The sequence below is a fragment of the Pan troglodytes genome, chromosome X, assembly GCF_028858775.2.
Source record: "Pan troglodytes isolate AG18354 chromosome X, NHGRI_mPanTro3-v2.0_pri, whole genome shotgun sequence".
In the NCBI taxonomy this organism is placed as follows: Eukaryota; Metazoa; Chordata; class Mammalia; order Primates; family Hominidae; genus Pan; species Pan troglodytes.
In genome coordinates, this window is record NC_072421.2 from 77,905,773 (window position 1) to 77,977,861 (window position 72,089).

The window sequence follows — 72,089 nt, forward strand, 5'->3', positions numbered from 1 at the left end:
AACACCAGCTGTTGAGTGCAGCCATAGGAGCTAAGCCCTGCAGAGACATAGTGGCAGAGCTGTCCAAGGCCTTGGGAGCCCACCTCTTGTATCAGTGTGGCCTGGATGTAAGACATGGAGTCAAAGATTATTTTGGAGCTTTAAGATTTAATGACCATCCCACTGGGTTATGGACTTGCATGGAGCCTGTAGCCCCTTTGTTTTGGCCAATTTCTCCCCTTTAGATCAGGAGTATTTAGCCAATGCCTGTACCCACATTGTATCTTGGAAGTCACTAACTTGTTTTTGATTTTACAGGCTCATAGGCGGAAGGGACTTGCTTTGTCTCAGATGAGACTTTGGAGTGTGGCCTTTTGAGTTAATGTTGAAATAGATTAAGACTTTGGGGGACTGTTGAGAAGTGATTATTATGTTTTACAATGTGAGAAGGACATGAGATTTGGGAGGGGCAAAAGGTAGAATGATACGGTTTGGATTTGTGCCTCCCCACCCAAATCTCATGTTGAATTGTAATTCCCAATGTTGGATGAGGGGCCTGGTGGTAGGTGACTGGATCATGGGGGAGGACGTCCATGGTTTGGACTTGTATCCCCCTCCCCAACCTCATGTTGAATTGTAATTCCCAATGTTGGATGAGGGGCCTGGTGGGAGGTGACTGGATGATGGGAGAGGACTTCCCCCTTGCTGTTCTTGTGAGAGTGAGTGAGTTATCATGAGAGCTGGTTGTTTATAAGTGTGTGACACCTCCCCCTTCTCTCTGTTCCTCCTACTCCGGCCACATAAGACCCATGCCTCCTTCCCCTTTGCCTTCCACCATGATTGTAAGTTTTGGGAGGCATCCCCAGAAACAGAAGCCTGTACAGCCTGCAGAACCATGAGCAAATTAAAACTATTTTCTTTATAAATTACCCAATTTCAAGCATGTATTTGTAGTGTGTGAGAATGGACAAATACAAAGCTATAATACTACACTAAATAAAATATTTTTCAAAAATGAAATAAAGACTTCTTAACATATATAAAAGTTGAAATAATTCATCACCATCAGACTTGAGCTACCAGAAACATCAAAGGAAATGATTTGGGCAGAAGGAAAACAATACCAGATGGAAATATGTACCTATATAATGGAATATAGAGCAGTGATAATGGTAACAACATGAAAATATCTCTATGTACATATATATATATATATACCTTATTTAAATGTCTTTAAAAGATGACTGTCTTTAGACAAATAATTAAAATGTAATGTGTTATTGAAAACATATGTAGAAGTAAAATATATGACAATAGCAATAAGGCTGGGAGAGGGAAAAATGAAAGTAAACAAAGGCAAAGTTCCTATACTATACATGAACTAATATATATTTTAAGGTAGACTGTAATAAATTATAGCTAACAAGGCAACAAAAGAGTAAAAATGACATCGCAAAAATGCTCAATCCAAATGAAGGCAGAAAAAAATGAAAAGGTACAATGAAGAGATGGGACAAATGAAATACAAACTAAAAGGTAGATTTAAGCCTAACTATATCATTAGAAACATTAAATGAGAATAGTTTTTTAATGCCCCAATTAGTCATAGTCTTTTAATGCCCCAATTAAAAGGCAGAGGTTGTCATGTTGGATAAAGAAAAACAATACTCGAGGATATACCTACAAGAAATTCACTGCAAATATAAATACATAAATAAGTTAAAATGTAAAAGGATGGAAATCGGTATACAGTGCTACCATTTATCAAGTGAAAACTGGAGTGATTAATATCATACAATTGATGCTGGGAAAGGAAGTAAAAAATGCTATTTTCAAAATGCTTGCTTGTATATATCAATAAACAAATGAACATTTTGAATCCACACAGAAGCTAATAAAATTTTACAACTGAGTCTCTGAAAACAAATAAAATGAAAAAGCCCTGATGTGTTGTTGTGTGTGTGCTCCCACCATAGCCATTTTCAAGCTACTTGATGTCAACCAGCTCACAGTTTCTGAAAATTTAAACATAGACTCTTAAGAGCCAGTCCTATTTACCACTGATTCCAGGCTATCAAAATGTGAGCATATAGTCATCATATCCTGCCAGCTGGCTCTCCTTTGAAGCAACTATATTTAGAACTTAGAATACAGTTGCTTCAAAGGAGAGTTGTTTAGAATTTAAACGCTGAAACATTAAAGGGTACACAAATGATCCATGGGCTATGAATGTATATGGTCTAAATAAAACAGGATTTCTAACAGCATTCTCCACCCTTCCTCCTTACTAAATAATTTAGCCATTCTTATGGCCTCAATAAATCTAGGTACCTGCTGAACAAATCAACAGAAATCAGGACATTAACATTTCATCATGGAAACTATGTATGCCTGCAGAAGATGAGAGGACAGGCCTTTGGGGATGTTCAAAGTGATTCTATTTGTTAACTTCTTAAAGAAAAGTTAGTGTGAATGTCATAAATTTTATTAATTTGCAGGTCATATCAATTCGTTTTAGTCTTTTATAACAGACTGAAACTAATTTGTAACACAGAGGGCAAATTAAGTGTTCTCACGATTAATCGTAAAGGAAATCTTTACAGATGCTGACTTTTAAATCATGTATTTATTATTTTTAACTTTTTAGTGTATGGGACAGAGAGGGAGAAAGGGGATGCAGGTGGATTTAGTTTTTGCTCTTTAAAAATTATTGGTAGGTAGGTGCTGAGCAATTCCACACATGGAATCTCATGTACAAAATGGGGTAGTGACAATAAATAAATAGTTGTGGGCTTTCAGGCACCATACCTTAAATATCAATGAGATAGTTTCTCATAAGTGAGACTTTTAAGCTACCACACATAACATGGCATGGGAAGTCAATTCCTCTGCCCTATCTGGCATAAGGCTGGCCTTAACTTTAAGACTAAACACACCATCCTCCCCTCAGCCCACCTCTAACCATCAAATAATAATTTTTTTAGACTATCATCAAATCTGACCAGAAACAAAAACTATCACGTCTTATCTGGAAACTAGATAAGGATGGGGAGATATATCCTGTTCAATATATGCAAGTTTTCTGTTTAGTGTGTTAGGGAGACTAAAGCAGTGTGTACTAGTTGAGTGAGGTCCAAAAGTACAGACTGTTAGAAATATGCAACCTTCACTTCTCAGTTCAGAAGGATCCCTAAGTTCCTGTGCTTTACACAGCCTGTGAGGGGGAATCTTAATCACATTAATATCATGGACTCTAAAAAGAAGCAGTCCTGGTGTTTAATGGTGCATGGCAGGTCAGCCTATGTTTATAGCTCAGGATATGAAGAGTAGGGCTTGGGAGCTGGGGTGGTGGGGGAGGAAGGCAGACAGGGACAAAATGAAGTACAGAATGTGAAATGGTGGCAAAAGCTTAGGACCTAGCATCAGCAATACTGGAATCTCCCATGAGCTGTGCCACTAATTTCTGGTGACCTGGACAAGTCCCTCTTCCTCCCTGAATTCCATTTGTATCATCTGAACAATGAAGATGTAGGACTAGTGGTTTCTAAAGGTTTTTCTTTTTGTTTGCCCCAAGAGTCAATGACTTTAGGGACTCCTTTAACCTGTCTGGCAATGATTCTTTATATCTGCCTTAAGGGAAATGGTAAGAACTCATAACCTCTTATAGGTATAAGGCCTAGTTCAGTTTACAAAGTGCTCTTCACATACATATGTTCTTTGATCCATCCTAGCAATAGCCTTCTGAGATAGGTAGAGTAGGTACTTTCATCCCCAGTTGACAGATAAAGAAACTGAGGCTCAGAGACTAACACTTAGTGAACACTTACACTTTATGTGCTAAGCATGTTACATGAATCATCTCCCTTAGTCCACACAATGACCCTCTGAAGACTTTTATGGTAGTAATATATTATTTACATTTTACAGATGAAGACACTGAGGGACAAAGAGGATCCCTGATTTGCCCATGGTCGCTTAGGTGGCAAATGCCTACGCTTCAGAGCCTTGCACTTTATACTATATACTGCTTATTTTGTAAGGGACCAAATGGAGTCTTGCCTTTGGGAACAGGGGGTAAGGATAGGAGAAACACCCATAATTAGAGAAAGCACAAACCTGCTTTGGGCAGGCATGCCCTTGGCAACACTGTGAATACAGTTTGCCTTTGCTGCCTTCTGACATCTCTGTCCCCATCAGGCGTCCAGTACCAATCAAGATTTCCATAGGCCATATTCTCTAAAGCCCATAGAGGTGGTAAAGCATTTTCTACAGCAGGGGTTCCCAATTCTCGCTGGCCAGCTGGGAATCTTTAGCCTCATTTTAGAGAATTAGATTCAAATAGTTTAATTCAGCGTCAAGGTTTAAGCTTTTCGGGTGGTTCTAACGTGCAGTCAGGGTACAGAACAAATGTTCTCAGTCTTAGCTGCACATTAAAATCATCTGGAAAGATTTCCAAAGTTAATGAAGTGCACAACCACCAGAAATGCTGATGTAATCATTTTGGGGTATAAACTTGATCTGGAGATTTTTATAAGCTCCCAAGTGATATTAATGTAGATACAAGGTTGAAAATCACATATCTACCCAGAAGACCTATGATCTACTATATAGGCTTCACCACTCACTAGCTAAATAAACTTGGGTAAGTAACTTAATGTCAGACATAGTTTCTTCATCTTAAACATAAAGAAAATAATAACATTCACACTGTGAGGTTATTCTGAGAAGTAAATAACGTTTGTAAAGGGCTAATATCTGGCATGTAGTAAGTGCTAAAAAATCTAGCTATAATGATAAATTACTATGCAGGATAAAAAGTATCTGATAAACAAAATCTCACTGAGGCAATGGTTCTCAAACTTTAGCATCCATCAGAATCACCTGAAGGCTTATTAAAACACAGATTGCCTCTCTCTAGCTATACTTCATGTCTGGGGTGAAACCAAAAATATGCACTTACAATAAGTTCCCAGAAGATACTGATGCTACTAGTTTGAACATTATAGTTCAAACTAGAGAAGCTCCATAATAAAATATTAGCTTCAGTTTCAGATTCCCCTCCAAACGAGGTTTTTGTTTGTTTCATTTTTGTTTTTTGAAACAGAGTCTCACTCTGTTGCCCAGGTTGGCATGCACTGGCGATCTCGGCTCACTGCAACCTCTCCTTCCCGGGTTCAAGCGATTCTCCTGCTTCAGCCTCACAAGTAGCTGGGATTACAGGCATGTGCCACCACACCCAGCTAATTTTTGTATTTTCAGTAGAGACAGGGTTTCACCATGTTGGCCACGCTGGTCTCGAACTCCTAATCTCAAATGATCTGCCCATCTCAGCCTCCCAAAGTGCTGGGATTACAGGTGTGAGCTACCGTGCCTGTCCTCAAATGAGTATTGATACATTCAAAAACCCCAAGGATGTTATTATGGTGGAACTTAAGATACTTCAGTTGACAAATAGTGGGGAGATATTTGGGGACAGGCAATATCCTTGTAAAAAGCTGACTACTCCACTTAATTTTAAGGTGAGTCCATGTCAGCTTCCCTGGGCTATTTTCCAAAGCAGGAGACAGAACAGAGGCTGCTCTAAATGAGATTTTGTAACAGAGTAGAGGAAGCTTCATGTTTTTTTTTTTCTTTTCAGCACCATTTAATGAGAGCTGCCCTTTCCCCTCCTTCACTCTCTCCTCTAATTTAAAAAAGATCCCACTAAAGTGGCACGTCTTCACAGAAGGGTTAAATTCATGTTTAAATGTATTTCAAGGCTTATAAAACACATTAAGATTGACGGGAATGTGATTATTTCCTACCAAAAACTGTCACAGAAATAAGAATGTTTTCCAGTGTCTCTGGAGAGGTTCTGACAAATAGACTAAAGCTGACAAATTTCTGCCCCAACCCTGACAGCTACTGAAGTCATCAATTCTGGAAGGGATAAGGCAGGCTGCGAGCCCAATAAGGAGGCTGGCAAACGTGTTTGCAGCATACTTTCTACTTTTCTGTGTCCCTGTCAAGTACTCCCCTCCAGCACTGGATTCCCAACTCTTCAACCATCACTCTGTTTCTGGGCAGCAGATATTATCCTTGATAACCTCCACCCCAATCAAAGTCTATTTGGACTTTTTAATTCTCTAATATCTGGCCAAGGCTAGGCAGTTGACTTGCTGAATTTAGATACATAAATTCACACTGGCCAGGTGTGGTGGCTCACACCTGTAATCCCAGCACTTTGGGAGGCTGAAGCAGGCAGATCACCTGAGGTCAGGAGTTCGAGACCAGCCTGATCAACATGGTGAAACCCTGTCTCTACTAAAAATACAAAATTACCTGGGCATGGTGGTGCATGCCTGTAATCCCAGCTATCAGGAGGCTGAGGCAGGAGAATCGCTTTGGCGGAGGTTGCAGTGAGCTGAGATTGCTCCATTGTACTCCAGCCTGGGAAACAAGAGTGAAACTCTGTCTCAAAAAAAAAAAAAATCACCTGGATGCGGTGCCTCACGCATGTAATCCCAGCACTTTGGGAGGCCGAGGCCGGCAGATCACCTGAGGTTGGGAGTTCCAGACCAGCCTGACCAACATGGAGAAACCCCGTCTCTACTAAAAATACAAAATTAGCCGGTCGTGGTGGCAGGCGCCTGTAATCCCAGCTACTCGGGAGGCTGAGGTAGGAGAATCGCTTGAATCCAGGAGGCAGAGGTTGCAGTAAGCCAAGGTTGCGACATTGCACTCCAGCCTGGGCAACAAGCAAAACACCATCTCAAATAAATAAATAAATAAATAAATAAATAAATAAATAAATAAAAATCACATTGAGGCCGGGCGCGGTGGCTCACGCCTGTAATCTCAGCACTTTGGGAGGCCGAGGCAGGTGGACCATGAGGTCAGGAGTTCGTGACCAGCCTGGCCAACATGGTGAAACCCTGTCTCTACTAAAAATACAAAAAGAATTAGCCAGGCGTGGTGGCGGGCACCTGTAATCCCAGCTACTTAGGAGGCTGAGGCAGGATAATCGCTTAAAACCGGAAGGCGGAGGTTGCAGTGAGCCGCGATCATGCCACAGCACTCCAGCCTGGGCAACAAGAGAAAAACTCCGTCTCAAAAAACAAAACAAAACAAAACAAAACAAAAACATCACATTGAATGTGTGAGTGGTAGGTACTGCTTAATGGGATATTTTTTTCCAAGGAATTTGTAGCAAAAGCAGCAGCTCAAATGAACGAGTCTCAAATAGCGGAAAGCCAGGCAATGCGGCTGGTGGCATAGTTGGTAAAATAATTTGGTTGCTAGGGTGGCATTTGGGCAAAGCATGCCAATATTTTCTAGGGCAGATAAAGTGGTGGAGAGTCCTAGAAACTTAGTTCCACAGGTGGATGGGTTTGACGCTCGAGCAATCGCTCAATATCTTTATATCCTGACACTCATCTATAAAACGAGGTTAATAATATCCTGCCCTGCCTCCCTCTTTTGAGTTTTGAAATTGAATTTTCATGGCACATGTGAAGGCATGCTGTAAATTAGCAGGTGTTAAGAGAAATTCAAGTTTTTGAATAATAGTAATGACAATGATGACGATGATGAAATAAGTGGTAAATCCTTAGCCACATGAGAAAAATAGATTGAAGGTTAGTAAAGTTTCACACACCAGAAAAGATGTACTGAATAAAAAGTACTCTTGGCTGGGCATGGTGGCTCACGCCTGTAATCCCAGCACTTTGGGAGGCCAAGATGGGCAGATCGCCTGAGGTCAGGAGTTCAAGACCAAGCTGGCCAACATGGCGAAACCCCATCTCTACTAAAAATACAAAAATGAGCCAGGCATGGTGGCACATGCCTGTAATCCCAGCTACTCAGAGGCTGAGGCAGGAGAATCACTTGAACCCAAGAGGCAGAGATTGAAGTGAGCTGAGATTGTGCCACTGCACTCCAGCCTTGGTGACAAAGCAAGACTCTGTCTCAAAAAATAATAATAATAATAAAAAAGAGGAATGTTGATGTCGTCAAATTAAATATTACCATACCTCATATCTTGGAGCCACGAAAATCCACTGATTTGATGTTGATAGAGCATATTTATCAGGCATGTCCTTCTGTGGGTCTCAATGTCCCCATCTGTTCCATGAGGGGGTAGGAGGCCTGGATATTCACAGATAACACAATTTTCTGGGTATTCATAGGGAGGAAAGAAGCCACCAAGGAAGCTGGCTGCCACTGCTTCCTCCTCTCCTGCTCAGAGGGGATAGCTCAAGAGCCAGAGAAGAAACAGTAACACTTTGTAGGGATCTGTACATTGGAGGCTGCTTGGAGGACCCTGAGTAGCCCACTGCTATTCCCTCCTAGTGAGCTGATTTCAGTAGAAGATTTACAAGTACTCGAGACCCTTAAGGACACTAAGACGCTGGTATACACTAGCATAGCTCCAGGTCATAAGTAGGAAATGATAGCTCAGTCAATAGCAAATACTCCAAGGACCTGAAATGATCTGAGACCACTTCGCTTTGAATCATTCTACTGTAGAGAAGCAGCTAACTTACAGGCTCTTGATGTATTTGCCCTAGTAATGGCAACCCTCAGCCCCCACCTCTCAGTAGTAATTTACATGAGCAAAGCCTGCTCATGCAGAGAAGGCTTAAAACAATAAAACTGTGTGTTCAACCCCAAAGACCCTAACAGTCTGCCATCCTCCGAAGAGCAGTGACTCCTAGCTGGTCAGACCCAGTACCCATGGTTATCCAGCATGACTTGCTCCAGGAGAAAAAGCAGAGGGCTGCAATGAGGAGATTGTTATCCCTGCATAAGGTAGGTATCAAGTCATTCCATAGTTGCATTAGGGCTTAAAGATTGGGGTTGCAGTGGTGGGTAACAGATGGCGTTTCTGATATGTTTATCTCCACAAAGAAAAGAACCTCAGACAGAGATCACCCTATAAATAGAAGCATTACAATCTCTCACTTAAAAAAAATCTTATAAACCTAGCCATTATGCCTCAAATTCTACTGGTAGTGTTTAAGTATTGCTGTTTTCTGAGTCCTTAAAATGGGAAACAGTACATCTACTGATAAAGAGCCAAGGCTCCAATAAGGGCTGGGCTATTTACTAACTCTTCATCCTAGTCAAGTTGCTTAATTTTTCTAAAGTTTAGTTTCCTCATGTGTAAAAAAGGGTAAGCAATACCTTCACCAGAATTGTGATTAACAATAACATTTAGTAAGTGCTTAACACAGTGCTCAGTACATAAGAAATGCTTGGATAAAAAAAAGGTAGCTGCTATTACTACCTAAAATCCAAACTGTCCTGCAGAATAAATCTCCATTAGTGAGTATGGCAGACGCCTCTCTTTCAGAGACAATTCGGCAGAGTGTAAACATTATGGGCTTTGGATCCAAACAGACTTGGTTTTAAATCCAGCCTCTTTCACTCTCTAGGGCTGAGATCACTGTATCGTTATGAACCTCAGGTCCAGAGTATTACAAAGTGGGAATAATATCTTACCTTACGGGACTGTTGGGAGAATTATGACATAAAGTTTGTGACACACCTGGTACATAGTAAGCACCCAACAAACATTAGCTTTTTTCTCAGGAAAGCAATGGACTCTAACACGACATGAGGGAATGTTGCTGAAAGTAGAGCAATGGGTGTTATAAGGAAAAGGTGGGACACTGGAGACAAACTTATGTCCTGTGGCCCTGATCTAGGAGGTGGATAATTTACTGAGTTAATGGAAATGATGTAAGAATCCAGTGCCATAGAAATGTTAGTACACCATAATAAAAATGGGCTCAGGGGGTCAGACAATGTACAAGCCAGGACATTCAAGGTTTCTTCCATGCTCACTGTACTCTTCTGAGGTGTTCTTAGCTGACCATCCCACATCTGCAGACACATAATGGGCTTTTTGACTGGCTATGAGACAGTCTAGCATGAGAACTTTACCCAGTAGGTGGGCTGCTGGGACACTAATGGGATAATCCCATTGGATCCTCTCTCATACAGTATAAAAGAAAAATTGGTTATGTCAATAATGGGTGCTGACTGGAGAAGAAACAGAGGAAGTTGATGATGGTGATCATTACATCACCACAAAGCTGTAATTCTAGAGGCAGAAACAACAGACAACAGCTTCTGAGGAGAACATTTATTAGAATTATTAATAATCCAGATCTCTTGTCAGACTGCCAAAGCAGTCTGTTTTTGCAGTTAGCAAAATGGTGTACCACCCTCTGTGACACGTGTTTGCACGGTTAGCAAAATGGCGTACCACCCTCTGTGATTCTCCACATATCCTTATAATAAATCATTTTTAGCAGAGGTGGCCTGAGTATATCTAGGTTCCTAAGAACATAGAAGTATTTGGGTGCAAATTTCAGCCCTGCCACTCACTAGTTTTCTCATATGTAAAATGGGAAGTGTAAGGATTGAGTTAGTACATGCAAAACATTTAGACTAGTGTTTGGCACATAGTAAGTGTTCAAAAATTGTTACCTATTGAAGTAACGGCTTCTGAGTCTGTTTTCTTATCTGTAAAATGGGATTATATTTACCTCCTGAAGTATTTGGATTAGATGCAGTAACACAGGTAAAATAGTACATAGCTATATATCTGGTACTTCACATATGTTGACTACCATTTTCCTTCCCTTAAAAACAAAATATTTAAATATTTTGAATTTTGAAACACTCTTCTAGGCAGAATAGTAAAATAACTTTGAGCTTTTTGCATTGCAGGTGCTGAATATATAGATACTGTGAAAAGTTTCCACTTCAATGAGTGTTGCCACTGTGAACTTCTCTCTCACCCTCTACCCTCATATACCCAGGCTCAGAAGAATTGGGATGACTCAGGTATGGTTTTATTTGGAGATTTATATCAAAAATCTTTCTGTGGGTCCAGGCCTTCCTGGTGAGTTAAAAGGAAGCAAGATAATGTCTGGTCTCTTGCCAGTGGGATGATGTCACTATCCTCACCTTAGCTAAGCAATGCTCATTCTTTATGAGGCTTACAATAAGTGTCACACATAGAAATAAAATAAAATTTAGCTTCAGATTCAAAATTATTTATTCTGTAAATGGGCATTTCCACCTGGAGGGTCTCAAAAAAAGAATACTAAGCTAGTAAATCTCAATAAATTATAACAATTTGAAATTTTTCTTTTCCCCATCTTTACCTAGAAAAGCATCCTCCATCACTGCTCTCTCCTTTTAATTTAACCCCAGATTAGTTCTTAGATTTTATGTCTGATTGAATCTAAACAATAGTCAAAATTCCATAGAGAAAACCCTTGTTAATTATTACTTCAACACCCAGGTCCCTTTAAGTGGCAAAATCACTATGCTATGTTTTTTTTAATGTTTTTATCTTTTCCTCACAATTATTTCATGTCATTTTGATAAATTAAAAGCTAAACATAGCAAGCTCCAGCACGATCAAGTTTCAGCAAGATTTCTAAGAAATATGTATATAGAGTTCATTTTATGAACTTTCATTTGGAATATGGGACCTAACTTTAATGACCAAGCAACATATTAAATGAAGAATTTTTTTCTTCCCTTACAAAATTTAAGAACATAAAACAGTCCAGGTAATACATTTTACATGAATAAATGTCCCTTTAACATTCAATTTGGACTTTTCTAACTGAAGTTGGAAGGCTTTCAGCTGTCTGGTAGACACAATGGATTAGTGGTTAACGTATAAGCTAGTTATTAAGTACCACAGGCACTTTAGTCATTTATTTGTAGCAAGGCCCTTTCAACAACTTTGTACCTGCTACTACAGTAAGGAAGCAGCATATTTACAAGAATATAAGCAATAACAATAGACAGATTTCATTTTGGAAATTTCAGTTGAATTATTTTACCAATAAATCTTCTTGCTTGAGAGCATTTTCCAGTGTGGAAAATGAAAAGCTTGAGTATGAATACAACTTAGTTAACTTTGTAACAAATTGATTCCATTTGTTAACTTGTGGAAAAACTGCTGTGATTTCTAAGGAAGGAAAGTCTTATTTTTCTGACAGTTCACAAGGAGGAAAAAAGAACCAATCCTCACTTTGAAACATTCTGCTAAATACCTGTTTGTCTCTGGATGAACTGCCTTCAATCAATCATTTTATTAGTAGTTTTCATCATCTGTCTCAGCAATAAAATTAGCATATGATACACTTCGAATAGCATTATGGATGAGGATTAAGACAAGGTGTGATATAGTGGGATGAGTACTAGATTTGAAATGAGACATAGTTGTGATCAAATCCCAGCTGTTTCCTAGCTGTATGAATCCATGCCATCTACTTAAATTGTCAGCCTATTTCCTGTTCTCTAAAAATCAAAATAACAATCACCCCACCTTGCACACAGGATTCTTTTGATGATTAAATAAACTATAATATGTCAAAGTCCAGATCAGTTCCTAACATAAATAGGTGCTCAATAAATGTGGAGGATCTGAATCTCTCTGTTGCTCACTCTCCTCTTCTGTAAAATGGGAGGTGGGGTTAAACTAAATGTTCTCTATGTCTTCGGAGAAAAAAAAATGCGAAGGTCCATAACACCATAATACCGCATTTAGAATTCTTTTGGGGGTAATGGTAGTGAGTTTTGGGGTAATTGCAGTGTTTCACTAGTTCAGTGCATTCCCTTCATTCTTTTCTATTACCCTTTGGGGTAATGCAACCAATGTACTCTGAAAAGATCTGTAGAAAGGGGATCTAAGGCCCAGAAAAGGGTAAAGTATTATCCAAGTTAGAAGTTAGTATCAGAGCTAGGTCTACACCTTACATGAAATCACTGTAATTCAGAACCAGGGCTTTTTCCTTTACAATCTACACAAGAGCCAATTTAGACTTTATTTTGAAGCTGCTATCTACTAGCTTCATTTAATCTATAGCAAATTAAGCTCAGTTTTTGGTTGTTGTTGTTTTCTTTGCATCCTAGCAATCTTAGGTTCTTACTTTATCCATAGATAGCTAGTACCCTTAAATTTCTGTTCAGATAGTCCAGATGGTCCTTTCCTGTAACTTTCTAAACTAGAAAGCAAACTCATCTCTGATCATAATTACTTGTTCTATCTCCTACTCCTGTTTCCTCTCTGCAGCAACATTTGGTAATAAATTAACCAGGCAAAATAATCCAGCCCATAAAGATTACCTAAAATGGTTCACAGGAAGGTGGAAGATTTCAGGTGTCTAAGCATATGAATAGGGAAGTAATTTTTGTCAGCCACATTGTCTAAAGGATGAAGATACAGCAACATTTTTCTGAGCATTTGACCTTATATATTGAAGTAAATGACACAATCAAATAGATAAGAAAAAATCAGGAGAAAATAAGATTGATGGGCAACTAAAACTGAAGGTAAATTAAAGGTGCTATGATGTCTGTTTTTCATGACAGTATAGTCTGACATGTACTACTTTTCAATTATTAAATCAATTATCCAATTAGAAATGTAATTATACTAAAAACTAAGAGTTCACAGGTAGTGGTGCTATTGGTTTAAGAACAAATTCTAAGAAAGGAATTCTTGTTACATTTGTAAGATAATAGATGAATCTAAAAGTAAAACTTGGTGTCTATCAATGTTTTTTAAAAGACAAGTATGATAGGACTATAAACTAAAAGCATGAGCAGTTATCTTTAGATCAAAATCATGTATATTTAAGTAAGTGGTATTGACAATTTAACAATGTTTATTAAAGTCAAAAGAACAGAAACTACACAATTTCTAACAATGCAAAATAAGAAAACTCTATATTCCATAGATATTTTAGTCTGCCATAATCTCTTCTATGGCTAAAATAAAAACTTACCCTTTTAAGTAGAAAGGACAAAGTATCAATTATAAACAAAATAGAAGATTCCAGCATGGAAGTCACAATCATTCAGTAATCATATTTAAATCAAACATATTTAAATAGGATTAACCCAAATTTATAAAATGTATAATTTCTCATCTCATTAACCAGTGAATATAGTCTTCACTCATACATGTTCTCATACATGGCGGGAAACATCATATATGAATAGTGAACACTTAGCAAAGAAGTCTCTCCGCAATTGCACTTTGAAAGCCTTCATGACTTACAATGACAAGATTTTCTAAACAGATCTGCTCTTTGATAGAACTTCACAAAATAGTGGAATTTGTTCATGGATCAATCTTGCAGTAAATAAGAAAAAAACACTTAACTTACTTAACCTAGATTAGTAGCATACTTGCTAAAATAAAATTTCATCACTTCTCCACATTTGAGAATGTTATATCAGAAAATTGCATACTCATGCTAATTTGTTAATTTTATCTGGGTAAAATAAAGGTATTCCTGGGGAGATGACAAGTAGTACAACTGGTCATTTTGTTTTTAAACTCAAGGATCCTGGCCTTCCAGAATTTGTTCTTCTTTACAACCTTATAACTTTTGTGTCCCACCCCCATAACCCCATGTTATGATCCCAACTTCCATTGAGCTGGATGTAATTCACATGTCTGAGCAAAACATTTTAAGGTATTTACTGTCCATTTCATTTTTTCCAGTTATTAAAGAGTTGTTTTAAAAGAATGAACACATTTAACCAGGAATTCTAGTACATGTAACTTGAGTTGGTTCAGTTGTGTTCTCACTGTTATTTTGTCAGTTGGTTTAAAAACACAGGTTAAGAGTCATAGAAATCAATCAACAATCATATGAAAAAATGTGTATGATAAGTAAATTATATTAATACCATGTGGATTAACCTCCTTTTAAAATACAGGCCAGGTGTGGTGGCTCACACTTGTAATCCCAGCAATTTGGGAGGCCGAGGCACAAGGATGGCTTGAGGTCAGTAGTTCGAGACCAGCCTGGCCAACATAGTGAGACCCCCATCTCTACTAAAAATAAAATAAAATACAAATACAGCATGATAAGGGTTGAGTAGAAATAGGAGAATCATTAAAATGTGTTTCACAATTTCACTGGAAGTATGAAAAGTTAAATTTTGGGGGGAGTCTTAACAATGATATTTAGCAAAGAGAAAATTGTAAAACTGAGCAAACCTTAATTTCTCTGGTTTAATGTTGCAGATTTTTTCTAGTTAAGTAGGAACATTATCAATGGAACTGTTTTTAATTTAAGGAATTTAAATAGTCATTAAATTACTGGTTGAAAATTCTAAAACAATTTAAATTTAAAAGCTGATAAATACAGATTAAAGTCAACTGCATTTCTGCTTGGATAACAAAAACATAAAACACAAAACAAAAATAGGTCATACCCCTTGTATGACACTAAATGAAGTGATTTTGACTACGTAAACATTAAATACACGTTTCCATGCTTTTATTTTTATGTATCTCATCTCACTGCAGACAGATTTAAAACTACTTTGAATTTTTAAAATCCCAAAACTTTTATTCTGTACTTCATTCTGTATAAAGTACTTTGCAGTACTTTCGTGCTGAATTTTTTATCTAACTTTTGAGGAAGATGGTTAATATACAAGAAGCTAATGCTAGCTCTGTCAAAAATACATCCCTCACACTTTTACATATAATATATATAGAACTATATATAAAATCTGTCAAGATGGAAACTCCCTGGAATTTCTTAATGTATTGAAAAGTACAGCAAGGCAAAAGAAAGCATTATATATAAATAGTGTATAGGCAAAAAAGCATTCTGACATACATAGTATTTTTAGTGTAAATGGAGTACAACTTATCTATAAACACAAAGAATGTTTCAGAGGCAAGTGAAGTAAACAGAAGCAGCAGCTCTTTAAATTACATTCAATCATGGAGAAGAGCAAGTCTCTGTGATAGTTTATCCTAGAGAAAGCAAATATTACAAGTCACCAAGGCAGTGAAAAATACATAACACTGTTGAAGGCCGAAAGAATGAGGGTCGTGATCAACTCAGTATACCAATGGAGGCTATATGAGTAAACAGCAAACTGTTTACTCATGAAAGCAGGATATTGGAAAACTGACAAACTGCATCTGCCACTCAGAAGGAATGCTGAGGGCAGTCACGACCCAGGCACAAGTGTTTCTTGTGAATAGGCATATCTGAAGCCTGTTAGCAATAATGTGAACCTGTGATCAATCAAGCAGCTGATCAACCATTACCTCCTCCTCCCTGCTCTTTCTACCCAACAAACACGAAGGGCGGCCAGCACGGTGGCTCATGCCTGTAGTCCCAGCACTTTGGGAGGCCAAGATGGGCGGATCATGAGGTCAGGAAATCGAGACCATCCTGGCTAACACGGTGAAACCCCATCTCTACTAAAAATACAAAAAATTAGCCAGGCGTGGTGGCGGGCACCTGTAGTCTCAGCTACTAGGGAGGCTGAGGCAGGAGAATGGCGTGAACCTGGGAGGCAGAGCTTGCAGTGAGCCGAGATTGTGCCACTGCACTCCAGCCTGGACAACAGAGCAAGACTCCATCTCAATAAGTAAATAAATAAATAAGAAGGGCTGTAGAAGCTCAGGGCTGCCTTTGCTCACTAGAAACAAGGAGCCCCCTGACCCCTTCTTTAAAACAAATCCTTTCATCTTTGTTTTCATTTCTGCATTCATCCCCCTTCGTTCAGTCCCATAGTAACCATCACATAACACTATATTTTAAATAGTCCACATTTTAAATATGATTTAAAATCCTAACTCAAATATTCACACTAAAACCAACATTAAGAGTTTAATTCTTTTAAACTTTTCAGAAAAAAATGAACATCTTAATAGAGCAGATGCTATGAAGGGGAGCAAATTCAATATCCAAACAAAACGTGCATGCAAATAGATAATTCCCATCATTACAGAGCTAAAGGCTGATCACATTTTTCTGATTTATGATATATTACAAAGTACTTTATTACAGTAGAAAAATACTCTTTATAAAAGGTGAATATATATTTACTTATATTTAATTTATATAACATGTTTAAATTATATACTATATATTTATACATATATATATATATATATCCTAAATTACTTATATACACGTCAAACACACAACAGCAAAGATAAAATCCAACCTCTACCTGTTCCATGGAAGCAACATTTGTGCCAAGAGAATCTATCTGACCCTGTGGTAGTTGCATATTGAGATCAAGGCTACAACTTAAAATTAGCAGTTGGTGGCTGGCAAGCTGGCCGAATAGGAACAGCTCCAGTCTGCAGCTCCCAGCGAGATCAATGCAAAAGGCAGGTGATTTCTGCATTTCCAACTGAGGTACCCAGCTCATCTCAGTGGGACTGGTTAGAGTGGGTGCAGCCCATGGAGAGCAAGCTGAAAGAGGGTGGGGTATCACCTCACCTGGGAAGCGCAAGGGATCCGGAAACTCCCTTCCCTAGCCAAGGGAAGCCTTGAGGGACTGTACTGTGAGGGACGCTGCAATCCAGCCCCAGATACTACGCTTTTCCCGTGGTCTTCGCAACCCGCAGACCTGGAGATTCCCTTGGGTGCCTATGCCAGCAGGGCCCTGGGATTCAAGCACAAAACTGGGTGGCTGTTTGGGCAGACACCGAGCTAACTGAAGGAGTTTTTTTTTTTTCATACCTCAGTGGCGCCTGGAATGCCAGCAAGACAGAACCATTCACTCTGCTGGAAAGGGGGCTGAAGCCAGGGAGCCAAGTGGTCTAGCTCAATGGATCCCACCCCCATGGAGCCCAGCAAGCTAAGAGCCACTAGCTTGAAATTCTAACTGCCAGCACAGCAGTCTGAAGTCGACCTGGGACACTGGAGCTTCGTGGGGGGAGGGGCATCCACCATTGCTGAGGCTTGAGTAGACAGTTTCCTGCTCACAGTGCAAAGCTGCCTGGAAGTTCAAACTGGGCGGAGCCCACCGCAGCTCTGCAAAGCCGCTGTAGCCAGACTGCCTCTCTAGATACCTCCTCTCTGGGCAGGGCATCTCTGAAAGAAAGGCAGCAGCCCCAGTAAGGGGCTTATAGATAAAACTCCCATCTCCCTGGGACAGAGCACCTCAGGGAAGGGGCTGTGGGCACAACTGCAGCAGAGTTAAAAGTTCCTGCCTGCTGGCTCTGAAGAGAGCAGCAGGTCTCCCAGCACAGTGGTCGAGCTCTGCTAAGGGAGAGACTGCAACCTCAAGTGGGTCCCTGACCCCCATGCCTCCTGACTGGGAGACACCTCCCAGCAGGGGTCAATAAACACCTCATACAGGAGAGCTCCAGCTGACATCTGGTGGGTGCCCCTCTGGATTGAAGCTTCCAGAGGAACAAACAGGCAGCAATCTTTGCTGTTCTGCAGCCTCTACTCCTGATAACCAGGCAAACAGGGTCTGGAGTGAACTTCCAGCAAACCCCAGCAGACCGGCAGGAGAAGAGCCTGACTGTTAAAAGGAAAATTAACAAACAGAAAGGAACAGCATCAACATCTACAAAAAGAATGTCCACACAGAAAATCCATCTGAAGGTCACCAGCATCAAAGACCAAAAAAACAAAGGTAGATAAATCCATGAAGAGATAAAACCAGTGCAAAAAGGCTGAAAATTCCAAAAACCAGAATGCCTCTTCTCCTCCAAAGGATCACCACTCTTCGCCAGCAAGGGAAAAAAACAGGATGGAGAATGAGTTTGATGAACTGACAGAAGTAGGCTTCAGAAGGTGTATAATAACAAACTCCTCCGAGCTAAAGGAGCATGTTCTAACTCAATGCAAGGAAGCTAAGAACCTTGAAAAAAGGTTACAGGAATTGCTAACTAGAATAACGAGTTTAGACAAAAACATAAATGTCCTGATGGAGCTGAAAAACACAGCAGAATAACTTAGTGAAGCATACACAAGTATCAATAGCCAAATCGGTCAAGTAGAAGAAAGGATATCAGAGACTGAAGATCAACTTAATGAAGTAAAGCATGAAGATAAGATTAGAGAAAAAAGAATGAAATAGAATGAGCAAAGCCTCCAGGAATACGGGACTATATGAAAAGACCAGACCTACGTTTGATTGGCGTACCTAAAAGTGGCATGGAGAAAGTAACCAAGTTGGAAAACACTCTTCGGGATATTATCCAGGAGAACTTCCCCAACCTAGCAAGACAGGCCAACATTCAAATTCAGGAAATATAGAGAACACCATAAAGATACTCCTTGAGAAGAGAAACCCCAAGACACATAATTGTCAGATTCACCAAGGTTGAAATGAAGGAAAAAATGTTAAGGGCAGCCAGAGAGAAAGGTCGGGTTACCCACAAAGGGAAGCCCATCAGACTAACAGCAGATCTCTCTGCAGAAAGCCAGAAGAGAGTGAGGGCCAATATTCAACATTATTAAAGAAAAGAATTTCCAACCCAGAATTTCACATTCAGCAAAATTAAGCTTCATAAGCAAAGGAGAAATAAAATCCTTTACAGACAAGCAAGTGCTGAGAGATTTTGTCACCACCAGGCCTGCCTTACAAGAGCTCCTGAAGGAAGCACTAAACATAGAAAAAAAAAAAAAACAGTACAGCCACTGCAAAAACACACCAAATTGTAAAGGCCATCGACACTATGAAGAAACGGCATCAACTAACAGGCAAAATAGAGAGCTAGCATCATAATGACAGGATCAAATTCACACATAACAATATTAACCTTAAATGCAAATGACCTAAATGCCCCAATTAAAAGACACAGACTGGCAAATTGGATAAAGTGTCAAGACCGATCGGTGTGCTATATTCAGGAGACCATCTCACAAAGACATACATAGGCTCAATATAAAGGGATGGAGGAATACGTACCAAACAAATGGAAAGCAAAAGAAAAAAAAAAAGCAGGCATTGCAATCCTAGTCTCTGATAAAACAGACTTTAAACCAACAAAGATAAAAACAAAACAAAACAAAAACAAAAACAAAGAAGGGCATTATATAATGGTAAAGGGATCAATGCAACAAGAAGAGCTAACTATCGTAAATATATATGCACCCAATATAGGAGCACCCAGATTCATAAAGCAAGTTCTTAGAGACCTACAAAGAGACTTATACTCCCACACAACAATAGTGGGAGACTTCAACACCCCACTGTCAATATTAGACAGATCAATGAGATGGAAAATTAAAAAGGATATTCAGGACTTGAACTCAGCTCTGGACCAAGCAGACCTAATAGACATCTACAGAACTCTCCATCACAAATCAACTGAATATACATTCTTCTCAGAACCACATCACACTTACTCTAAACTTGACCACATAATTGGAAGTAAAATATTCCTCAGCAAATGCAAAAGAACAGAAATCATAACAAAACGTCTCTCATACCAAAGTGCAATCAAATTAGAACTCAGGGTTAAGAAACTCATTCAAAACCGCAGCACAACTACATGGAAACTGAACAAGCTGCTCCTGAATGACTACTGGGTGAATAATGAAATTAAAGCCGAAATAAATAAGTTATTTGAAACCAATGAGAACAAAGACACAACATACCAGAATCTTAGGGACACAGCTAAAGCAATGTTCAGAGGGAAACTTATAGCACTAAATGCCCACAGGAGAAAGCAGGAAAGATCTAAAATCAACACCCTAACATCATAATTAAAAGAACTAGATAAGTAAGAGCAAACAAATTCAAAAGCTAGCAGAAGACAAGAAATAACTAAGATCAGAGCAGAACTGATGGAGATAGAAACATGAAAAACCCTTCAAAAAATCAATGAATCCAGGAGCTGGTATGTTGAAAAGATCAACAAAATAGAGAGACTGCTAGCCAGAATAATAAAGAAGGAGAGAAGAATCAAATGACACAACAAAAAGTGATAAAGGGGATATCACCATTGATCCCACAGAAATACAAACTACCATCAGAGAATACTATAAACACCTCTATGCAAATAAACTAGAAAATCTAGAAGAAATGGATAAATTCTTGGACACATACACCCTACCAAGACTAAACCAGGAAGAAGTCGAATCCCTGAATAGACCAATAACAAGTTCTGAAAATGAGGTAGTAATTAATAGCCTACCAACCAAAGAAAGCTCAGAACCAGAGAGATTAACAACCGAATTCTACCAGAGGTACAAAGAGGAGCTGGTCCCATTCCTTTTGAAACTATTCCAAACAACAGAAAAACAGGGACTCCTCCCTAACTCATTTTACAAGGCCAGCATCATCCTGATTCCAAAACCTGGCAGAGACACAACAAAAAAAGAAAATTTCAGGCCAATATCCCTGACGAATGTCGATGCAAAAATCCTCAATAAAATATTGGCAAACCGAATCCAGCAGCACATCAAAAAGCTTATCCACCATGATCACGTCGGCTTCATCCCTGGGATGCAAGGGTGGTTCAACATATGCAAATCAATAAACGTAATCCATCACATAAACAGAACCAATGACAAAAACCACATCATTAACTCAATAGATGGAGAAAAGGCCTTTGATAAAATTCAACACACCTTCAGGCTAAAAACTCTCAAAAAACTAGGTATTGATGGAACATACCTCAAAATAGTAAGAGTTATTTATGACAAACCCACAGCCAATATCATAATGAATGGGCAAAAGCTGGAAGCATTCCCTTTGAAAACCAGCACAAGACAAGGATGCCTTCTCTTACCACTCCTATTCAACATAGTATTGGAAATTCTGGCCAGGGCAATCAGACAAGAGAAAGAAATAACAGGTATTCAAATAGAAAGAGAGGAAGTCAAATTGTGTCTGTTTGCAGATGTCATGATTGTATATTTAGAAAACCCCATCATCTCAGCCCAAAATCTCCTTAAGCTGATAAGCAACTTCAGCAAAGTCTCAGGATACCAAATCAATGTGCAAAAATCACAAGCATTTCTACACACCAATAATAGATAAACAGAGAGCCAAATCATGAGTGAACTCCCATTCACAATTGCTACCAAGAGAATAAAATACCTAGGAATCCAACTTACAAGGGATATGAAGGACCTCTTCAAGGTGAACTACAAACCACTGCTCAAGGAAATAAGACAGGAAACAAATGGAAAGACATTCCATGGTCATGGATAGGAAGAATCAATATTGTGAAAATAGCCATACTGCCCAAAGTAATTTATAGATTCAATGCTATCCCCATCAAGCTACCACTGACTTTCTTCACAGAATTGGAAAAAGCTACTTTAAATTTCATGTGGAACCAAAAAGGAGCCCACGTAGCCAAGACAATCTTAAGCAAAAAGAACAAAGCTGGAGGCATCACGCTACCTGACTTCAGACTATACTACAAGGCTACAGTAACCAAAACAGCATGGTACTGGTACCAAAATAGATATATAGACAAATGGAACAGAACAGAGGCCTCAGAAATAACATCACACATCTACAACCATCTGATCTTTGACAAACCTGACAAAAACAAGCAATGGGGAAAGTATTTCCTATTTAATAAATGGTGTTGGGAAAACTGGCTAGCCCTATGCAGAAAACTGAGACTGGACCCCTTCCTTACACTTTATACAAAAATTAACTCAAGATGGATTAAAGACTTAAATGTTAGACCTACAACCATAAAAACCCTAGAAGAAAACCTAGGCAATACCATTCAGGACATAGGCATGGGCAAAGACTTCATGACTAAAACACCAAAAGCAATGGCAACAAAAGCCAAAACAGACAAATGGGATCTAATTAAACTAAAGAGCTTCTGCTCAGCAAAAGAAACTATCATCCGAATCAACAGCAACCTACAGAATGGGAGAAAATTTTTGCAATCTATCCATCACAACAAAGGACTAATATCCAGAATCTACAAAAAACAAATTAAAAAAAAAACATCAAAAAGTAGGTGAAGGATATGAACAGACACTTCTCAAAAGAAGACATTTATGCAGTCAACAAACATATGACAAAAAGCTCATCATCACTGGTCATTAGAGAAATGCAAATCAAAACCACAATGAGATACCATCTCACACCAGTTAGAATGGCAATCATTAAAAAGTCAGGAAACAACAGATGCTGAAGAGGATGTGGAGAAATAGGAATGCTTTTACACTGTTGGTGGGAGTGTAAATTAGTTCAACCATCATGGAAGACAGTGTGGCTATGCCTCAAGGACCTAGAACCAGAAATACCATTTGACCCAGCAATCCCATTACTGGGTTTATACCCAAAGGTTTATAAATCATTCTACTATAAAGACACATGCACACATATGTTTACTGCAGTACTGTTCACAATAGCAAAGACTTGGAACCAACCCAAATGTCCATCAGTGATATACTGGATAAAGAAAATGTGGCATATATACACCATGGAATACCATGCAGCCATAAAAAAGGATGAGTTCATGTCCTTTGCAGGGACATGGATGAAGCTGGAAACCATCATTCTGAGCAAACTAACACAAGAACAGAAAACCAAACACCACATGTTCTCACTCATAAGTGGGAGTTGAACAATGAGAACATATGGACACTGAGAGGCAAACATCACACACCAGGGCCTGTTAGGAGGTGGGAGGCTAGGGGAGGGATAGCATTAGGAGAAATACCTAATGTAGATAATGGGTTGATGGGTGCAGCAAACCACCATGGCACATGTATACCTGTGTAACATACCTGCATGTTCTGCACCTGTATCCCAGAACTTAAAGTATAATAAATAAATTTAAAGAAATAATAATAATTAGCATATGAATGTTAATATAGGCATTTTTCTTCTTTACCTAATATGTATTGTAAATTTGAATATTCCATCTTCCATTTTACCTTAATTTACATAAAAATAAAACAAGTTCAATTTTATAAATATAAATTGAGCTTAAATATCTTCTGAATGTCAACCTTAAGATAATGAATTTACTAATTTTAAAGTATTTTTGTTGAGTCCTAAAAGTGACCCACGTGGAAGGTAATCTTATGATATAAAAGATAATAATACTGGGAAATGATCTGGTCTTCAGAACAAAAGGCCAAACTAATGGTTATCGAATATATTAGATGTACTGTAGATTACTACATTTCCTACTGTGAAGGAAAACTAATATGCTAAAAAAGATAAAACAGGCTAGATAACTCTAGCCTCACCTAATATTTGAGTTAACTTCAATTTCAGTTTTTAGCTCCTGGGCTACCCTTAGCAGGAATCATTATTTGCATCCAGCCATACAACTGAGTTTCAGAAAAGTTAAGTACACTTGTCTGAGATCATTCTAGTGATAGACATAGGATTTTAATCTAGGTTTGACTGTCTCCAAAGCCTATGATTTTAATCTCCACTGTACCACTCCTCTAGTACATAAACTATCCTTTCTGCGTGTCTCTAAACCATTGGAGTGTATGCCAACTCCAGTATGAAAATACTACAGGGAATATAATATAATGGCATTAACAGTCATTATGAGATTTATTATTATTATTATTATTATTATTTTTGGAGACAGAGTCTCACTCTGTCATCCAGGCTGGAGTGCAGTGGCATGCTTTCAGCTCACTGCAACCACTGCCTCCTGGGTTCAAGCAATTCTTCTGTCTCAGCCTCTGGAATAGCTGGGATTACATGCGTGCACCACCACGCCCGGCTAATTTTTGTATTTTTTAGTAGAGACGGGGTTTTGCCATGTTGGCCAGGCTGGTCTCGAACTCCTGACCTCAGGTGATCCACCCACCTCGGCCTCCCAAGTGCTGGGATTATAGGCTTGAGCCATCGTGCCCAGCCCATTGTCAGATTCTATAAACAGATTTTTATTGAAAAAGTAAAGACATAAAATTTAGTTGGGGGAAGCACTAACTCAATCAGCAATTAGATAGTTAAACATCTTTAAAGATGGGCATTGGTGTTTCTACATCAGTGGTTATATCTGTTTCTACTGCCAGTCACCACACATTGACATAGTCTCTTGATTTTTTAGTCACTACCCCAAGGAACATCTGGAAATATCTGGAGACATGCTTGGCTGTCACAACTGTAGGGAGGGGTGCCATTGGTATCTAGTGGGTAGAGGCCAGAGATGCTGCTAAACATTCTACAGTGCACATGACAGCCCCCAGGATTATCCATCCCAAAATGTCAATAGTATCGAGGTTGTGAAATACTGCTCTAAACCTTATCAAAAAGTTGCCTACTGATTTCATTTACCACTGAGAGTCAGTAAGGCCATAATGTGGCAGCATTCATTTTATAAAACTTCCCTTGCTGCATTTTCAAGCCAAATCGTCTAATTTAGTCTTTAGCAGAAACAGAAACAAGTCCTTAGTCTCTTATAAAGACTATGTTTAAAAGATGGAGTCTTCTGACACAGAATGCCTTTGTTATAATACTTAACAAAAACCACCTTTCTTGTTCCCCTCCATATGGGCTACTTTAGGATACTAACAAAACAAAATAGCACACAACTTAACCCACAGCCCTGTTCTCGAACATTACAAACCTGATTTTTAATTTATTAATCTCGATTTTAATTCTTTAGCAATATATTAGTGATCTAAAGAGTTGATAAACTTAACTGTTTATTCTAATCAGGTAGTAGCTTAGATAGGATTTATCAACTCTATTTTCCAGATGTCCAAATCTTCTCTTCCCAGGAGAAAAGAACAAAATAAGACTAAGCCTCATTTCAAACTAGTTCTCTACCTTTGAATATACATTATAAAACATTAGCATCAATTTTTATTTTTTACTACTACATTATCTTGAACTAAAATTACACCAGAGAATAATAATACAACATGATTTCTACAGCAAAGATATCATAGATAAGTCATTCTCCCATGACATGAAGGGCCTGAAATAAACAGCCCTTCATGTATTATATATACTGTTTCCAATAGCAATATCACAAAAGGGTATGAATTATTTACTTAAAAGAAACAACCAAATCATTATGCGTAATATTGCTGTCTTTTGAGCCCCTTGCACATTTTGCACATATTACTCAGTTTGCAGTACTCAAACTAGACTTATGACTCAATGGCCTAATCACAGCAGAATTATTTTGGAAGGTCCTTTTTTTAAAAAAAAAAAAACTATATATTTCATACATGCAGTGAACAGTAGGTATTGAGCAAATGTTCAAACACTGCTGCTTCCTTTGATCACCTTTGTCTATTTCTTTTCATACACTAAATGAATCTATTTCCAGAGATTTTTAAGAAAATACTAAGATGACTGAAACACAGTCAAATTTTTATGAGCATGGCAAGGAATTGGATGACTGTTTAAAGTCCCTTGAAACACTAAATTCTAGGGTCACAAACCTAACTCTGGCAATTCGTGGTAAAGAGAAATATTTTCATCTATATTACAGAATTTTAGAACCTCTAGATATTAAATCAAGATTTTCCAAAATCACCTGGATAACTTCTTACCTACCTTCATCTGCCATTTCCTGAAGCAGCATATCCATTTGGTTCTAGAATAAGAAAATGCGGATTTCTATTAAGCATTTGCTTTTTGCATGGTTTTTGGTTTTCTTTTAAAAGAGGGAAACCGGTCTCTAATTTTTTAAAAGAAAGCATTTAAAAAATATTTTGTACCACCAGAGGGAGCTGCATAATTTCAATTTTTTTTTTTTTTCTGAATAATACTAAATTCTAAAGCTTAAAACTATGAGGTTATGGGGAAATATTAGCAGTGAGGTTCACATATAATTTAAATCTTAGTAATACAGATCTCTCCAAGTGAACCAATTTATAAAAGCTCCATTCTAACCCACTTTACTTTTATTATGTATAATAGATTTAAATTTTAGATTACAATAATCAGAATTGTTCTTTCTGCCAGTTGATGTAAATCTGATATCAAGGCTAACTTTTTCAAATGTCAGAGATGAATAAAATATAAGTATTGAGATATTTACTAAAGTACAGGCATTCTCAGGCAATAGAGTCTGATTAATAATTTAAAAAACTCTTCTAGTTTTTAACTAAGTTATTGAAAATATTTTTAATATACAGGTGGGAATTCTAAGTTATGGTCCCAGCTCTACCATTAACAATGAGTATGATTTTAAGCCAATCACTAACCTTGCTGTTGGGCCTTAGTTCTTGTTTTCTTTCATTCACTTTAAAAATATTTCCAAAATACCGAAAAAGTTCATGAAATAGTAGATTCCTATGTGCATTAACATTTTGGTTTTAATTCATATCTAAAATAGCATTATTCGTGTTACGAGAATTTACTTAAATTGTATTATACAATGATTTTATTCCATAACTTCCTTTCCTCATTCAACCTTGTAAGATTATATTGAGATCTAGATATCTAGTTCATTCACTTTAAACTACTGTATGATGTTGCAACACAGAAATAGACTCAGTTTTATTTATCCATTCTATTTTTGGAATTTAGATTTTTCTTAACTTCTCCCTATTATAGAAAATGGTGCAATGAACATTTTCGCACGTGTGTGTGTGTGTGTGTGTGTGTGTGTGTGTGTAAAGAGAGAGAAAGAGATTGATCTATATACATACCGTTGTCTACACATGTAGGGGCTGCTTTGTGTATAAATTTGGAAGTGAAAGTACTAGGTTACATACATTTCATATACTGTGATTTATTCAACAATCTTCAAAAATTTTGAACATCTACTTTATGCCAGATATTTTACGTGCTAGGGAGGCACCAATGATGCCCTCATTAAGCTTAAATTCTAGTGTGTACACGAGAAGGGAGGGCAAATAAATTTTTTAAGAAGTATATGGTATATTAGAAAGCGATATATACAGTAGAGAAAAATAAAGCAGGGAAGGTAGACAACAGGAGGCATGGTAGGTATACTGTTGATGCAATTTTAAGTACGATGGTCAGGAAAAACCTCACTATAAAAATGACTTAAAGACCAAAGGAGGTAAGATAGTAAGCAACGAGTATGTCTAGAGAAAGAACATTTAAGGGAGAAGAAACTACAAGTGGAATGGCTTTCAGGCAGAAATATACTTGGTGTGTTTGACAAATAACAACAAAACCAGGTGCCTGAGTAGACTGATGAGCAATAACATGTCAGGACAGATCAAGGTAAGGCAGGCCATGTAGAACTTTATGGACCTTTGAAACAATCTGGCTTTTACTGAGGAAAATGTTGAACCACTTGAAAGTTTTGAGAGGAATGACATGATCTGACTTGTACTAATAGGATTGCTCTCGTTGCTATGCTGAGAACAGACTGTAGATATTACCAAACTGCTTTTCCAAAGTGGATGTGCCAATTTGAATTCTAATTACTACTCATTAGCAGGGTGTGAGAATTTGGGCAACTAAATGTGTTCAGCCAGATCTCTCTCCATTTCTGCTGTAAATTTTGGTTAAGTTTTTATGACTAATGTTATATATATATATGTATATATATACACATATACACATATATATGTATATATATACACATATACACATATATATGTATATATATACACATATACACATATATATGTATATATATACACATATACACATATATATGTATATATATACACATATACACATATATATGTATATATATACACATATACACATATATATGTATATATATACACATATACACATATATATGTATATATATACACATATACACATATATATGTATATATATACACATATACACATATATATGTATATATATACACATATACACATATGTGTGTATATACACATATACATATATATGTGTATATATACATATACACATATATATGTATACACATATACACATATACACATATATGTATATATACACATATACACATATGTATATATACACATACGTATATATACACATATACACATATATGTATATATACACATATACACATATACACATATACGTATATATACACATACACATATACGTATATATACACATATACACATATATGTATATATACACATATACACATATGTATATATACACATATACACATATGTATATATATACACATATACACATATGTATATATATACACATATACACATATGTATATATATACACATATACACATATGTATATATACACATATACACATATGTATATATATACACATATACACATATATACACGTATATACGTGTATATACGTGTATATACGTGTATATACACATATATACACGTATATACGTGTATATATGTGTGTATATATACACACATATATACGCATATATGTGTGTATACGTATACACATATATACGTATATATGTGTATATATATACACATATACATATATACATATATACACATATATATGCATATATGTGTATATATACACACACATATATATACATATATATGTGTGTATATATATGAATGTCTCCAGCACCTGGCACAATACCTGAAACAGGAGAAGGTGCTCAGTGAATGTCAGGTGAATGAGCTGAGAGGCACTTCAGATATCATCATATCCAACTCCTACATTTTACAGTTATGAAAACTGAGGCCCGGGGTAGTCAGTATCTGAGTCAAGGTGCCAAAGTTAATTAGAAGCAGAGTGATGACTAGAAATCAAAGTAACCAAGATAGTGAAACAGAACCTTTTAGCAATCACACCCCCTGCAGGAACATCAAATTGAACAACTATCCATGCCAAACAAAAACAACAAACAAACAATAACAAGAACAAAAGCACCTTCACAAGAGCTAAAGAAACCAGGCGAATGGTCACAGTACCTGGTTTTGAAATAATCACAAGAAAAGATGCAATAAGGAGGGTGGACAGTCTCGCATTGCCTACATTACCCTTTCTGCAACCGTAGGCAGCACAGCATGGAGAGAGAATCTGTCTGCTTGGGGGAGGGAGAGGGAAGTGTGCATGGGACTTTGCCTTGGAATCAGTACCAGCCTGCCACAGTAAAACACAGCACCAAGCAGAACCCTAAGGCCCCTCATTCTAGGCTCGTGCCCAAGGATGGAGCTCCTACGTCCGCCACAGGCCAGATGGGAATCTGTGGTCCCAACATGATGAACCCAAGTTGCAGCCTGCTTCACCAACAGCTGACAAAAGTAGCCTTAGGCTCTGAATAAATTTCAGTGGCAGGAAGGCTATCATAACTGCAGTCCTTGACTGAGCCCTGGTGATGCACTGGTCTGGGGCTTTTGGTTTGACACACTGTGACATCAGCTGCAGAGGCCACAGACTATCCACTTCACCCCTCCCCCAACCTCAGGCAGTATAGCATGGATAAAGACTCTTTCCACTTGGAGAGAAAAGAAGTGAGTGAGGGACTTTGCCCAGGGAACTCTCCCTGAATTTTCCCAAGTCCATCAGGGCTGGAAGCCTCAAAGCCCTCAAGAGAGTGGCAGCAAACCTAAGCTTAGGGCACCCTCTAGTGCTGAAACTGCTGCAGTGACCACAAGCTTAGTGACTTCAAAAGTCAGTCATGTTTATTTGAATTCCTGGAAAGCCTTCTGAAGAAGGATGAGGACATACAAGGCCAGACTGCAAAGACTGGAATAAATACATAATTTTTCAATGCTCAGACATCGATGCACATTCACAAGAATCAAGAACACTAAGGGCAATATGACCTCACCAAACAGACTAAAATAACAGTGAACAACCCTGGAGAGATGGAGATGTGTGTACTCTCAGACAGAAAACCCAAAACAGGTGTTTTGAGTAAGCTTAACAAACTTCACAAAAGCAAAGAGAAGCAATTCAGAAATATATCAGAGAAATTTTACAAAGGGATTAAAATAATTGAACAGTAATCCTGGAGCTGAAAAATACAGTGAATGAGATTTAAGAAATGCATTCTTGTCTTATTAGGAGAATTAATCAAGCAAAACAAAGGACCAGTGAGCTTAACAACAGTCTATTTGAAAATAAAGGAAAAAAAGAAAAAGCAATGAAAAATGTTCATGAAATCTATGGGATGGCATCAAAAGGGCAAATGTATGAGTCATTGGCCTTCAAGAGGGAGTAAAGAAAGAGAAAGGGGTAGAAAGCTTATTCAAAGAAAAAATAACAGAAAACATTCTAAACCTAGAGAATGACATAAATATACAAATGCAGGTAGGTCAAAGATTACCAAGCAGATTTAATCCAAGTAAGACCACCTCAGACAAAAATAATCAAATTCTCAAAGGTCAAGGACAAAGAGAGGCTCCTGTAAGCAGTGAGACAAAAGAAGCAAATAGTATACAAAGGCACTGCGATAGGTTTGCTGGCAGACTTAGCAAAAACCTTATAGGCCATGAGAAAATGGGATGAAATACTTGAAGTACTGAAGAAAAAATGCCTGCCAATTAAGATAACTGTATCCAGCAAGCCTATCCTTCAAACATCAAGGTGAGAGAGACTTTCCCAGAAATAGAAAAAAAAGACAATCTTCAAATTCATACAGAAATGCAAAAGACCCTGGATAGTTAAAGCAATCATGAGCAAAATGTACCAAGCTGGGGGCATTAATACAACTTAACCTTAAAATACACCACAAAGCTATAGTAACCCAAACAACATGTTACTGGCCTAAAAACAAACACTCAGACAAATAGAACAGAATAGAATAACCAGAAATAAATCCACATGTTTACAGCCAACATGTATTTGACAAAGGCACCAAGAACATACACCGGGGAAAGAATAGTTTCTTCAATAAATGGTGCTGGGAAAACTAGACAACCATATGTAGAAGAATAAAACAGACCTCTGTCTCTTACCATATAGAAAACTCAACTCTAAATGGATTAAAGACATAAATGTAAAAACCTTAAATTATGAAACTAATAAAATAAAACAGGGAAATGCTTCATAAAATTGGATTAGGCAAGGAGTTTTTGAATAAGATAACAAAAGCACAGGTCTATTCGTGTGATGGTTACACTGAAAGCTCAGACATTGCTGCGATGCAGCATATGCAGGTAACAAAGCTGCATCTGTACCCCCAAATATAGTTTTTTAAAGAGCACCTTTGGGAGGCTGAGGTGGGAGAATTGCTTGAGGCTAGGAGTTCAAGACCAGACTGGGCAACATAGTGAGACCCCCATCTCTACAAAAAAAAAAAAATGAAATTGGCTGGGTGTAGTGGCACATTTGTGTAGTCCGAGCTACTTAGGAGGCCAAAGCAGGAGGACTGCTTGAGCCCAGGAGTTCGAAGTTACAGTGAGCTATAATCACACCATGCACTCCAGCCTAGGTGACAGAGCAAGACCCTGTCTCAAAAACCAAACCAAAAAGCACAGGCAGCAAAAGTAAAAATAGATAAATTACATCAAATTAAAAAGCTTCTGCACAGGAAAAAACACATAAATACAGTGGAGAAAGTACCTACAGAATGGAAGAAAGTAGTTGCAAAAGACCTGAATAGACATTTTTCGAAAGACATACAAATGGCCAACAAGTATGTGAAAAAATGCTCAACATCAGTAATCATCAGGGAAATGTGAGTCAAAACCACAGGGAAATATCACCTCACTTCAGTGAAAATGGCTCTTATCAAAAAGACAAAAAATAACAATTGCTTGTGAGGATGTGGAGAAAGGACAATTCTTAGGCACTGTTTGTAAGGATATTAATTTAGTACAGATATAATGGAAAAGAATATGTAGTTTCCTCAAAAAATTAAAAAATAGAACTTCCATATGATCCAGCAATCCCCTTCCTGGGTATATATTCAAATAAAATGAAATTAGTATGTCAAAGAGATGTCTGCAATCCCATGTTTATTACAACACTATTCACAATAGCCAAAATATGGAATCAACTTGTTTCATCTAAAGATGAAGAAAATGTGGTATATCTACATAATAGAATACACTACTCAGCCATAACACAAAATAAAATCCTGTCATTTGCTCAACATGGATAAACCTGCAGGGTATAAGTTTAAGTGAAAGAAACCTGGCACAGAAAGACAAACATTGCATGATCTTACTCATCTGTGGAATTCAAAAAAAGTTGATTTCATGGAAGTAGAGAGTAGAATAGTGGTTACCAGGGGCTGGGGATGGAAAAGAGCTGGTAAAAGGAGGGACTAGCAGAAATTTGTCAATGGGTACAGAGTTAGTTTGGCAGAAAGGATAAGTTCTGGTGTTATACAGTAAGGTAGCTATAACTAATAACACCATAGTGTATATTTTAAGATAGCTAGAAGAGAAGATTTTGAATGTTATCACCACAAAGTGATAAACATATAAAATTATGGATATGACAATGCTGATTTAATCACTATAGAATGTATGCATGCACTGACACTGTACTCCACACATTTGTATAATTATGTGTCAATTACAAATTAAAAAAAAAAATAAAAAGCAAAAAAAAAAAAAAAATCCAAGTGTCCTGACTTCAAGTTCTTTCAAATGCAGTTGGGTTTTCTAAACTTCACTGATCATAAAATCACCTCAGGATTCCTAAGGTAACCGAATAAAAATCAGAAACTCTAAGACAGTGCTTCTCAAACTCTGTGCATACAAATCATGTCAGAATCTGGTTAAAATGAAGATTCTGATTCAATATATCTGGAAGTGGGGTTCTGAAATTCTAAATTCCTAATGAGCTTCCAGGTTGTGAGAGTGCTCTTGAATCTTGTCCTACACACTTTGGGGAACAAAGCTCTAGGGGAGGGTATAAAAGAATGGTTAAATATATCCTCAATTTAAGATATACACATATATTCTTTCTTCTTAACTCTAAACCCTGAGTATAAGCCTGTTCTTTCATTATTTACCTTTTTGTGAAAAGAGCTGTTTGTGGTAAAATGTTGATGGACAGCTGTCGATTTCTTCTTAATCGACTTGGTAAATCATATTTTTTTCCATATTAGCATCCAAAGTAGTAATAACAAGTTCTCTTTTCATTTGACTAACCACATGTTAGGTGCTGGGATCAGAGAGAAGAGTGATAATGAAATAAATTTTCTATCTGAATATTTAAATTTTACAAAACTTTGTTTCTGACATGTGTCACACACAAACTAATTTCAAATTTTAATTTTCTTCGTAGGAGGTCTCTGTCCAGGTTCCAGGTTTAGAAAACATCCTAGTTTTCTGAAAATTAATTCATCTTGTATTTTCTATTTGGTTCACCTCTGACTCATGCATACACAAAACGCCTAAAGAGTAGGGAGGCAACATAAGAATATTTGCAATGAGATGAACTAGCTGAGGCATGGGATAATATCTAATACCAACTGGCGTCAGTGAGCCTCTAGTACAATGGCCTTTATCAATAAGTACCACTGGCAGTCAGACAGAACCAGGATCTAGACTCTAGACATACAACTCAGTACAATTCCCAGAACTTCAAAACAAGCTAGGGAAAACGCCTCCTCAGGAATCTGGGGGATGAGCAGTAACTTCCTACCATCATTGTGAAGACACACCATGTTTATTTAGCATTCTAGAGATCATTTAGGCTCACAATACCATTATAATTTGAAGTGAGATAATTTTTAAAAGTTATTCTAAGTAGAGAAGCTATACTTACTTGTGGTGTTATTAGGGTTGTAGAGCTACTCATTTTATCTTCCATTTGTTGTGTTTGAATATCCAGTGTTTCAAACTGGTGTTTGAATTTGTTCATCAAGGCAGAAGTCTGTAAAAATAAATGTGGTTATCAGAAAAACTTACACTGAAAAGATGCTATCTGAACATAATTCTTTTTTTTTTCACCTTTTCAAGGTTCTACTCCTCAATGAAGCACCCACAGACTTAACTATGCCTCACATGGACTTGTTACCTATTTGGAGGATAAAAACAAACAGTATCCTATGATACAAACAGTCTCAAAGTTTTTGTAGTCTCCTAAATATATTACTTACAAATCAACTTATGAAACTTGTCTACCTTTTCTTTAACAGAAATATACAATGTTATGTATTTATAGTCTAGGCATTGGCTACCTTATTTCTTTGACTTTTCACTTCATTAAAAGACAAATAATTCAACCATTGTGGAAGACAGAGTGGTGACTCCTCAAAGACCTAGAGACAGAAATAGCATTCGACCCAGCAATCTCATTACTGGGTATATACCCAAAGTAATATAAATCATTCTACTACAAAGACACATGCACATGTATGTTTATTGCAGTACTATTCACAATAGCAAAGACATGGAATCAACTTAAATGCTCATCAATGATAGACGGGATAAAGAAAATGTGGTATATATATACCATAGAATACTATGTAGCCATTAAAAAGAATGAGAATGAGACCATGTTCTTGACAGCGACATAGATGGAGCTGGAAGCCATTATACTTAGCAAACTAATGCAGAAACAGAAAACCAAATACCGTATGTTCTCATTTATAAATGGAAGCAAAATGATGAGAACACAAGGACACATAGAGGGGAACAATGTGCACTGGGACCTACTGGAGGGTGAAGGGTGGGAGGAGGGAGAGGATCAGGAAAAATAACTAATGGATACTAGGCTTAATACCTGGGTGATGTAATAATATGTAAAACAAACCCCCATGACACATATTTACCTATGTAACAAACCTATACATCCTGTACATGTACCCCTGAACTTAAAATACAGGTTTTTTAAAAAGACAATTAAATCTTAGTTCAAAATCCACTGCCAAAATCACTTTCCTCACCAAGTACTTTGAATATGTCGCACTTTTACCAGCACCCTGTAGCACCCTGAAACAAATTTTGAGTTCTGATATTTATAGATCTCAAGTCTTACCCTGCCCATTGTTACTGCATTTTGAACTCTGACTGCCACAGCACCAACTCTAGCACTCATTCTTAAGAAATCAATTGCTTGATTTTTCTGGTGGATTGCATTTTCAGCATGTATTCTTGCAGCTTCCTTATTGCCTTTCTGAATAGCCTGTTTTAAACAGAGCAAAAGCAAATAAAGGCAAAAACAAAGATCAAAAGTAAAAATTGGCAAAGACAGCAAAAGTACACATATTTTAAAAAGAGGAAAATAACCCCAAATTAACCTATAATCTGTAAGAGGTTATAATTAGCTTTTCAGGAAATAATTATGCACTTAATTATTAGGAGAATATATAGTCCCATAGTTTTTAATCTTATGATTAGAAAATATATATTCATTGATAGTTTAAGAAATTAGAACATAGGCTGGGCACGGTGGCTCACGCCTGTAATCCCAGCACTTAGGGAGGCCAAGGCAGGCAGATCATGAGGTCAGGAGTTCGAGACCAGCCTGACCAACATGGTGAAACCCCGTCTCTACTAAAAATACAAAAATTAGCCGGGTGTGGTGGCGTGCACCTGTAATCCCAGCTACTCAAAAGGCTGAGACAGGAGAATCGCTTGAACCTGGGAGGCGGAGGTTGCAGTGAACTGAGATCACGCCACTGCACTCCAGCCTGGGCGACAGAGACTCCATTGAAAAGAAGGGACGGGGAGAGGAGGGGAAGGGAGGGGAGAACATAAAACTGTAAAAAATTGCCCATAATAACATCACTGAGCCATTACCACTGTTAATATTTTAGCATAGGGCATTCCAAGTACATAAATATATTTATTACTATATAAATATATTACAAAAGTACATACATAGAGCATACTGTTTTGGAACTTGTTTTTTCATGTAATATATTTTTTAAAAAATGTTTTAAAGTCAAAAATATATAACTACATCATTATTTCTAAAGGCTGAACTGTAAGGATGTACCATTAACCAGGGTTTTCATGTGCTACAAACACTACTGATGGTACAGCAAATGATACTACATGTTATATAGATTTAAGTTTCTTTTCTATGCATTTATTTAAATGTTATATGAAAATAATGTAACTAACATAAATCCATGTTTTTTTCTGGTATAAAAGCTTAGGACAGAGCTAAAGTTAAGTCAATTTTTAAAAAAGTAAATAAATAGCTCACATGGTCCTCCAATATGGCAAAACCAAGAAGGTAATTAGATTGTTCGTAACTCAAGGGATAAATGCTTGAGAGGATGGATACCCCATTATCCTTGATGTGCTTATTTCACATTGCATGCCTGTATCAAAACATCTCATGTGCCTCATAGATACATACGCCTACTATGTACTCACAAAAATAAACATTTAAAAGTGACTGAAATTTGACATCGAAGATTGGATCTCTGATTATTATATTTTTTTCAATTCTTCAATAATATAAAGAGCAATGTGATAACCACACTAGTACATGCAACCCTACACACTTTCCAAGAATCTTCATAAGATAAGTTCCCAGATTCAGAATTACTGGATGCAGAGGTATGCACAATTTTAATTGTCCCACACCTAATTCTGGTAGGGACTTACATCTCTTCCAGCAGTATAAGAGAGTTTCTGCTTCTCTTGCATAGTCATCAATATGAGGTATTATGAGATATATCTGAGAGGTGAAAAGTGGTAGACAGTTGTATTTCTTTGCTTAAAAGTGAGGTTAAAATCTTTATGCTTACCCATTTGTACTTCTTCTTTCTTGAGCCATTTGTGTCTTTGTCCATCTTTCTTGGGCTTTTTCTTATTGATTTGCAAGAACATTTCATACGAAAATTACTTTTTGTTATATATGGCCTTTTCTAGATTGTTGGATGAACTACTATTTTGTGTATGTCTGATATAAAAATGTCTAATTCTTTTATAGTCAGGTATTTCCTTTATGGTTTTTTACTATGCTCAAAACATCCATCTGTATCTCAAGGTAATTTTGGCATTTTAATCTTTTAATTACTAAATTTAGCATTTATTTTGGTGAAAAGTATAATGTAGTGATCTATAGTTTTCTAATGCCATTTACTGAAGTATTCCCTCTTTTCCTCCTTAAATATACTTAAAATATTTTTGTCTGGTGCCTAATTTTTGTTATTTTAGCTAGTTTTAAAATTCACATTATAAAACAAATGTATGCACACGGGTACAGTATTCAAGTAGAAAGGAGCATATAGTTAATAATCAGGTGTTCCTCCTACCCCCGTTGCCCTGTCTCATATCCTAGAGGTAACTGTCTTAATATACATACATTCTTTATTCAAATATTTACTGAGCATCTAGCAAATGCCGGACAGTATTCTAGGCATGTGGAATTCAGTAGTGAACCCAAAACACAAAAACCCCTGTTGTTATGGAGCTTATATTCTAGTTAAAGAATCTGACTATAAACCAGATAATTAAAATAGTATGTTAACTAGTGGCAGGTATCAGGAAGTAAAAATAGAGCAGGGAATGAGGATAGGAAGAGTTAGGATTGCGGTTGTTGAAATTTTACAGAAGATAGCCCAGAAAGACTTACTGTGAAGGTGACATCTAAGTAAATACCTGAAAGAAAAATGGTTTTCTCTCTGCTGAAGGAAGATAAGAACCTAGTCATATGGATATTCAGCACAGCAGGAAGAAAAAGAGCAAAAAAGGGGACCTTATGCAAGCATGTGTCATTTACACAGTAGTACAATGTGTCTGAAGCAGAGTGAATGAAGAGTAGAAGAGGAGATAGAGTCAGATAGATAATAGTCAGATCATATATGGCTTTATAGGTCATTTTAAGACTCTGGCTTTACTTGGAGTAGGATGAGAACAAGAACAGACAAGTGACATGATCTGGCTTCTGTTTTTAAAATGCTCTCTCTGGCCGCTGTGTTAAGATAATACTTAGGGGACAAGAGTCAGGAACAGGGAGACAAATTAGAAGTTCACTGTACTAACTGAGGTAAGATATAATGATAGCTTGGGTCACGGTAGGTGCATTAGACATTGGATAAGAAATGATTAGATTTTGAATACATTTTAAAGGAAGAAATGGTAAGATGTGCTGATAGATCAGATGTAATGTATGAAAAAACAGAGGGCTAAAACATGACTGTACTCTAATAATGTTTGGTTTTGATTTTGTCTAACAGAATTACCTTTAACTGATTTTAGAAAAACCATATTGGAAAGGATGCCACATAAGGGCTTCAGTTTTAAGTTTGGTTTACTCCTTGGACATCCAAGTGGAAACATGAAATAAGCAGGTGGATAGAGGAGTCTGGAGTTCAAGGGAAAAGGCTAGGCCAGAGATGTACATTGGGAAGTCACATTGTGACAAAAGCTAGTGGTAGGTCAACTGACCACTAGACCAAAGTAAAAGCTTCAATTTTAGTGAATGGTGGTGGTATAACCATAAATGGATTGAGTACAGCAGAGAATGAAAGAAGAGTAATTGGAAAGAATTAATAAATTTACATAACTCTTTCATACAGTTTTGTTAGAAATACAAAGAGATCCAGTTTGAGCTTTCTACAAATGGCTAGCCAGTTTTCCCAGCACCATTTATTAAATAGGGAATCCTTTCCCCATTGCTTGTTTTTGTCAGGTTTGTCAAAGATCAGATGGTTGTAGATATGCGGCATTATTTCTGAGGGCTCTGTTCTGTTCCATTGGTCTGTAACTCTGTTTTGGTACCAGTACCATGCTGTTTTGGTTACTGTAGCCTTGTAGTATAGTTTGAAGTCAAGCAGCGTGATGCCTCCAGCTTTGTTCTTTTGGCTTGGGATTGACTTGGCGATGCGGGCTCTTTTTTGGTTCCATATGAACTTTAAAGTAGTTTTTTCCAATTCTGTGAAGAAAGTCATTGGTAGCTTGATGTGGATGGAATTGAATCTATAAATTACCTTGGGCAGTATGGCCATTTTCACGATATTGATTATTCCTACCCATGAGCATGGAATGTTCTTCCATTTGTTTGTATCCTCTTTTATTTCATTGAGCAGTGGTTTGAAGTTCTCCCTGAAGAGGTCCTTCACATCCCTTGTAAGTTGGATTCCTAGGTATTTTATTCTCTTTGAAGCAATTGTGAATGGGAGTTCACTCATGATTCGGCTCTCTGTTTGTCTGTTATTGGTGTATAAGAATGCTACACCTTATACAAAAATTAATTCAAGATGGATTAAAGACCTAAAACCATAAAAACCCTAGAAGAAAACCTAGACAATACCATTCAGGACATAGGCATGGGCAAGGACTTCATGTCTAAAACACCAAAAACAATGGCAACAAAAGCCAAAATTGACAAATGGGATCTAATTAAACTAAAGAGCTTCTGCACAGCAAAAGAACCACCATCAGAGTGAACAGGCAACCTACAAAATGGGAGAAAATTTTTGCAACCTACACATCTGACAAAGGGCTAATATCCAGAATCTACAATGAATTCAAACAAATTTACAAGAAAAAAACAAACAACCCCATCAACAAGTGAGCGAAGGATATGAACAGACACTTCTCAGAAGAAGACATTAATGCAGCCAAAAAACACATGAAAAAGTGCTCATCATCACTGGCCATCAGAGAAATGCAAATCAAAACCACAATGAGATACCATCTCACACCAGTTAGAATGGCGATCATTAAAATGTCAGGAAACAACAGGTGCTGGAGAGGATGTGGAGAAATAGGAACACTTTTCCACTGTTGGTGGGAGTGTAAACTAGTTCAACCATTGTGGAAGTCAGTGTGGCAATTCCTCAGGGATCTAGAACTAGAAATACCATTTGACCCAGCCATCCCATTACTGGGTATATACCCAAAGGATTATAAATCATGCTGCTATAAAGACACATGCACACATATGTTTATTGCGGCATTATTCACAATAGCAAAGACTTGGAATCAACCCAAATGTCCAACAATGATAGAGTGGATTAAGAAAATGTGGCACATATACACCATGGAATACTATGCAGCCATAAAAAAGGATGAGTCCATGTCCTTTGTAGGGACATGGATGAACTGGAAACCATCATTCTCAGCAAACTATCACAAGGACAAAAAACCAAACACCGCATGCTCTCACTCATAGGTGGGAATGGAACAATGAGAACACGTGGACACAGGAAGGGGAACATCACACACCGGGGCCTGTTGTGGGGTGGGGGGAGGGGGAGGAATAGCATTAGGAGATATACCTAATGCTAAATGATGAGTTAATGGGTGCAGTACACCAACATGGCACATGTATACATATGTAACAAACCTGCACGTTGTGCACATGTACCCTAAAACTTAAAGTATAATAATAATTAAAAAAATAAATAAATAAATAAAAAGAAATACAAAGAGAAGGAAGAATAGCAAGAGATTAAAATGGAGTCAGGAGACAGTTTTCTTTTTTTCTTTTTTTTTTTTTTTTTGAGATGAAGTTAAGTTTCACTCTTGTTGCCAAGGCTGGAGTGCAACAGCACAATCTTGGCTCACTGCAACCTCCAGCTCCCGGGTTCAAGCGATTCTCCTGCCTCAGCCTCCTGAATAGCTGGGATTACAGGCATGTGCCACTACACCCGACTAATTTTGTATTTTTAGTAGAGACGAGGTTTCTCCATGTTGGTCAGGCTGGTCTCGAACTCCCAATCTCAGGTGACCCGCCCGCCTCGGCCTCCCAAAGTGCTGGGATTACAGGCATGAGCCACCATGCCAGCTGTCAGGAGACAGCTTTTAAAGATTTAAGGATGTCCCTGTGTACACGTACCCTAGCACTTAAAGTATAAAAAAAAAAAAAAGATTTAAGGATGTTTGTATGCTGATAGGACTGATTCAGGAGAAAGAGTAAAACTGGTGATGCAGGAGAGAGAACTTCTAGGGCAGTAACATCTGGTAGGAAAGAGGGATGGAACCTAGTACACAAAGGGAGGAGTTGGTCTTTGCTAGGAGTATAGACAGTTCATGTATTGTGGGAAGAGAAGGGAGAGTTTCTGGGCAGAGATGCAGGTAAGTATAGTAGTCAGAGATTTCTCAATGAAATAGAAAGCACGGTCATCAGCTGAAAGTGAGAGTGGGAGAGGAGTTTTTTGAGATTTTAAAAAGAGAAGAAAAAATATAAAATTGCCATTTAAGAGAGTGGAAGAATAAATGGATTATGGAAATATCACCAAGTCACATGGATTCTCTTCTCTTTTAAATTCAACAACTTCACAAGATGTAAGTAACAATCAAAACATACTCTCTGACCCAGCAATTTTACTTCCAGGAACTCATACTAAGGACACAATCAGATTAACATAAAGATTTATAACTCCATCTCTACAAAAAAATACGAAAAAAACTTAGTTGGGCATGGTGGTGTGTGCCTGTGGTCCGGCCTATGAGGGAGGCTGGGCTGGGAGGATCACTTCAGCCTAGGAAGTTGAAGATAGAGTGAGCTGTGATCACGCCACTGCACTACAGCCTGGGCTAGAGACCCTGTCTCCAAAAAAAAAAAAAAAAAAAAAAAAAGATGCTTATACTGAAAGCTACAAAACACTAAGAAAAATCTTAACACTACATAGAAGGGAGATTGAAGAAACTGCAATTATGCTTAACAATATGAATGAATCCCACATATATGCTGAGCAAAAGGAAGCCAGACACAAAAGGGTTTATGTCACATAAATCCACTTATGTAAAAGTTCAAAAGACAAAACTAATCTGTGGTGTTTGAAAGTCAGGAGGGAGGTTACTCTCGATGGAGTAGTGCCTGTTAAGGGGGCATAAGGAGCTTTATATTCTGATAAGTTCTGTTTTCTCATCTAAATGCTTATATCATTTGTGAAAATTCATCAAGAAGCTGTACTTGTATAATTTCTGCATGTTACTTCAATTAAATTTCTACTTTTACAAAATGCAAAAAAAAATGTTCACTTATGGTGGTATTTAAAGTAACAAAAAATAGGTTAGCTATCACTTATATGTCCAATAATAAAAGGAAAATTAAGTAACATTTATATGATAGAATACTGTTTTATTAATCTAAAAAATCAAGTTCCAAAAAATAGCTAATCACAATATAAATAATAGCAAAGGGGGTAGGCAGGTCCCTTCATCCATTCGTATATCTACTGACACTCATTGAATGCCTATTATGTATCAGGCGCTGGGCATACAAAACTGAGTAGGACAAGGTCCCTACTGGTAAAAAGAGACCAAAAAAAAAAAATGAAAAAAAACAAGGCAACTATATTAGTAGCAAGTCCTTTATTGAAAATAAAACAGGACAACAGGGTAGGGTAATAGAGTAGATGGGCCACTTTAGGCTGGGTAGTTAGGAAAGGTAACTTGAGGGAAATAACATTTAGGTTGAAAACTGAATGGCCAGAAGGAAACAGCCCTGCAAAAATCTGAAGGGAAAAAAAAATCTGTCCAGGCAGAGGAAATGCCTAATGCAAAGTCCTCAAGACAAGGTTAAGGGAGATGTGTTCCAGGAAAAATGTGAGGTCCACTGTGTGCTGGAGTAGTGTGACTGAAGGGAAGAGTAGTAAGATATGAGGTTGGAGTTGCATGCAGGGCCAGATCATTTAGATTCAGCATATATTCTGAAGGTAGACTTGCTATGAACTAGATGTGGGGTAAAAGAGTAAGTAATGATGACTCCCTGGCTTCTGGCTTAAACAAATGGGTGTAGAGTTGCTATCAACTAAAATGGAAAATACTGCAGCAGAACAGTAATGATTATGTTTTAGCATAAACAGGAATGGAAGTCAAGCATTCTAGTTTTTGAAAATATTAGGTTTGTGATGCCTGTTAGATACCCAAGGAGAGATGACAAAATGATTGCCATATATGAGAGTCTGTAGTACAAGGAAGAAATAAGGGCAATGAGAATATCTATCTTCCCATTCTTACCTCTCATTCATACCTCAACTTGCTGTAACCTGGATTTTGCCTCCTTCACTCCACTGAAATTGCTCTTCCTAAGGTCATCACTGTCATTCTACTGGCTGTATTTTAACCTTCTTACTTGCTAGATTTTGTGCTGCCAATCATTCATTCTCTCCTTGAATCTCCCTTCTCCCCAGGCTTCCAATATACCGCTTTTACTCCTGGTTCTCCTTCCTACTTCTCTGGTTGTTCCTTTTTGAAACTTTTTGGTTCCCCTTTTTCCACCTTCCATCCCCAATCCCATTAAATATTGATGTTTATCATATAGGCTTTTTCAACCTGGTGTGGTCCTCACTCCTTACCCTCATCTCCCTGATCGATCCCATCCATGTGGACTTATTTCTGGGCTCTTCATTCTGTTCCCTTGATCTATGTGTCTGCTTTTAAAGGTATCACTTTTTTTCATGATCATAAAATTTATAACTCTCAAATTAGTTAAAAAAGTTGAACAACAAAAAAAGAAGACACAAAGGTTATGAACAAGTAGGTCACAAATAAAAATGTCCAACCATAAAAAGACGCTCAAACTTATTCACAAGAAATACAAACTGAAACCATGAAATACCTTATTTCACTAATCATATTGGCATAAGACTAGTTTTTTGATATCTAATGTTGGCAAGAGAGTAGAGAAACTGGCATTGTTGAATAGATGGACAACTGTTCACCTTGCTTTTCTCATTAGCAGTATTCCGTTTCAACATACATGCTTATCTCAGTCTTTTCAATGTCTATGTATTACTCTATTATATGACAGTTTCATAATATAATGAGCAAGAGGGTTCTATCTATTTTTATTTATTTTCTGTTTATGGCAAATGATGCTATAAAGATGAAACTTGGCATGTCCATAAACATATGCAAATGTGTCTTCAGGAAAAAGTCCTAGAAATAGAATTACTATATCAAAAAGTATATGAATTTACGATTTGGAGAGATATTGCCAAACTGCCTTCCAAAATTATAATAATTTTCATTCTCATCAAAGTATTATGTGCCTGTTACCCCATGTCTTGATAACAAAGCATATTAGCAACCTTTCTGATATTTATAAGCCTGAAAAATACTATTTTAATTATATTTTACTTAATTTTTATAATTTTTATTTTTAGTGGGTACATGGTAGGTGTATATATTTATGGGGTACATGAGAGGCTTTGAGGAAGGCATGCAATATGAAATAAGTACATAATGAAGAAAGGGTTATCCATCCCCTCAAGCATTTATCCACTGAGTTGCAAATAATCCAATTACACTCTTTATTTTAAAACATATGGTTATTACTAACTACAGCCACCCTATTGTGCTATCAAGTAGTAGGTTGTATTCATGATTTCTAACTATTTTTGTACCTATTAAGCATTCCCACATCTGCCCCAGCCCCACATTACCATTCCCAGCCTCTGGAAACCATCCTACTACAATGTCCCTGAATTCAATTGTTTTTATTTTTAGATCTCACAAATAAGTGAGAACATGTGATTTTTGTCTTTCTGAGCCTGGCTTATTTCACTTAACACAATGATCTCCAGTTCCATCCATGTTGTTGCAAATGACTGGATCTCATTCTTTTTATGGCTGAATAGTAGTTCTCCATTGTGTATACGTAAATTTTCTTTATCCATTCATCCGATGATGAACACTTAAGGTGCTTCCAAATCTTAGCTGTTGTAAACAGTGCTGCAACAAACATAGGAGTGCACATCTCTCTTCGATATACTGATTTCCTTTCTTTTTGGTATATACTCAGCAGTGGGACTGCTAGATAATATGGTAGTTCTATTTTCAGTTTTTTGAGGAACTTCCAAACTGTTCTTCATAGCAGATGTACTAATTTATATTCCCACCTAAAGTATACAAGAGTTCCCTTTTCTCCACATCCTCGCATTTGTTCTTGCCTGTCTTTTGGACATAAGCCATTTTAACTGAACCGAGATGATTTCTCTTTGTAGTTTTGACTTACATTTCTCTGATAATCAATGATGTTTATAGCACCTTTGTTTGTCATGTATACGTCTTCTTTTGAGAAAGGTCTATTCAAATCTTTTGGTCATGTTGTGATCGGATTATTAGTTTTTTTTCTATAGAGTTGTTTGAGCTCCTTATATATTCTGGTTATTAATCCCTTGTCAGATGAGTAATTTGCAAATATTTTCTGCCTTTCTGGAGGTTGTCTCCTTACTTTGTGGATTGTTTCCTTTGCTGTGCAGAAGCTTTTTAACTTGATGTGATCCCATTTGTCCATTTCTGCTTTGGTTGCCTGGACTTGTACAGTACTGCTCAAGGAATTTTTTGCCCAGATAAATGTCCAGATTTACCCAAATGTTTTATTGTAATAGTTACATAGTTTGAGATCTTAGATTTAAGTCCTTAATCCACTTTGATTTGATTTTTTGTATATGGAAAAAGATAAAGGTCTAGTTTCATTCTTCTGGATATGAATATTCAGTTTTCCCAGCACCATTTAACGTAGAGACTGTCTTTTCTCCAGTGTAGATTCTTCGCACCATTGTGGAAAATAAGTTTGACAAAAATGTGTGGATATGTTTCTGGGTTCTCTATTCTGATCCATTGGTCTGTGTGTCTGTTTTTATACTGGTACCATGCTGTTTTGGTTACTATACCTCTAGTATAATTTGAAGTCAGGTAATGTAATTCTTCCAGTTTTGTTCTTTTTGTTTAACATAGCTTTGGCTATTCTTGATCTTCTGTGGTTCCCCATACATATTAAGATTGTTTTTTCTATTTCTGTAAAGAATGTCATTGGTATTTTGACAGGGATTGTGCTGAATCTGTATACTGTTTTGGGTAGTGTGGACATTTTAACAATATTTATTCTTCCAATCCATGAACATGGAATATTTTCCCATTTTTTTTTTTTGGTCCTCTTCACTTTTTTAATCAAGGTTTTAGTTTTCATTATAGAGATCTTTCACTTCTTTGGTTAATTCCTAGGTATTTAATTTTCTGTGTGGCTATTGTAAATGGGATTACTTTTTAAATTTCTTTTTCACATTGTTCACTGTTGGCATAGAGAAATGCTACTGATTTTTGTATGTTGATTTTGTATCCTGCAACTTTACTGAGTTTCCTGATCAGTTCTAACAGTTTCCTTGTGGAATCTTTTGGATTTTTCCAAATATAAGATCATATCACCTGCAAACAAGGATAATTTGAATTCTTCCTTTCCAACTTGTATGCCCTTTGTATCTTTCTCATCTGATTGCTCTAACTACGACTTCCAGTACTATGTCGAATAACAAGGGTAAAAATAGGAATCCTTGTCGTGTTCCAGATCTTCGAGGAAAGGCTTTCGTTTTTTTCCTCATTAAGTGTACTAGCTGTGGGTCTGTCCTATATGGTGCTTACGATGTTGAGGTATGTTCCTTCTATACCCAGTTTTTTGAGGGTTTTTTTTTATCATGAACGGATGTTGAATTTTATCAAGTGTTTTTTTCAGCATCAATTTAAATGATCATATGATTTTTATCCTACATTCTGTTGATATAATGTATCACATGAGTTTATTTGTGTTTGTTGAACCATCCTGTATCCCAGGAATAAATTCCACTTGGTCATGATGCATGCCCTTTCTAATTTACTGTCGAATTTGGTTTGCTAGTATTTTGTTGAGGATTTTTGCATCAATATTCATGAGTGATGCTGGCCCGTAGTTTTTTTTGTGTGTATGTTTTTTGTTTGTTTGTTTTTGATGTGTCTTTGTCTGGTTTTAGTATCAGGGTAATACTGGCCACAAAGAATGAGTCTGAAAGTGTTCCCTCCACCTCTATTTTTCAAAATAATTTGAGTAGGATTGGTATTATTAGTTATTTAAATGTTCAGTATAATTCAGCAGTGAAGCCATCATGTCCCAGGCTTTTCTTTACTGGGAGAATTTTTGTTACGATTTCTATCTTGTGACTTGTTATCTGTGTGTTCAGGTTTTGGATTTCTTCCTGGTTCAATTTCGGTAGGCTGTATACATCTAGGAATTTGTCCATTTCTTCTAGATTTTTCCAATTTATTGGCATATTGTTGCTCATAGTAGCAACTAATGATCCTCTGCATTTCTGCAGTATCAGTTGTAATATCTCCTTTTTCATCTCTTATTTTATTTAGATATTCTCTATTTTTTTAGTCTGGCTAAACGTTGACAATTTTGTTTAACTTTTCATAAAACCAATTTTTCATTGATCTTTTGTCCTTTTTTTCATTTCAATTGCATTTCTTTCTGCTCTGATCTTTATTTTTTTTCTTCTACTGTTTTCGTTTGGTTTACTCTTGCTTTTCTGGTTCTTTAAGATGCACCGTTAAATTGCTTATGTAAAGTTTTCCCTGTTTTTTGTTGTAGGCACTTAGAGCTATACATTTCCCTCTTAGTACTGCTTTTGTTGTATCCCACCGGTTTTGGTATGTTTCCATTATCATTTATTTCAATAAATATTTCAATTTCCTTCTTAATCTCTTCATTGACCTACGGGTCATCTGGGAGCATTTCCATGTAGTTGTATAACTTCCAAAACTCCTCTTGCTATTAATTTCTAGTTTTATTCCATTGTGGTCAGAGAAGATGCTTTATTCTATTGTGGTCAGAGAAGATACTTCATATTATTTCAGGGTTTTTTTTAAGTGTTTTAAGATTTGTTCTGTGGCCTAACATTATGGTTTGTCCTTGAGAATGATCATGTTCTGAGAAAGAGAATGTGTATTCTGCAGCTCTTGAATGAAATGTCCAGTAAATATCTATTAGAACCTTTTGGTCAATAGTGAATATTTAAGTCTAATGTTTCTTTGCTGATTTTTCCCTGGGAAGATCGATCAAATTCTGAAAGTGGAATGTTAAAGTCTCTAGCTTTTATTGTATTGGGGCCAGTCTATCTCTTTAGCTCTAATAATATTTCCTTTATATATCTGGGTGCTTCAGTGTTGGGTGCATATATATTTTAAATTGTTATATCCTCTTGATTAATTGACCCCTTTTTACCATTATATAGTAACATTATTTGTCTCTTCTTATAGTTTTTGTCTTAAGATCTATTTTGTTTTATATAGCTATAACTACTCCTGCTCTTTTCTGGTTTCCATTGGCATGGAATATCTTTTTCCATCCTTTTTTTTTTTTCAGTCTATGTGTGTCTTTATACGTGAAGTATGTTTCTTGTAGGCAACAGATAAATAAATGGGTCTTGTTTTCATCCATACAGCCAAACTATGTCTTTTGATTGGAGGGTTTAGTGTATTTACATTCAATGTTATCATTGATAAGTAAGGACTTACTCCTGCTATTTTGTTACTTGTTTTTTGGTTCTTTTGTAATCTTCTCTTTCTTCTTTCATTCCTGTCATCCTCTAGTGAAGATGATTTTTCTCTGGTGACGATTTAGTGTTTTGCTTTTTATTTTTTGTGTATCCACTGCATGTTTTTTGGTTTGAGGTTACCATGAGGCTTGCAAATACTATCTTGTAACTCATTATTTTGACCTGATAACAACTTAACACTGTTTGCATAAACAAACAAGTGAAAAGAATACTAATAAAAACTTTGCCTTAACTTCATCCCTCACTTTTTAACTTTTTATTGTTTCTATGTATATCTTATTGTACTATGTCTTGAAAAGTTGTAGTTATTATTTTCAACTGGTTCATCTTTTAGTCTTTCAACTTAGGATAAGAGTAGTTTATACACCACAGTTACAGTGTTATATTATTTTGTGGTTTTCTGTGTACTTACTATTACCAGTTATTTTTGTACCTTCAGGTGATTATTTATTGCTCATTAATATCCTTTACTTTCTGATTGAGGTACTCCCTTTAGCATTTATTGTAGGACAGGTCTGGTAGAAATTCCTCAGCTTTTGTTTGTCTGGGAAGGTCTTTATTTCTCCTTCATGTTTGAAGGATATTTTTGCCAGATACACTATTCTAGAATAAAAGTCTTTATCCTTCAGCACTTTAAATATGTCATTCCACTCTCTCTGGGTCTGTAAGGTTTCCACTGAAAGATATGCTACCAGATGTATTGGAGCTCCATTGTATGTTATTTGTTTCTTTTCTCTTGATGCTTTTAGGATCCTTTCTTTATCCTTGACCTTCGGGAGTTTGATTATTAAATGCCTTGAGGTAGTCTGCTTTTGGTGAAACTGGCTTGGTGTTCTATAACCTTCTTGGACTTGGATATTGATACCATTCTCTAGGTTTGTGAAGTTCTCTATTAGTATCCCTTTCAATGAACTTTCTACCCCTATCTCTTTCTTGACCTTCTCTTTAAGGCCAATAACTCTGACATTTGCCCTTTTAGAGTATTTTTCTAGATCCTGTAGGCATGCTTCATTTTTTAATTCTTTTTTTCCTTTAGTCTCCTCTGACTGTGTATTTTCAAACAGACTGTCTTCAAGCTCACTAATTCTTTCTTCTGCTAGATCCATTCTGCTATTAAAGAACTCTGATACATTTTTCAGTATGCTAATTGTATTTTTAAGCTCCAGAATTTCTGCTTCTTTTTAATTATTTCAATCTCTCTTAAATTTATCTGATAGAATTCTAAATGTATTCTCTGTGTTATCTTGAATTTCTTTGAATTTCCTCAACACAGCTATTTAGAATTCTCTGTCTGAAAAGTCACATCTCTCTGTTTCTCCAGGATTGGTCCCTGGTACCTTATTTAGTTCATTTGTTGAGGTCATGTTTTCCTGGATGGTGTTGATGCTTGTAGATGTTCTTTGGTGTCTGGGCACTGAAGAATAAGGTATTTATTGTAGTTTTCACTGTATGGCCTTATCTGTAGCCATCCTTCTTGAGAAGGCTTTCTAGATATTTGAAAAGACTTGAGTGTTGTGTTCTAAGCTGTTTCTGCTTTAAGGGGCACCCCAAGCTCCATAACCCTGTGGTGCTTGCAGGCTCGTAGAGGTACCATCTTGATGGCCTTAAACAAGATCCAGGAGAATTCTCTGAATTACCAGACAGAGACTTCTGTTCTCTTCCCTTATATTCTCCCAGACATAGAGTTTCTTTCTCTCTCTGTTCTGAGTCACCTACAGCTGGGGGTAGAGTGACACAAGCAACTCTGTGTCATACTACCAGTATGACTGCCTGGGGCGAGACCTGATGCCAGCACAGCCCTGGTTGTCACCCAAGGCCTGCTATAACCACTCCCTGGCTACTGTTTATGTTTGCTCAAGGCCCTGGAGCTCTACAATCAGCAGTTGGAAAAGCCAGCCAGGCCTATATCCTTCCCTTCAGTGCAGCAAGGTCCCCCAGGCCCCATGTGAGTTCAAAAGTGCTGTCCAGGAGTCAGGAACTTCAGTCAAAAACCTTAGAAGTCTACTTGGTATTCTACTGTAATGTTGCTGAGCTGGCACTCAAACTACAAGACACAGTCCTTCCCAGTCTTCCTTCCCCTTTCCAAAGACAGATGAGCCTCACCCCATAGTCAGAGCCACAGCTAGCCAGCAGGAGTACTGCCAGGCTACCACTGATGTTTGTTTAAGGCTTGAGGTCTCCTAAGTCAGCTTGTGATGAATACTGCCTGGCCTGGGACTCACCCTTCAGGGTAGTGACCTCCTCTATGGCCCAGGGCAGGTTCAGAAATGCTGTCCAAGAGTCAAGTCCTGACACAGGGGACCCCAAGAGCCCACTTGGTGCTCTAACCCCCATGGCAGTGTTGGTACCTGAAGCCAGCAAGTCTCAGAGGCTCAACAAGCCCTCAATGTAGTACCTGGGTATCGCTGCTGGTTATTCAAGGCTCAAGGACTCTTCAGTTGGCAGGTGATGAATGCTGGCAGGACTGGGTCCTTCCCTTCCAGACAGTGAGTTCCCTCCTGATCTAGAGTGTGTCTAGAAATGCTGTCTGGGAGCTAGGGCCTGGAACAGGGGTTTCATGACTCTGACCAGTGCCCTATCCTGTGGTGGTTTAGCTGGCATCCAAGATGCAAGACAAAGTCTGCCCTACTCTTCCACTTCTCCTCAAGCAAAACGGGTTTCTTTTGGAGCCACCAGCTGTGCAGCCTGCGATTAAGGGAAGGGTGATGCCAACACTCCCTTGACTGCCCCAGGCGGTGTTTCAGTGTGTCGTGTGTCCCCACAGTCTACTGTCTCTGGGCCTATTTCCGCCATAGGACTCACCTAAGAGTTGCAGTTCTTTGTTTTGTTTTGTTTGTTTGTTTTTTGAGACAGAGTCTCACTCTGTCGCCCAGGCTGGAGTGCAGTGGTACGATCTCGGCTCACTGCAACCTCCGCCCTCCGAGTTCAAGTGATTCTCCTGCCTCAGCCTCCCGAGTAGCTGGGATTACAGGCGCCTGCCACCACAACCGGCTAATTTTTTGTATTTTTAGTAGAGACAGGGTTTCACCTTCTTGGCCAGGCTGGTCTTTAACTCCTGACCTCGTGATCCACCCACCTCAGCCTCCCAAAGTGCTCGGATTACAGGCGTGAGCCACCGCGCCTGGCCGAATTACAGTTCTTATGGCCAAGATTGCCTTTCAAGTTTACCTAGAAACCAGGGGCACTTTGACCCTAAGTGGTGAGATTTGCAGGCACTCAAGTTCAGACCCCTGGGATTGGTCATTTCCCTCTGGCTAGGGATGGTTTAAATGTTCCCTGTGTGGGTGGGCATCAGCTAAGTTTGGTCTGGAATTCCTTTCTGCTTTAACAGAACAGCACTGAGTTCAATGCCTTATAACTACTGTCCTCTCCCTCACCCAGTGCCTAGAGATGCTCTCTGCAAGCAGGCTGCAGCTGCCAGGGGTGGGGAAGGGGTGGTGTCATAGATTCAGAACTGCTTTTTCTATCTCTTCGGTGCCTCTTTCAGCAATATGAAGTTAAAAACAGGTATTGTGAGTGTTCACCTCATTTTCGGTTCTATGAAGGTAATTTTTTCTGCGTAATGTTAGTTGTTAACTGGTGTCCTTGTTGGGGTTGGGGGGTAAGGACAATTGGTGGAGCTTTCTATTCCACTATCTTGCTTCACCTCTGTATCTTAATTTATATTTTAAAAATAATGCATTTAAAGACTGAGTAAGGGTAAGCTCTTTTGCGTTTAAAAGACATTTTATATGCTTTGCCTAATTTTTAATAAATTGTTAGCCATTTTCTTATTAATTGGTTTAAGAGCTCTTTACATATTAAACAGATAAGCTTTAATAGCTCTATAAATATTCATTCCCAGGTATTTTTCTTTTAATTACATTTTTAGATACATGGAATTTTTTTTCAACAGAGTCAAATTTATCAGTCTTTCTTTTTTGGCTTCTGGGTTTTGTGTTTTGCAGCCCTTCCTCCAAGACTGTAAAAAAACTCACCCCTCATTTTCTCTTCTAGTATGTATATGGTTTTATTTTTATGAACTTCTATATTTGATCCACATCAAACATATGTTGTTATATGGATTTACACATTTTGAAATCAAACCCTTTGTGAGTACATTTCAATGAAAAGTGACTTTAATATGTTTTAATAAAAAATGATTGTTGTAGGCCATGTGTTGGGAAGTTTGGAAAAATTAACAGTTAAAGGAGGATGAGGACTGAAAAACTAGAGGAAAAAGCAAAGTAAACTGCAAAGAAATGTTGCAAGAGTAGAATTGCAATGCACTAGACACATGCTAAGGAACCACTACTCCTTGTCAGTCAACCACAAAATAGAAAATTAATTAGGATTGCATATGGTGGAGTAAATTGCATGTTTTAATACTGCTGTGCTTGTCTGAGATTTGATACATTTCTTAATAACTTCTAAACTCCTCAGTATACAAAAATATTAGACCAGAAACCTTTTTGGGGTTTCTTTCTTTGCAATATTTGGCCCATGTTTTTAGAAAGGGATAATCCTAATACATCAACTTTAAGTTTACTTTTTCTGCAGACTCAGCCTAAAGACTTCCATATCCTTTTCTAGAAGTTTTCCTCTCATAAAGTGTTCTCAACTAAGAGTATAGACAAAATACCCTAAGTGACTCAATTGACTCATTTTAAGGATTAGATATACACTATTATATATCTGAATATCTAAAGTAATAACTAAACTAAAATAGATCTATAAATACACACAGAAAAGAATTAGCATAGCATACCTTATACTACTATCCTCAGGTAGGCCTACTTGACGTTTGACACTTGGCTGGCATCTAGGAACTTGGATTTATGGAAGATTCCCAGAATTGGTAAGAATGGCTCACTGTACCTAAACTGTTTGTACAAACAATGGTGATTTATGCCAAACACCTGATTTCCTTCTGGGGATCTGGAATTTTGGTGTGTGCCAGGCAGAATGTGCCCATGACTGACTACTGATTAAAAACTGGGAACTCTTAAGCCCAGGGGAACTTCCCTGGTAGACATTTCACATGTATCATGATAAGTAGCTGGAGGAAATAAGCTTGTTCCATGTGACTTCACTGGGAAAGGAATCTTGCCAGCTTGGACCTGGATCCTCCAGACTTCACCCTATACACACTTTCCCTTTGTTGATCCTGCTTTATATCCTTTTACTCTAATAAATCATAGACATAAGTACAACTATACACTGAGTTCTGTGAATCCTCCTAGCAAATACACAAATCACAGTAAACATTAATGCAATGTTTAGATATAAAACTTTAGAACCTGTAAAAATTTAAAAATTAGTAAAAAATGTTTGATATTATTCTTAGATATAGGCTTTATACTTCATAGTAAGTGGTTTTAGCTATAAATCAAAGGATAGTCTTTAGATGTATGTAACATAGCATAGTTGCAACTTAGCCTTGTGGGCCATAATTGCACATACAAATAGTATATGCAATTAAACATAGTAATAAAAAAATCCATTATTAACTATGTAGGATAATAAGGAATTTATTTAAATGGATTCTTGGCTTAGAATGCTAAAGATATTTATCTTTCTTCACATGAAATAAACTATGTATAATTAATCATTGTTCCATGATTAATTATGCTCATTTCATGAGTTAAAAAAGTAAATATATTAAAAGTGACTTACCTTTTAATCTTGGCCTTTTCAGCCTTTTCTTCTTTATCACATTTCTTGGCATTCCTATTAAGTTCTTTTGCAGCAAACTTCAAGTAAAATAATGGCTCTGAAAAGAGCCATTAAGGATAAGGCTATTCAAAAAGTTATTTCCCCAACATAACTACCTGCAAACAAGATATTAAAATTATAAAACATATGAGATAAGATTAATATTAACCAACTAGTCACAGTGCTTTTGAGGAACTGGAACAATTTCTTTATTCTACACTTGTTTTCTGTTAAAAAATATCAAATTAATAGAAATCATTGATTATAAGGGGAGAAATTACTGTGGAGAAACCGGGCAGATACCACTTAACCAAGGTTAACATCACCAGTGATAAAACATTTCAGTATAATTTATCTTCTGAAATGATAAACTGAGAGGGGTATAGCATCGTTTCTATGGCATGGTTGCCAAAAACATAACCTTAATCTACTCAAGAGAAAACATGGGACAATCCTGAACTGAGAGACATTTGATATAACAGACTAGCGTACTTTTCAAGTGTCAAATTCATGAAAAGCAAGGAAAGACTGAATAAGCAGTCACAGACTGGAGGAGACTAAGGAGATATGGCGACTAAATGCAACGTAGGATCCTGGAACAGAAAGAGGATGTTAATGGAAATACTGGTAAATCCAAATAAGATCTGTGGTTTAGTTATTTATCTTGTAGTGATGTTGATTTCCTTATGTTGATAATTATACTATGGTTCTGTAAGACATTAACATTAGCAAAAGCTTGGTAGAAGGTATACAAGGACTTGCTGTACTATTTTTACAACTTTTCTTTAAATCTAAAATTATTTTAAAACTTTTTAATTAAAAAAGAAAAAAATCATTTAAAAACTAGGAATAAAAGCACTCCCATAAATAAAACCACATTGAATATCATAAATCTTTCATTTTCATGTCACAAACAAAAATAAATATGAAGTATATGCACATATATATGACAAAGTGCTGCGAATTATTTAAAAACCAACCAGATTATGTAATGACTAGATCACTAAGGTATAGTTTTAAAGGGCTGGCTTTTGGATTGATTGTATCATTATTAGAAAACAAGAATGGCTTGCTTAATCTACCAAAACTAAATAATAAATTAAGCTATCTTCTTTATCTCTCAGTTGCTTCATGGCTCTAATTCAATGCCTAAAGACTCTATGTATTTTATGACCTCTGAAAAAAGGTAAATGACCTCTGAAAAAAGGTAAAATATACTTTTAAAAATCTTGTTTCTGTGTTTCTTTAGGACATTTACAAAAACGATGGAAGGTTCCTTTTTATCTATTTTTTTTTTGAAAAGTGCACACACATGATATGATTTAAAGGGCTGACTTTTGGATTGATAATATCGCTATTAGAAAACAAGAATGGTTTCTTTAATTTACCAAAACTAAAGCTATCTTGTTCATTTCTCACTGGTTTCATGGCTTTAATTCAATGCCTTATTTATGGATAATGACAGGAATAAATGTGCTGCCCTGAGTAGTTTCCAGGCTATAAATTCTAGATATACCTAGAATTGTAAATAAGTGCATATGTATACATTTATGTGTAATTTTAATATAAAATATACCTGAAATTTGTAAGATTTAACAATTTCAGCTTGGTGACTAAGTTATATGCCCTTATATATACACACACAAATATGTATATGTACACACACACAAACACACACACACGGTTTGCCAAGGTTTCTCAATTTGGGGCCAGATAATTCTCTGTGAGGCTGTCCTATAAATTCTAGGAAATTTAGCAGCATCCCTGGCCTTTATCCAGTAGATGTCAGAAGCACCCGCTCCTCTCAGTTGTAACAACCAATAACATCTCCAGACATTGCCAAAAGTCACTTGGGGTGGGGGAGGGAAAATCCAACTCTGATGAAAATCAAAATCACTAATATAGATGAAAAATATATTATTTTTCCTTTCTTTGTCTTCATTTTCTAAATTATTTCCCCAATATAATTGCTGTCTCTGTAGAAAAAGTCACTAAAGTTAAAAGCTGAATTATGATACTGACAGAGCAGGAGCACTGTCATCTCAGACAAACACTGCCACTTTAAGCTCCAGCTCCCTTTCTAGACTCATGCATTTCAAGGAAATCACTTCTAACTACAAGCAGCCAGAAAGAGTAGACAGTAAAACACAGATAAGAGAGCTCGGGAACAGTGGGAGGTGGAGGGAAAATCTCTTGGTAACTGCAAAACTTCACCCTCATACAATGGGCCCCAGTAAAACAGTGGGCCTTAGTAAGCACATTTCTTTCCCTTCAGGTACACTAAGATAGGGAAGCTAAAAGCAGACTCAGTGGGGTATGCCTGCAGTTGCAGAAAGACGTGTAGGAACAGACACAAAACTCTCTCTCCCAGATAAGCACAACAAAGAGACTAGAAGGAGTCCAAGCCTCTGACAAACTCTCCCACCCTAAATCCTTAAAAAACTCTTAATCTGTAAGAGTTTAAGTTTAACCTAATTCAGCCAGAAGCCCCTCTCAGGTTTGTTTTCTCTAAAATAAACCTGTCCTTGACTGTCAAGCCACCTTTCATGTTTCTTTCCTCTTTCTTTAAAATTCTTACATTTGGTGCTGAAACCCGGGATGGGTGTTGGCGGCAGAGGCTCTCTTGCAACCCAGGAAGCAGTGGGTAATGGCAGCTCATCCTGAATTAACTCCTGGATCCTGAGGGTCTCTGGCCGCCCACCCCACCTCTACTCTTACTTCACTTTTCAAGCGATTTGTGTGAGGAGGACAACTAATCTGAAGGGAACTGCAAGGCTCAGGCCAGGGCTACTCCCCAGTGGGCTCTCAAAACCCTCAGGTCTCAAGAATCCACCTCTGACCTCACACAATGGGTATTTCACTCCCTAACCCTTGCTCCCTCTTTTTCCCTCTTCTTTCTCTCTCTCTCTCTCTCTTCCTCGTGTGGCTCCAGTCTTGGAGGCCCTTTGCCGATTCCAACCAGAACATCCAACATCAGACACTAATTCAGCCGACTGGTAAGATCTGCCTTCTGCTAGCTTTCTCTTGGTACTGGAGAAAGTCCGGCCTGCCATCCAGGTCCTTGGAGGACTAACGGGACTAAGCTAGAGGAAATCTTGGGGATGCCCACTTCCTTCTCAACTTAACCATCCTCTTTCAGAAACAGAATTCCGAGTCTGTCTTTTGTCTGGGGATACCTAGAACAAAACAGACACCCTTGGTTTCCTCTTACCAGTCCACATAGGTGCCAAACAATCCACATTCCTACGCCCTCCCCACGGGGCTGTTGTCTTTGCAACCTCACCAAACTTGGCTTACAGGGGACCCTAAATCCAAAACATTTAATTTTATACTGCAACATGACTTGGCCCCAATAGAGACTAGATAATAACAGCTGATGGCTCAAAAACGGCACCTTTAACTTTCAAATTCTCAGGCACCTTAACAACTTTATCATCAGAAACAGCAAATGACAAAAGGTTCCCCATATTTAGGCTTTCTTCTACCTTAAACCCCGCCCCTCCTCTTCTCCACCCCTTCAAAAACTACTCCAACCAGTCAAACCTCCTCTGCCATTCTCCCCCTATGGTAAGTGTCTATGGTTAAAGGTATTGCTCGGGTTCACATCCCCTTCTCCATGTCTGATTTGTGGCAGATTGAACAGCTTCTGGGATCTTTCTCTAAAAATCCCTCTCATTATTGCAGGGAATTCCTGCATATAACCCAATCCTTTAATATAAGTTGGCATAACATTCTTATAATTCCAACATCTACCCTCACCCTTAATAAAAAAGAGTGCTCAGCTTAATTAAAATGGATATCCAAGCTATAAGTGTATTTAAAAGGCCTTTATGTTTTTCTCTTCGTAAATCTTGTTTTCCTGAAAAAGGTTTTTTTTTTTTCCAGTTGAAATTACTTTTCTCCACTCTGTCTTTCCAGTCTTGGTGCATGCATAAAAGACCCTAGAATAACTTCTGGTGGTCTGGGACTCCTTGGGAAGACAGAAAAGGCACCACAAATTCCATTTTGGGAAAAATCCGTTTTCCTTATGGAACCCCTGGAATTAGAGGTGAATAAGTACCTCTCAAAATCTGTCTTTGTCTTCCAGCTATGCTTGTCTATTAGGCCCTGAAAATTGTTTTCCTAGCCCTGTTCTTAAAGGGCCACACCCGGAGGCCAATAATCCAATTAGGAAATTAGCAAATGTAAACCTTCTAACTACTTGATCTTCTTCTGGTTGTCTGTGTGGCTATATATGTGTTATGTGTGCAATGTCTATTAAAAAGAGCTCTAATTAATTGATTGGGCTAAGAAAAATAAGCGGCTAAATCAAATATTTTTAAGCAAAAAGTAAAAGCTGTGGTACCTTTCAGTTCATGTAATTTTAATACTTAAAAATAAAAACAGTCTTAGGAATTATTGGTAAAATACCAATGTTCTTAAGGTGTAAAAATGTGGTCTACATTATGCAGGTCAAATACTAGGTTTGCTAAATGTTTTAAGGTTGTAAACTGCTTCTTTAGCCTTTAAAAACTGTCAACTTGCCTGCTTCACAATTGGTAAGGCCAGAAACCTATGGAAGATGGAAGTAACTATGCCCCTAACTATGCTGGAAGAAGTCAAACTTCATCTGCATCCAGCACATAATTTAAAAAAAAAAAACAGGTTTTACATTAAAGTTGAAAATTGCTAAAAGTTACCATTATAAGATGTAATTAAAACTACTGAACATGGATTTGCATGCAAGGTATATAAAAACAGTAAAAAGTGTTTTTAGTTAAAAATTATAGGAAGGCATAAAAATGTACATTTTGCTTAAGAATAAAAACTTGTCTTAAAATTAAATAAAATGGATGGTTTAGCAGATTGTAAAAACATTGTAAAAATTAATCCTGCAAAGAAATCTCTGTGTGTAAACATATTAACTAAACTCAAAGGGGTATTATATGGTTTTTTCTGTAAATTAAACACTAAAAGCACCACAAGGTTTTCTTAAAATGCTAATCTACTCTTTAGCAAAACTTGTCAAGGGTTATAACGGGTATGTAAAAATCTCACTTCATGGAAAAACTGGTTAAAATTAAATAAAATTGTCTAGAAGGTTTCATTAAAATTAGGGTTAACATTAATAGCAAACTAATGCAAGGGTAAAATTTAACTTTCTCTCTTAAACAGAATTTTCATGTAATACAAAAGGCTAATAAATGGTTTTTGCTTTTCCAAATTTTTAACTCATCATTTTGGCAAAGCAAAACCAAACAAACAAACAGAAAACTTATGGTAATCTAAAATTATATTTTAATATCAAGTATTTTAAATTTTAAACATATTTAACAGGCTTCTCAAAATCAAATTTTAGTCTCAAAATTGTCTTTCCTAACCCCTGCAGCATCTGGAAAAAAAGGTAAACAGGATTATTTAACATGTTTAGATACATAAAATTGCCAAAATAATGTCTAATAGGTTATATTTTAGGGAATAATATTAACATATGTTCCAAAACTGTATGGAATGTCTAAGGTTCTAGTGTCTAAATATGTGCTATTAATCACAATTAAGGTTGTTATGTTGGGTTATTGTAAACCACAAAAATGACCAAATTTCTTTGTCAGTTGTGTTTCTAACTGTATCCAACCTGGACATTTTGTTATCTACAGACAATTCTTATTTTGTTTTAATTGTCTTCTAAGATGGTTTTTAATGAAGTGGTGGAAGAAGTGCTCTCAAATGTGGGCTTCTCACAACAAAAAAAATACAGAACTCATGAAAAGCTAAAATGTTTACAAATCTCAAGCAAAACAAAAGTTAATAAAATGGACTAAACTAGTAAAAAACAAAAACAAGTTTTTACCTTTTGCTTAGAACACTGCTAATTTTTAGTTTATTTTTCAGAGTCAAGAAAACTTGTCTTAAGCTAGCTATAGCTTTTACAACTAAGTAAAGTATACTCCTTTAAACAGAATTTAAAGTGTGTTTGTTTCTCTCTGCTAGTTCCTCTAGAATTTGAAAACTAGTTACAAGTATTCTTAAACTACAACAGTATTGTTGTTTGCATCAGTGCAATAAAAATCTATTTTCTTTTGTGGCTGGGCGCAGTGGCTCACACCTGTAATCCCAGCACTTTGGGAGGCCAAGGCCGGCGGATCACGAGGTCAGGAGATCGAGACCATCCTAGCCAACATAGTGAAACCCTGTCTCTACCAAAATACAAAAAATTAGCCGAGCGTGGTGGTGCACGCCTGTAGTCCCAGCTGCTCAGGAGGCTGAGGCAGGGGAGTCACTTGAGCTCGGGACGCCAAGGTTGCCCTGAGCCAAGATCTCACCACTGCACTCCAGCCTGGCAACAGAGCAAGACTCTGTCTAAAAAAAAAAAGGCGGGGGTGGGAATCTATTTTATTTTGTAACAGAACACAGTTGGAAAAACTGGTTATTTTACCAAGGCTTTGACTGGAATGGTGTGCTCTCCTTTAAGGAATTAAACTTTACTTATGGAGCCAATAAAACCCTTGGAAAACTGGCCTCATGCTTTGTGTACACAGTCCCTGTACAAAGTTTCTGACCTGTGGTAAGTAAAGACTATCAATTTCTGACAGGCCAGGAACCCCAAGTTATCTTAAAACCTCAAGAGGAGAGGAATTCAACCAACTCATAGGTATTTAATGGTAAAAATCCATCGCTGGGCTTGGCTTTTAAAAGTCTTATCTCAAATACCTTCTATGTAACAAAGTTCCATCAAAGACTATTTAAAAGGCCTATGTAGCAAGTAATTATTCTTGCTGCACTGTATACAAATAATTAAGCCAAGTATAATAAAGATTTGTATTTTAATAAAAATGTGAAACTGAAGACAAAATTGTGTTTCAAAAACTATAGCACACCTGTTGTTAAATTCTAGTATTGCCTAATGGTTTTGTTTTTATTATTTTCTACAGTTTAAATTATATCTGTTACAGAAATCAACTCCTGGATACATCACACTCAGGTCAAAGCCTAAAGAGCTGAGAAAGCAACCCCTAACAGCCCAGAAAAATACCCTAAATATCAATGTAAAAAAAATAAGAAATCTTATACTGAAAATCATAAAAGATAACTACGTAAAAATTACTCATCTTACTCAATCTCAACCATGCCTCACCAAATACTTTTGTCGCTTCTACCTCTCCTTTTAATCCAAATATTAAAACCTTTTTAATGGAAATTTAGTAAGCCACCCTTGTGGGAACTGCTTTACTCACTCTATATTTGTAGTAGAACTACATACTGTAGCACTATCAGAGTAGAATATCGGACACAGAATCTCAATTACCATAGCATTTTGGTTAATTCTTATCCTCATAGAAGGAGTAACAGTTACTAACAAAAAATAACACATGGGTCTTTCCAAACACATGCCTCTGCCTCTCATTGGGAAAGAAATGTTGCTTCTAACTCAACCAATCGTGCCTAATAAGAAACACTGCTGAAAAGCCTACAACTAATGTTTTAACCCTGCCTAATTAACCTTTTTCGGTTTTTTTTTTTAACTGACAGAATCATGGCCATTTCGCAGACAACTGCCTCAAAACATCTACACACAGTGTTGCTCCTGCAGGCAATCTGAGACCAAGAAACTCTCCATACCCCCATCAGCAGGAAGTAACCAGAAAGAACACATCGCCCCTCATCCTTTTATAACTATAGGGCCTGGAATGACAGAGCAGGAGCACCGTCATCTCAGACAAACACTGCCACTTTCAGTTCCAGCTCCCATTCTAGCCTCATGCATTTCAAGGAAATCACTTTTCTTCTAACTACAAGCAGCCAGAAAGAGCAGACAGTAAAACACAGATAAGACAGCTAAGGCACAGAGGGAGGTGGGGGGAAAGTCTCTTGGTTAACTGCCAATCTTCACCCCCTTTCGAAAGAAACTTTCATGTTTCCTCTTTCTTTAATTCTTACAATACCAATTATTTTTGATGAGTTAATATAGTAAACATATTCTTTTATGTTTTTTAAAGAATGGTTTCAGCTATGATTAAACCTGAAATTTACTGTAAACTTCAAATACTGAGGACTGACTACTGAATACGTCTTATAACTTACTCTTATTTAATAATTAGGATTACAGTATAAAATACTGGCCAAAAAATAGATCTTTCACAACCGTGCATTCTGTTCCATAATGCTTTTTCCCCCAAAAGACTTGAGCTACTTCTAGAAATATGGAGGCCTAAAGAGTTAGAAAAACACTCTGAAATACTGAATAAACTATAATAGAAGTCCAAAAGAAGGAAAATCCGCTGGGAAAGAACAAAACAGGAAGAAGGAACTATTAGTAAGCAAGCACTGAAGCTCCTGAAACTCCCACAGTGTTGGAACTGAACTTTTTGAATAATGACAGAACCCTTGAAGGTTACAACATTAGCACAAGGGTAGGTAGAAAAATATCTTATCAGCCAGCAAGGGATTATAAGATGATATGATTAACTTTCTACGGGCCTTAGGTGGAAGCTGCGGGTGAAACAAAGGCTCCCCTACAAATTTATAGCCACAGCAATGTCATCATGTGGAGTTGGGTTTCAAATGTGTCCTCCTGGAAGGGTCTGGGAAACCCCATCCTGAAATATTAAAGTACTTCCAAGTTGGAGGAACATCTTCAACCCAGGAATTTTAGGATTCCCTTAGGTTTCAATGAATAGATGTATAAAACTAAAAATTAAATAAAGTTGAGGAGAAAAATAGCAGGCTGTAATACAGATTGCATACAAACAGATTGTAATACAAACTGTAATACAAAATATGTAAAGGTTATATTCAAGGAGATGATGCATGAGACTCTTCGCATAACTGATGAAAGTAACCTTTAATATTTTAATTCAGGAAGCATAAAAAATGCCAAGCAGAATAAAAATAAATCTACACTAGATATATTACAGTAAGCCCCTGACTACCGAAGACTATAACAACTTTAAAAGAGCCATAGTGAAAGTTCAGATAATTTACAAAAGATCTAAAATTAGACTCCAAGGAATTTTCAAACAAAACACTAATTTCCAAAGGAAGTACAATTGATTCATGTTGTCCAAGGTAGTCATGGTCTAATTAAGTTGCTGAGAATACCAAATTAGCAAATACTGAACCATTACTTCTAGGGGAAATACAGGAATAGGGTCCTATGACCCGGTGGTTATATTTTCATCAACTGATCAATATATAACCTTATCCCAAGATGGCCAAATAGTAACAGCTCCAGTCTGCAGCTCCCAGAGTGATTGATGCAGAAGACAGGTGATTTCTGCATTTCCAACTGAGGTACCTGGTTCATCTCACTGGGACTGGTTGGAGAGTGGATGCAGCCCACTGAGGGCGAGCCAAAGCAGGGTGGGGCATCGCCTCACCCAGGAAGTACAAGGGGTTGGGGGATTTCCCTTTCCTAGCCAAGGGAAGCCATGACAGACTGTACCGGGAAAATTGGGACACTCCCACCTTAATACTGCACTTTTCCAATGGTCTTAGCAAACGGCACACCAGGAGATTATATGCCATGCCTGGCTCAGCGAATCCCATACCCACAGAGCCTGCTCACTGCTAATGCAGCAGTCTGAGATCGAACTGTGAGGCAGCAGCTTGGCTGGGGGACGGGCGTCCGCCATTACTAAGGCTTGAGTAGGGACACAAAGTGGCCAGGAAGCTCAAACTGGGTGGAGCCCACCACAGCTCAACAAGGCCTGCCTGCCTCTATAGACTCCACCTCTGAGGGCAGGGCATAGCTGAACAAAAGGCAGTAGAAACTTCTGCAGACTTAAGCGTCTCTGTCTGACAGCTCTGAAGAGAGCAGTGGCTCTCCCAGTATGGTGTATGAGCTCTGAGAACGGACAGACTGGCTCCTCAAGTGGGTCCCTAACCCCTGTGTAGCCTAACTGGGAGACACCTCCCAGACACATCCTGGTAGGGGCTGACTGACACCTTATACAGCTGGGTGTCCCTCTGAGACAAAGCTTCCAGAGGAAGGATCAGGCAGCAATATTTGCTGCTCTACAATATTTGCTGTTCTGCAGCCTCCGCTAGTGATACCAGGCAAACAGTGTCTGGAGTGGACCTCCAGAAAACTCCAACAGACCTGCATCTGAGGGTCCTGACTGTTAGAAGGAAAACTAACAAACAGAAAGGAACAGCATCAATGTCAACCAAAAGGGCATCCACACCAAAACCCCATCTGTAGGTCACTATCATCAAAGACCAAAGGTAGATAAAACCACGAACATGGGGAGAAACCAGAGCAGAAAAGCTGAAAATTCTAAAAACCAGAGCGCCTCTTCTCCTCCAAAGGATCGCAGCTCCTTGCCAGTGACGAAACAAAGCTGGACGGAGAATGACTTTGATGAGTTGACAGAAGTAGGCTTCAGAAGGTCGGTAATATCAAACTTCTCCAAGCTAAAGGAGGATGTTCAAACCCATCACAAGGAAGCTAAAAACCTTGAAAAAATTAGACAAATGGCTAACTAGAATAAACAGTGTAGAGAAGACCTTAAATGACCTGATGGAGCTGAAAACCATGGCACAAAAACTACATGACGCATGCACAAGCTTCAATGGCCAATTCAATCAAGGAAGAAAGGATATCAGTGATTAAAGATAAAATTAATGAGATAAAGCAAGAAGACAAGGTTAGAGAAAAAAGAGTAATTTTTACTCTTTTGAACAAAGCCTCCAAGAAATATTGGACTATGTGAAAAGACCAAATCTACGTTTGATTGGTGTACCTGAAAGTGATGGGGAGAATGGAACCAAGCTGGAAAACACCCATCAGGATATTATCCAGGAGAACTTCCCCAATCTAGCAAGGCAGGCCAACATTCAAATTCAGGAAATACAGAGAACACCACAAAGATACTCCTTGAGAAGAGTAACTCCAAGACACATAATTGCAAGATTCAGCAAGGTTGAAATGAAGGAAAAAATGCTAAGGGCAGCCAGAGAGAAAGGTCAGGATACCCACAAAGGGAAGCCCATCAGACTAACAGCAGATCTCTCAGCAGAAAGTCTACAAGTCAGAAGAGAGTGGGGGTCAACATTCAACATTCTTAAAGAAAAGAATTTTCAACCCAGAATTTCGTATCCTGCCAAACTAAGCTTCATAAGTGAAGGAGAAATAAAATCCTTTACAGACAAGCAAATGCTGAGAGATTTTGTCACCACCAGGCCAGTCTTACAAGAGCTCCTAATGCTATCCCTCCCCCCTCCCCCCACCCCACAACAGAGAGTTAATGGGTGCAGCACACCAACATGGCACATGTATACATATGTAACAAACCTGCACGTTGTGCACATGTACCCTAGAACTTAAAGTATATAAAAAAAGAGCTCCTGAAGAAAACACTAAACATGGAAAAGAACAACCGGTACCAGCCACTGCAAAAACATGCCAAATTGTAAAGTCCATCAATGCTAGGAAGAAACTGCATCAACTAACAGGCAAAATAACCAGCTAACAATCCTGATAAAACAGATTTTAAACTAACAAAGATCAAAAGAGACAAGGCCATTACATAATGGTAAAGGGATCAGTTCAACAAGAAGAGCTAAGTATCCTAAATATATATGCATCCAATACAGTAGCACTCAGATTCCTAGAGCAAGTCCTTAGAGACCTACAAAGGGACTTAGACTTCCACACAATAATAATGGGAGAGTTTAACACCCCACTGTCAATATTAGACAGATCAACAAGACAGAAGGTTAACAAGGATATCCAGGACTTGAACTCAGCTCTGAACCAAGTGGACCTAATAGACATCTACAGAACTCTCCACCACAAATCAACAGAATATACATTCTTCTCAGCACCATATCGCATTTATTCCAAAATTGACCATACAGTTGGAAGAAAAGCACTCCTCAGCAAATGTAAAAGAACAGAAATCACAACAAACTGTCTCTCACACCACAGTGCAATCAAATTAGAACTCAGGATAAAGAAACTCACTCAAAAACACACAACTACATGGAAACTAACAACCGGCTCCTGAATGACTACTGAGTAAATAATGAAATGAAGGCGGAAATAAAGGTGTTCTTTGAAACCAATGAGAACAAAGACACAATGTACCAGAATCTCTGGGACACATTTTAAGCAGAGTGTAGAGGGAGATTTATAGCACTAAATGCCCAAAAGAGAAAGCAGGAAAGATCTAAAATCAACACCCTAACATCACAATTAAAAGAACTAGAGACGTAAGAGCAAACAAATTCAAAAGCTAGCAGAAGACAAGAAATAACTAAAATCAGAGCAGAACTGAAGGATATAGAGAAACAAAAAGCCCTCCAAAAAATCAATGAAGCCAGGAGCTGGTGTGTTGAAAAGATCAACAAAATTGATAGACCGCTAGCAAGACTAATAAAGAAAAAAGAGAGAAGAATCAAATAGATGCAATAAAAAATGATAAAGGTGATATCACCACTGATCCCACAGAAATAGAAACTACCATCAGAGAATACTATAAACACCTCCATGCAGATAAACTAGAAAATCTAGAAGAAATCGATAAATTCCTGGACACATACACCCTAGCAAGACTAAACCAGGAAGACATTGAATCCCTGAAAACACCAATAACAGGCTCTGAAATAGAGGCAATAACTAATAGCCTACCAACCAAAAAAAGTCCAGGACCAGAGGGATTCACAGCCGCATTCTACCAGAAGTACAAAGAGGAGCTGGTACCATTCCTTCTGAAACTATTCCAATCAAGAAAAAGAGGGAATCCTCCCTAACTCATTTTATGAGGCCAGCATCAGCCTGATCCCAAAGCCTGGCAGAGACACAGCAAAAAAAGAGAATTTTAGACCAATATCCCTGATGAACATTGATGCAAAAATCCTCAATAAAATACTGGTAAACCGAATCCAGCAGCACATCAAAAAGCTTATCCACCAAGATCGAGTTGGCTTCATCCCTGGGATGCAAGGCTGGTTCAACATAGGCAAATAAATAAACATAACCCATCAAATAAACAGAACCAAAGACAAAAACCACATGATTATCTCAATAGATGCAGAAAAGGCCTTCGACAAAATTCAAAAGCCCTTCATGCTAAAAACTCTCAATAAACTAGGTATAGATGGAACGTATCTCAAAATAATAACAGCTATTTATGACAAACCCACAGCCAATATCATACTGAATGGGCAAAAACTGGAAGCATTCCCTTTGAAAAATGGCACAAGACAAGGATGCCCTCTCTCACCACTCCTATTCAACATAATGTTGGAAGTTATGGCCCGGGCAATCAGGCAAGAGAAAGAAATAAGGGGTATTAAATTAGGAAAAGAGGAAGTCAAATTGTCCCTGTTTGCAGATGACATGATTGTATATTTTGAAAACCCCATCGTCTCAGCCCAAAATCTCCTTAAGCTGATAAGCAACTTCAGCACAGTCTCAGGACACAAAATAAATGTACAAAAATCACAAGCATTCTTATACACCAATAACAGACAGAGAGACAAATCATAAGTGAACTCCCATTCACAATTGCTACAAAGAGAATAAAATACCTAGGAATCCAGCTTACAAGGGATGTGAAGGACCTCTTCAAGGAGAACTACAAACCCCTGCTCCACTAAATAAAAGAGGGCACAAACAAATGGAAGAATATTCCATGCTCATGGATAGGAAGAATCAATATCGTGAAAATGGCCACACTACCCAAAGTAATTTATAGATTCAAGGGTATCCCCATCAAGCTACCAATGACTTTCTTCACAGAATTGGAAAAAACTACTTTAAAGTTCATATGGAACCAAAAAAGAGCCCACATTGCCAAGTCAATCCCAAGCAAAAAGAACAAAGCTGGAGGCATCATGCTACCTGACTTCAAACTATACTGCAAGGCTACAGTAACCAAAACAGCATGGTACTGGTACCAAAACAGAGATATACACCAATGGAACAGAACAGAGGCCTCAGAAATAACACCACACATCTACACCCATCTGATCTTTGACAAACCAGACAAAAACAAGAAATGGGGAAAGGATTCCCTATTTAATAAATGGTGCTGGGAAAACTGGGTAGCCATATGTAGAAAGCTGAAACTGGATCCCTTCCTTACACCTTATACAAATTAATTCAAGATGGATTAAATACTTCAATGTTAGACCTAAAACCATAAAAGCCCTAGAAGAAAACCTAGGCAATACCATTCAGGACATAGGCACGGGCAAGGACTTCATGACTAAAACACCAAAAGCAATGGCTACAAAAGCCAAAATTGACAAATGGGATCTAATTAAACTAAAGAGCTTCTGCACAGCAAAAGAAACTACCATCAGAGTGAACGGACAACTTACAGAATGGGAGAAAATTTTTGCCATCTACCCATCTGACAAAGGGCTAATACCCAGAATCTACAAAGAACTTAAACAAATTTAAAAGAAAAAATGAAACAACCCCATCAAAAAGTGGGCAAAGGATATAAACAGACACTTTTCAAAAGAAGACATTTATGCAGCCAAAAACACATGAAAAAATGCTCATCATCACTGGCCATCAGAGAAATGCAAATCAAAACCACAATGAGATACCATCTCACACGAGTTAGAATGGCGATCATTAAAAAGTCAGGAAACCACAGGTGCTGGAGAGGATGTGGAGAAATAGGAATGCTTTTACACTGTTAGTGGGAGTGTAAACTAGTTCAACCACTGTGGAAGACGGTGTGGCAATTCCTCAAGGATTTAGAGCTAGAAATACCATTTGACCCAGCAATCCCATTACTGGGTATATACCCAAAGGGTTATAAATCATGCTAGTATAAAGACACATGCACACGTATGTTTATTGCGGCACTATTCACAATAGCAAAGACTAGGAACCAACCCAAATGTCCATCAATGATAGACTGGATTAAGAAAATGTGGCACATATACACCATGGAATACTATGCAGCCATAAGAAAGGATGAGTTCATGTCCTTTTTAGGGACTTGAATGAAGCTGGAAACCATCATTCTTAGCAAACTATCACAAGGACAGAAAACCAAACACCACATGTTGTCCCTCATAGGTGGGAATTGAACAATGAGAACACTTGGACACAGGGAGGGGAATATCACACACTGGGGCCTGTTTTGGGGTGGGGGGATGGGGGAGGGATAGCATTAGGAGAAATATCTAATGTAAATGACGAATTAATGGGTGCAGCAAACAAACATGGCACATGTACACATATGTAACAAACCTGCACGTACACATGTACCCTAGAACTTAAAGTATTTTATATATATATAAAAACCGTATTTTATATATATATAAAACCGTATTTTATATATATATAAAACCGTATTTTATATATATATAAAACCTTATTTTATATATATATAACCTTATTTTATATATAAAACCTTATTTTATATATATAAAACCTTATTTTATATATATAAAACCTTATTTTATACATATATAAAACCTTATTTTATACATATATAAAACCTTATTTTATACATATATAAAACCTTATTTTATACATATATAAAACCTTATTTTATACATATATAAAACCTTATTTTATACATATATAAAACCTTATTTTATACATATATAAAACCTTATTTTATACATATATAAAACCTTATTTTATACATATATAAAACCTTATTTTATATATATATAAAACCTTATTTTATATATATATAAAACCTTATTTTATATATATATAAAACCTTATTTTATATATATATAAAACCTTATTTTATATATATATAAAACCTTATTTTATATATATATAAAACCTTATTTTATATATATATATAAAACCTTATTTTATATATATATAAAACCTTATTTTATATATATATAAAACCTTATTTTATATATATATAAAACCTTATTTTATATATATAAAACCTTATTTTATATATATAAAACCTTATTTTATATATATATAAAACCTTATTTTATATATATATAAAACCTTATTTTATATATATATAAAACCTTATTTTATATATATATAAAACCTTATTTTATATATATATATAAAACCTTATTTTATATATATAAAACCTTATTTTATATATATATATAAAACCTTATTTTATATATATAAAACCTTATTTTATATATATATAAAACCTTATTTTATATATATATATAAAACCTTATTTTATATATATATATAAAACCTTATTTTATATATATATAAAACCTTATTTTATATATATAAAACCTTATTTTATATATATAAAACCTTATTTTATATATATATAAAACCTTATTTTATATATATATAAAACCTTATTTTATATATATATAAAACCTTATTTTATATATATATATAAAACCTTATTTTATATATATATATAAAACCTTATTTTATATATATATAAAACCTTATTTTATATATATAAAACCTTATTTTATATATATAAAACCTTATTTTATATATATATAAAACCTTATTTTATATATATATAAAACCTTATTTTATATATATAAAACCTTATTTTATATATATATAAAACCTTATTATATATATATAAAACCTTATTTTATATATATATAAAACCTTATTTTATATACATATAAAACCTTATTTTATATACATATAAAACCTTATTTTATATATACAACACCTTATTTATATATATATATATATATAAAACCTTATGTTATATGGGTTTCTGTTATAACACATCTAATTTAGTAAATATTGTTGATTCATTAACATTGACTTCACAGGCAACAGCACTGTGATTCATGCCTGAAAGAAGCTTCTCTAACGCATGGATTTTCTCCATAAGACACATCACAACCTTATTGCCCTTAGGAACACTAGGAAGCACTTCAGCAGTAAGCTTGAGGACCATTTTAAACAATAAAATTACCAACAAAAAGCACAAAAATACAAAAATATGTGGCACTAAGTAGGAAGCAAAAAAGACACTTGTTTACAGTATGCAAACTGAAGAAAGAAGAACGAGCATTAATTGCCTTGTCCTGCTTCAGCTGGGAACACACACATTGGGCAAAATCAATTTTTACTGCTCTGTTTATGTCCTGGAATAACCATGAAATTGCCCCAACTATTGATTTTTCAGGTTACCGATTTTAGAAGGCAGGAAAATTTGCAAATAGAGAATCTTACGATAATGAATATCAACTGTATTTCATAAGAAACAAAATTATGTTTGACATAATGAAAAGCTTAGTGAGCATAGAGATTAGTAACCACATGGGTAAATCCAGAGAAATACTGATTATACAAGATAATCGTAACGTTTAATTTTGGAAATAAGAAGGCAGAGCTAGCATACACCATGAAAATACAATACAGACAATGGAGTGACTGAAGTTCAATATTTTAAAATCTTTGTATTATTCAGAAAGAAAACATTTCTGATTAAACTGACATTAAATAAACTACCCATGTTAAAATGTCAAGGGTACTGCTGAAGAAGCAGTGTGTAATTTCCAAAACAATAAAGGAAAAAATGGAGTGAATCACTTAATAAATCCAAAAAGCAGCAAAAGAGAAGTGAATCACAAAGAAAACAGGCCACACAGAAATTACACAATAAAAGGACAGAAATATCCCCAAAATGTCAGGATGGACTAAGAAAATATTAAAACAAATTACAACGATGTGCTTTAAACAGGACTTTAAGACATGAAGGCATAGAAAG

The 72,089-nt window shown here is 36.9% G+C and overlaps 1 long non-coding RNA gene across 1 annotated transcript; it reads right to left on the bottom strand.

Annotated features, from left to right (window-relative positions):
• Positions 1-26,243: 26,243 nt before the first annotated feature.
• On the bottom strand, positions 26,244-54,645 carry LOC100614842 (uncharacterized). The gene is made up of 5 exons (XR_676731.2): positions 54,412-54,645; positions 35,508-35,654; positions 34,293-34,400; positions 33,535-33,686; positions 26,244-26,290 (listed from the first exon to the last, which is right to left on the bottom strand). It is a non-coding gene; the product is annotated as an uncharacterized LOC100614842 (long non-coding RNA).
• Positions 54,646-72,089: the final 17,444 nt, after the last annotated feature.